Here is a 50,742-nt window from a genome sequence, read left to right as displayed (position 1 = left end):
AGCTATATGCATTAGCAAAAAAGAAACTTTGAAACTTAATCTTAAACGTAGAGATATTTTCTGTCTCCTGAATTTAAACTGGGAGCTGGACCCACAAATCATAAAAGAGACACACTAACTCACACACACCAGAAAGTGCCAAGAGTTGTACAAGGTAATTATATCTGATTTAGTTTTGCGTTTCTTTATAATGCTTTCCTAAATACAAATAAGACACTTTATGAGGGCACCTGAGCCTTGTAGACACAACAAATATTGAACAAACCTCGTTCCTGTTGTTGACAAAACATGAAATATATAGAAAAATATATCTTGATGCATTCTCAATTATCCAGGAAAGTAAATCTCCAAAAGCTGATTCTGTTCATCTGAACGTAGCGTTTTGTGGGAGAAACGTTTCGTCACTCATCCAACTTAAAGTAACCCAACAAAGTAACTTCTTCAGTCTCAGCTGACTGCAGGTTTCCCCAACTTTATAAACAGTAAATTTGCATAATGACTGAAACCAGCCCACCGAGGGAACAATGCGCTGGGAGGAACCACCCGTTGGTAGGCAGCTCTGAACACCACATCCAGAACACCCTGGATTTTGTTGAGAAGGTGAGAGATGTCATTATGGAGGCAGATGAAACCATGGTCTCGTACGACGTTACATCTCTCTTCACTTACATCCCGGTCACGGAAGCATTGGAGGTACTACTTCACATACAAGGGTCAGTTCTACAGGCAGAAACACAGGTGTGCCATGGGCTCCCCAGTTTCACCCATCATTGCTAATTTGTACATGGAAGAAGTGGAAAAGAGGGCTTTGCTATCCTACCCTGGAACACCACCAAGCCATTGGTTCAGATATGTGGATGACACCTGGGTGAAAATCAAATCTCAGGACGTACTACATTTCATGGATCACATTAACTCGGTGGACCGACACATCAAATTCACCAGGGAGGATATGAAAAGGGGCAGGTTAGCCTTCTTAGACTGTGAGATTTCCATTAGTAATGGGGGACATCTAAAAGCTGACGTGTACCGTAAACCTACACATACGGATCAGTATTTAAGGTTTGACTCTCATAATCCACTGGAGTACAAACTGGGTGTCATTAGGACGCTACAACACAGAGCAAACACCATCCCCACAGACACAGCGGCCAGGGAGGCAGAAGAACGGCACATCAAGAAAGCCCTGAGTAAATGTGGTTATCCCAGCTGGACTTCTGTCAAAGCGGGAAAGGCACCTAAAGAAAGCTCCAGCTAATCCAGGAGAGAAGGACAACCGCTGCCCAAGCAAAAACCTGTAGTGATCCCATATGTGTCAAGAGTATCAGAGCAGTTGAGACGCATTTTTTCTAAACACCAGGTCTCTGTGGCTTTTAAAGCCCAAAACACGCTGCGCCAAAAATTGGTCCACCCCAAGGATCGGGTCCCCCGACACAAACAGAGTAACATAGTGTACGCTGTTAAGTGCCAGGAGGATTGCCAGGATTTATACATCGGGGAAACCAAACAACCTCTGGCGAAGCGGACGGCACAACACAGAAGAGCTACCTCGTCTCGCCAGGACTCTGCGGTCTATTTACACCTACAAGCCAGTGGACACTCTTTGAAGGATGAGGATGTGCACATTCTGGACAGAGAGGAACGCTGGTTTGAGCGCGGAGTCAAGGAGGCCATTTACGTGAAAAGGGAAAGACCATCTCTGAATCGAGGAGGGGGCCTAAGGGTACATCTTTCGCCATCTTACAATGTTGTGATAGCAGCCATTCCCCAACTCTCCGTGAATGGTAGTCATGGCCATTGATCAGTGGTCTTTGATCAGTGGGTTTTGGTCAGTGGTTGTTGATCAACGGTCATGAGAATTTGCATAATTATGATTAAGGAACTGACCTCCCAGCCCATTGTTCCTTCAGTGGGCTGGTTTCAGTCATTATGCAAATGTACTGTTTATAAGATTTGGAGAACCCTGCAGTCAGCTGAGACTGAAGAAGTCACTTTGTTGGGTTACTTTAAGTTGGATGAGTGACGAAACGTTTCTCCCACAAAACGCTACGTTCAGATGAACAGAATCAACTTTTGGAGATAGAAAAATATAGTTTTTCATATAAACTTGATTATTGTCTGTAGTAGGGCTGCCACAAACGATTATTTTCATAGTCGACTAGTCATCAATTATTTTTGCGATTAGTCGACTAATCAGATCATGTATCCATTGGACGTAAAACATACGGCTTATTGCACCAGCATTCATCTGCTCTTATATAACTATAATTAGCTTACTGCTTGAAGTGTTTAAAGTATGTGCTAACTAAAAATAAAGACAAGATGATAGATTAGACTTTTAATGAAATTTGAAAATTGTCTCAGTGGTTTAATAAATTAAGTTGTCTGCTCTTTGCTCCCTAAAATTTAACAGGACATTGGAGTAAATTCTCGACCATCTCAAACTTCTGTTTAATCAGTTTTCTGTTTGACGTTTATTCAGATGTGTAAAATCTATAACTTTAATCTCAGCCAAACCGAATTACTCCGGAACAAATAAAACACTGAAAAAAGCCAAACAATAACATTTTTAGGTTATCTAAGTGACTTATATATCATGTTTAACCTGAGTAGCAAAAGACCGCGGGGGTTTGAAAACGATGTGCCGGGTGTTCGCTGTTCTCCACGGATCTAGTGAGCCTTACCCCGGCTAGCTATCAAGCTGGTGGGTAACAGACGTCGCCGAAAACGTCGGTGCACTTTTGCAAATATGTGGTGTCTTGATAAACTGAGCAGATGTTTGAGGTTTAACAGCTACATTCTCTCTGAAAATATGTTAAACGTTTATTTTGTGACCCAGAAACAGTAATAAGAGTAATATTAAAACTAAGTAGCTGCCGCCATTGTTGGAAACTGGAATTGGCTGGGCCGCGCTATGAATCGGGTTTGGCCACAAAGGATACACCCGACCCATCCTTCAAATCTGGGGAAATGAAGAACGCATTGTCGACCGCATTTGGAGGCGTCTTCGAATTTGGACAGCCTTCCTCCCGTCGCTGTAACGTAATCGGCCTTGTTACGAACTTGTATGTCCGTGTGTTTGTTTGTGCAGGTGCTGTGTTTTTGTCTATGTTAATTCAGCTCTGCCAGGGCCCTGTTCCGATTGGTGCATGGACTTACTGCCCCGGCGTGATTGGATCCAGCTGGAGGACCCGCCCAATAAAAGGAGGCTGGAGTGCTACAGCGGGAGAGGTCCTCGCATTTCTCCTCATCACCCAGCAGTAGTCCTGTGGTAGCCGTTGGCTGCAGTATACGTGCGAAAATTGTGGAAGTGGAGTGGGTAGGGGTGAGCTGCCATTTCTTTTGATCACCCGTTTTCTCCTGTTTTGAGTTAGTTAAGGAGGTCAGACTCTGTCTTTATTTTTGACTTTATTTTGGTAAGGTCAGGGGTGCGGGATTTGTGTAGGTTTGTTTTGTTTATTGTTTTGGCCTTGGCTCACCCTGAAGTGTTGACACTCCCGTTTTGGTTCTCTTTATTCACATTGTAAATAAATCACCTCATATCTAACGGATTGTTGCGTGTGACTGCTTGGGTCTTGGGGGGGGGGACGCGAGTGCCTCGCTCATGTTATGGCCTGGCCCTAGACGGGTCGTAACATGAATTGGGGGCTCGTCCTCTGCCTTTTTCTGTGGGTTTTCGCGTGTGTTTGGTCTGTTGGCGGTTTTCTTGGGTGTGGGGGTGGTAGGTGTGTGGAATTATGGAGTTTTCTTTGGATGATTTTGTTACTTCGCCTTCGTGGGATAGAATTGTGAAGTGCAGGAAAGCGGATTTGCTTATCATTGCTAGTTGTTATGACGTTCAAGTGTCCTATGGTGCCCGCAAAGCGGTGGTTAGGGACGCTTTGTGTGCAGAGTTGGTGGAGCGAGGCGTTCTTCCTGCCCCGCAGGCAGCTGTAGAGCAGCCTGATGGCGGGGGTGTGAAGGTGGCTCCGGAGGCTGAGCCGGGGTCGGATGCCAAAGGGCCTGTTAACGTGCTACCAGCCGAGGCGGACTCTGATGCGGCTGAGGCGGGCTCTGACACAGCCGAGGCGGACCCTGATGCTGCTGGGGTGAAGCCTGAAGCAGCTGAGTCTGGTACGGCCGGGGAACCCCTGGCGGGGCGGTCTACGGAAGATCTCCGTTTGACCCTCCGTATTAGGGAGGTGGAAGCCCGTGCTAAAGAGCTTGAGGTACAAGCAATGCACCTCCGTGTCAGAGCTTTGGAGCTGGAGCGAAAGCCCTCCACATCTGCCTCTAGTCATCCTAGTACGTCCACCACTGTCCCAACAAGTTTTGACATCACTAGGCACGTTAAACTGGTTCCCCCGTTTCGTGAGGCCGAAGTGGATTCCTATTTTAACGCTTTTGAGCGTATAGCAGCCGCGTTAAGCTGGCCGAAGGAATTTTGGCCGCTGCTGTTGCAATGCAAATTGGTTGGCAAAGCCCAGGAGGTGTGTACCAGTTTATCAATTGAAGATAGCTTGGATTATGACATCATGAAGAAGACTGTGTTGCAGGCATATGAGCTCGTCCCAGAAGCCTACCGTCAAAGATTTAGGAAGTGTGAAAAAACCGCCAATCAGACATTTGTGGAGTTTGCCCGTGAAAAGAGTCGCTTGTTTGAACGATGGTTGCAGGCCGGTAAAGTAAAGGATCTCGAGGGGCTGAAAGAGCTTCTTTTGTTAGAGGAATTCAAAAAATGTTTGCCGGACCAAGTAGTTATTTATCTGAATGAGCAAAAGGTGCCCTCACTTGCTAAAGCGGCAGTGATGGCTGATGAGTTTACTCTCACCCACAAAACTATATTTTCAGCCGCTGTCTCACAGAATATTAGGGTGGGACAGGAAAGGAAGATAAAGTCACCAAAGATAGGACTGAAAGATAGACAGGAGGATGGTGTTAATCGCGACTGTTTTTATTGTCGCGGACCCGGACATCTAATCGCTGTCTGTCCTGCGCTCCGGAGGAAAGAGCAGCGCAAAGGCTCTAGAAATCCAGCGGGCGTAGGTCTCATCAAAGTTGTCCCTTTGCCTAAATCGCATTCCACTCTCACCCGTGATTTGCACCATGTGGATGCAGAAATAGAGCCACGTTTTAAACCGTTCATCACGAAAGGCTTTGTTTCTGTGACGGGAGAAGAGGGGGACAAAGTGCCTGTTACTATTCTTCGGGACACAGGTGCGCATCAGTCGTTTATGTTGGATAGTGTACTACCATTGTCAGATAAAACTGCTTGTGATTCGGATGTGTTGGTTTGGGGAATTAAGATGAGCGTTCTTCGGGCGCCGTTACACAAAGTCCATTTACATTCGCCCGTGAAAACGGGGCATGTCAAAGTTGCGGTGAGTTCCCAGTTGCCGATTAAAGGGGTTTCGTTTATTTTAGGAAATGACTTGGCTGGTGGGACAGTTTTCCCACCGCCTGAAGTGGTGGAAATGCCTATTTCTTCTGTCACTGAGGTTGCCGCCCCTTTGTTAATTGTGTTTCCTGTTTGTGCAATCACTCGTGCGCAGTCACGCAAATTTGATGACGTTATGGATGTTGCTGACACGTTTATGGCGACGACAGACGAGAGAATATCTCCCAGCCGTGAGAGTGACAGAACAAAAAGCGATGTGATGAAACTGATGCCAGAGCTGGATGAGAAATTGAATAGGGATGCATTGATAACCGCTCAGCAGAATGACTCATCACTGGCTCCCTGTTTTCTATCTGCAGCTAAGAGTGCAGGAAGTGAATCACCCACTTCTTATTTTTTGCGAGATGGAGTTCTTATGAGGAGGTGGTCCTCTGACCGGTGTGGTTTGCCTGGTGCTACGCAGGTGGTGGTGCCGAAACCACATCGAGGGCAGGTGCTTAGCTTAGCGCATGATGCCAGCATGGCTGGACATCTTGGGGTGAACAAAACATATCATCGGGTGTTGCGCAACTTCTTTTGGCCAGGGTTGAAAGCTGATGTGGTGGCATATTGCCGTACCTGTACCACATGTCAGATGGCGGGGAAACCTAACAGACCCATTCCACCTGCTCCGTTACATCCTATTCCAGTAATAGGTGAGCCGTTTGAAAAAGTAATATTGGATTGTGTGGGTCCCCTGCCAAAAACCAAATCCGGACACCAATACATACTTACAATAATGTGTTCAGCAACAAGGTACCCAGAGGCAATTCCACTACGCACGCTGAAAGCAAAACCGGTGCTAAAAGCACTACTTAAATTTTTCTCTACTTTCGGGCTTCCAAAGGTTGTTCAAACAGACCAAGGAACGAATTTCACCTCAAAAATGTTTGCACAGGTTGTGGAGGAGTTGCACATAAAACATGTAAAATCCAGTCCATACCACCCGGAAAGTCAAGGTGCTCTGGAAAGATTCCATCAAACCCTCAAAGCTATGCTGCGCAAGTTCTGCGCGGGGTCGGATAGAGAATGGGATGAGGATCTGCCGTTATTGTTGTTTGCAGTCAGAGAAACCACTCAGGAATCCTTGGGATTCAGTCCGATGGATCTGGTGTTTGGACACGTGGTCCGCGGTCCCCTCCGCCTTCTGAAGGAGAGGTGGTTGTCAGAAACTTCTGAAACTCAGCATAATGTTCTGGATTATGTTAGCGGACTTCGGGAAAAGCTTCACCTTGCATGTCAGTTAGCTCGAGAGAATCTGTCACATACGCAAGCTAAAATGAAAACTCGCTATGATAAAAAAGCTGTTTGCAGAAGTTTTCAGCCGGGAGAGAAAGTGTTGGTGTTGTTGCCTGTGGTAGGGTCCAGCTTATCAGCTCAGTTCGCTGGCCCATATGTGGTGGAACAAAAACTCAGTGACAACAACTATGTGATCCAGACCCCAGACCGCCAGAGAAAGTCTAGGGTTTGTCATAATAATCTGTTAAAATCGTTTCACTCGAGGAGTCCTTCGGGTGCGCCGTCTCCAGTGTGCGCCGCTAGTACTGTTTCTCCCTATGAACCCTCTGATGACGGGCTACTCCAGAAAAGTGAAGCGCTGGGTAGCGGCCGGTTGAAAAATTCGGAGATCTTAAATGATTTAGACACATATTTAGTCCACCTGTCTGAACCCGCTCGAGCTGACATCACTGATCTGATAGAAAACAACTTATCACTTTTTTCTGATCACCCTCGTCAAACTGCGGTCCTGTGCCACGATATTGATGTGGAAGGACATAATCCGATTAAGCAACATGCTTACCGAGTGAACCCAGTGAAAAGGGCGATAATGCAGAAGGAAGTTGACTATCTCTTAGAACACGGTTTAGCCTTTCCGAGCGCCAGCGCATGGAGTTCGCCGTGTGTGCTAGTACCAAAATCCGACAACACTCCTCGGTTTTGTAATGATTACAGGAAAGTTAACGCTGTTACCAAACCTGATTCATTTCCTCTTCCTAGAATGGAGGATTGTATTGATAGAGTGGGATCGGCATCTTTTGTAACCAAACTTGATCTGTTAAAAGGTTACTGGCAAGTACCTTTAACTCCCAGAGCCTCTGAAATATCTGCTTTTGTCACGCCAGATCATTTTCTCCAGTACACGGTTATGCCGTTTGGGTTGCGTAATGCACCCGCTACTTTCCAGCGCCTTATGGCCAAAGTACTGGCGGGCGTGAATAACTGCGATGCCTACTTGGATGATGTCGTCATTTACTCATCCACCTGGTCTGACCACGTACAAACACTCTCCCTCGTTTTCAGCCGTTTTCAGAAAGCCTCGCTTACGCTAAACCTAGCCAAATGTGAATTTGGCAGAGCCACCGTCACATATCTGGGAAAACAGGTGGGTCAGGGACAGATACTGCCGGTGACCGCGAAAATACAGGCGATCGTTGAGTTTCCAGTCCCACAAACGAGAAGGGCGCTGCGCCGATTTCTGGGAATGTGTGGTTATTATAGAGGGTTTTGTAAGAACTTTGCCACTGTCGTCGTTCCTCTCACCGATTTGATCAGTCCGATGAAGCCTTTTGTGTGGACGCCTGTTTGTCAGACTGCTTTCGAGTCTGCGAAAGCATTACTGTGCAGTTCCCCTGTTCTTACGGCCCCGAAGTTTATGTCCCCTTTCAAGCTCGAGGTTGACGCTAGTGCGGTTGGTGCAGGAGCTGTCCTTATGCAGGAGGACCATTGCGGCGTGGATCGCCCAATTTGTTACTTCTCAAAAAAATTCAACAAACATCAGATGAACTACAGTACTATTGAAAAGGAAGCCCTTGCCTTGTTGTTAGCCCTACAGCATTTCGAGGTGTATATCGGATCCAGCTCTATCCCTGTTCAAGTGTTCACTGACCATAACCCATTGGTATTTCTCTCCCAGATGCAAAACTCAAATCAGAGACTTATGCGTTGGTCCCTTCTTTTGCAAGACTTCAACCTGCAGATCAAGCATAAGAAAGGGACGGAAAATGTCATCGCGGACGCCCTGTCGAGAGCAATTTTGTAGTTTAGGAATTAAACAATAGGAGGATTGTTTAATTCTTATGGAAGGGGGTGTTACGAACTTGTATGTCCGTGTGTTTGTTTGTGCAGGTGCTGTGTTTTTGTCTATGTTAATTCAGCTCTGCCAGGGCCCTGTTCCGATTGGTGCATGGACTTACTGCCCCGGCGTGATTGGATCCAGCTGGAGGACCCGCCCAATAAAAGGAGGCTGGAGTGCTACAGCGGGAGAGGTCCTTGCATTTCTCCTCATCACCCAGCAGTAGTCCTGTGGTAGCCGTTGGCTGCAGTATACGTGCGAAAATTGTGGAAGTGGAGTGGGTAGGGGTGAGCTGCCATTTCTTTTGATCACCCGTTTTCTCCTGTTTTGAGTTAGTTAAGGAGGTCAGACTCTGTCTTTATTTTTGACTTTATTTTGGTAAGGTCAGGGGTGCGGGATTTGTGTAGGTTTGTTTTGTTTATTGTTTTGGCCTTGGCTCACCCTGAAGTGTTGACACTCCCGTTTTGGTTCTCTTTATTCACATTGTAAATAAATCACCTCATATCTAACGGATTGGTTTCGTGTGACTGCTTGGGTCTTGGGGGGGAAGCGAGTGCCTCGCTCATGTTATGGCCTGGCCCTAGACGGGTCGTAACAGCCTCGTACACAGCTACGATACCGGAGACTGCTGCTGCTTCTTCTTCTTCTTCAGGGTTTAACTGCAGCTGGCATCCTTGTACATGCAGTGTTGCAATCTTCTGTTTCAGTCTGTTATTACACTGCTGTTTACCTACTGTTTATTCCTGCGTCTTTCGGGATCTTACAAAGCTCTAAATGACGCGTCGACTAGTGGTGCAACCGATCGAAAATCTCTTGGATCGGATCACTGTTTTAAGTCACGGATCGGATCAATTTTCGGATCAGCAAAAAAAGAAAAAAGACAAAAATTGAACATTTACTTATTTAGTTATTTAAGTATTTTTTTGCCTGTTAAAAACATTCAACTCTAGACTCATTCCACGCAATTATTTTTAAAACAATTATGGTACGATATAGGACAGTATAGGGCTTTGTATCTACCACTCAATTCAGTTTTATTTACAAAGCGCATCCCCTTTTACCCTTTTTAATTTTTCATATTTATTTCCTATCTTATTCATAGCCTTTTCCTTTTTTGTTTTCTTTAGGTCACGAGCAGTTGTCCAAGCATTTCACTACATATCGTACTGTGTATGACTGTGTACGTGACAAATAAAATTTGAATTTGATTTGAAATAGTTAAAAGTTGAAATGTGAATAGTTGATTTTTGTATTATATGATTTATTTATTACATTTTATGTGGAGTGAATAAATAAAAGTATATTTACGGTGGCCACTACAGACAAAGCACATACAAACTTCAAATCACGTACAAACCCTGAAGCACGTACAAACTCCAAAACACGCAAAAACTCCAAAACACGTAAAAACACGTACAAACCCCGAAGCACGTACAAACTCCAAAACACGTAAAAACTCAGAAGCACATAAAAACTCAAAACACGTACAAAAAACAACAGAAGTGCTTCAGGATGCTAGGGGCAGTGTTGAACTTTTGTTACCTAGCGGCTACACAAGTCAGCAAGTACCAACGACCGTATTTTGTGTGTGGTAATAACAGGTAAATGAACATTTTTTAAAATCTTTTTTTTTTATTTCACTATATATGAATTCTTGTGTATACATACACAAACAATACACATATGCTTTCATGCTTTCAATTGTGTAATTTAAGTGATCTAGGTAGCTCTCTTTTGTAAGAGTTTGTACATGTTTTGTCTCTAGGGGCCACCGCATATATTTATATATAAACATTTATAAATAAAACCATTTTTTTTACATTAGTAATTCCTTTTGTGCATAATTTTATATTATTGTTAATAACAAATTAATTAAAGCAACAAAACAACCTGAAGAGCCGGTTCGGAGCCGAAAGAGCCGGCTCTTTTTAGTGAGCTGAACCGAAAGAGCCGGTTCTCTAAAAAGAGCCGGAAATCCTATCACTACTGGACACCACCTGCATGAGGTGTTTTAGGCATGTCCTGGAGGTAGGAGGCCCCAGGGCAAACTGAGGGCTCGGTGGAGAGATTACATTTCACAGTTGGCTTGGAAATAATTCAGTTTTCCCCCAGATGAGCTGGAAGAGGTGGCTGGGAAAAGGGAGGTCTAAGTTTCTCTCCTTAGATTGACCAAACCCATGACCTTGAACCTGGATATATAGGACAGGGAGGATAAATAAAAGGATGTTACATTAAACCAGCGGTTCCCAAACCTTTTTTTTTTTTTTTTGCTAGGCCCCTGTTTGTTTTACAAGAAAATCTTCGCAGCCCCCCGGCACAAACACATCCTCAAACCACACACAACCATTTATTGTTTTCAAACTCCACTGCAGTTTCTTTTACACCTCAAACCTTTAGAAAACCAAAAGCAAACAAATAAAACTACAATAAATTACAGGTTGGAACAAAATAAACTAATACCATCTTTATTTTAAGCGTAGTTGTTTCTTTCCCCCTTTGTAAGAATAATTTTTCAAAACATGCCTCTATGTGCAAAGTGGGTTTAAAAACATAAAACGTGATTTGGACAGGGGAAATGGGTTTTGGTTTAGACACAAATACATATTGATTGATTGATTGATTGAATCTTTATTTTGAACATGTTGAAAAAGTATTAAAAAAAAATAGAATTAAAAGAGACAAATGAACAAAGCAAACAAAAGGAAAACGAGCAACCACAACTCCAAATAACGTCCATGTTCAAAAAGGAGCAGGAAGAAGCATAAGCTTATTTAATCCCACCCCTTTTCCACTATCTAGTATCAATAGACTACAGAAATACCTCCTTGTAATTACATTATATGTTATGTGTAATTTTTTTTTATTTTTTAATATATACACATATATGTTTCTATCTATCCATACCTACGTATATACACACATACGCACATATACACATTTTCAATAACCCCATTAACACCTGAAGGATACACAACCTACAATTTTATATATATTTAATATATATATATATATATATATGTATATACACACATACATACACACACATACACATATATATATATACATACATATATATATATATATATATACATATACACATATATATATATACATACATACATACACATACATATACACATACATATATACCCATACCAACAAACCCGTGCATGCGCACACACATGAAAATATTAGACAAGAACACCCTATCAAATCTCTACCTTTTCCCTGTACCCTGTAAAAACCATATCCTTAAACCGCTTTTTAAACTGCGCCATGCTTGGACATTGCTTCATATCTTTACTTAGTCTGTTCCACAGCTTCACTCCACACACAGAGATGCAAAAACTTTTTAATGTTGTACGGATACGAGGATGTTTTAAATTTAATTCCCCCCTCAAATTGTATCCCCGTTCCCTTTTAGAAAACATTTTTAGAATATTGTCAGGAAGCAGGTTATTTATTGCTTTATATATAATTTGTGCTGTGAAAAAATGAACCAGATCTGTGAATTTTAGAATTTTTGATTTTAAGAATAGTGGATTTGTATGATCTCTGTAACCAGTTTTATGGATTATCCTTATGGCCCTTTTTTGTAATATAAAGATTGATGATAGCGAACATTTGTAAGTATTGCCCCAAACCTCTGCACAGTAATTCAAATACGGTGCAATCAGGGAACAATAGAGAATGTGGAGTGATTTGTGGTCCAGAATGTGTTTTACTTTACTCAAGATTGAGACACTTCTTGAAATTTTGTTATGTATATGATTTATATGAGACTTCCAGTTTAATTTATCATCTATAATCACACCAAGAAACTTATGTTCAAGTACTCTTTCAATTTCCACACCATCTACATGAATCTGCACTTGTGCATTTCTAAGGGAATTCCCAAATAAGATAATTTTAGTTTTACTTAGATTTAGCGATAGTTTGTTCCTGTTAAACCATTTTTTAATTTTGCACATTTCTGAAGTAATTGTATCCAGCAGCTCCTTTAGATTCCCCCCAGAACAAAAAATATTTGTGTCATCTGCAAATAATACTAATTTTAATATATCAGATGCCTTACAAATATCATTTATATAAATAATAAAAAATGTGATTTTAAAAAAAAAAAATCTTCTTGGGATCGCACATACTTCTTTTTGTGCCTCTAAAACATCCTTGTTTGTCTTTCCAGAAAAGACATATGATGTCGTAACTGTCGGAGCACCGGCCTCTCACTGTTTCTAAAAATGGCGTTCTGAGGAAGCTCATCCAGAAGTTTGAGGAAGCAAAGAAACAGTAAGTTAAGAGTAAAGTCGGGCGTCACATTAGGGCTGGGCGATATGGCCTAAAATCCATATCGCGGTATAATTTGAAGCACGTGCGGTAACGATATATATCGCGAAATATTCTTTTCTTCTGTATAACATATTTTCCACACTATATGACACACTTAATAAATTTTCTCAAAAATCGAAAGTGTGCCTATGTATGAATTCTGGTTGTGCTTACTGACCTCAAACCGATTTTGGCGTGCAGAAATCTGTTAAAAACTGTTTTAGTACAACTTTGGTAAGCTGCACTGCTTGATGGATTGTCAGAGCATTACGGCTGCCGTAGTGAGGAGCTTCTTAAATGTTGGTTTAGTGTAAGCTCAGCTTTTTAACTAATGTAAGAAGTGTTATAACTGACTCGTTTTTAATACCTAAATCTGGCCTCAGTGCACAAACCTAAATGAATCGGTACATATGAAAGCGCCCAAGTCACGAGCTGAGTTCAAGGACATGGATAAAACAAAAAGGTTCAAATTTGTGCCCAAAAACCCCACAAATCAGTGTCACTGTTTTAAAATCTGCTGCGAGACTGCTCTAAATGTCAGCTTTTTCTTTACGTAAAGACTGGGGTCTGTAACATATCAGCTCGTTTCTTATTTATTAAAGAACATGCCTGACACCAGGCTTTTGAGTCAAACGGCTCCATTAGATCTCTGCAAGTATTTTTAAGTATTTTTAGGTTCTTTCCAGCAGGATTTGTGGCTAGTTCTGGAGCTTGACCCTAAAAGATTTCAGTGTGTCGGTGCTTCTGCTTTCCCTGTTGTCCTTCTCTTCCGTCTTTATTTCTGTTTCTGTCAAATTTAAAAACAACTGCACTCTGAAATACACACTCTTTGCAAGATGTTGTCTAAACTAGTGGTTGGAAGGCATATTTGTGTTTGGTCTCTGATGGTTTATTTACACTTTTTGCAGGCCACGCCCACGGACTACAGCGCCATGATGAGCAACAAAGCCAAGAAGTCTATGGACTTCCTGCTGATGCAGGACACCGCCCCGACGATAGCCACGGACGTGTCACTGCAGTACCGCCTCAACATCGTCTTCTGCCAAACGGTCACCTACACATATTTTAATTATTGTATGTCTGAGCTGATGCGTTTATCCTGGAGTGACTCAGAGTGAAGGAGAAGGCCAAGAAGAAGTGTAAATATCATAGAAGCAAGGAGTTCAGAGCTCTACGACTTAGTGTCTTTATGGTATTTATGTGTGTAATGGAGACCAGGGGTTCCATTACCCTTACTTGTATTTTTATTAATTGACTGACTGATTTGTATTTAAAAACCGTAATGAAGAAAAACACACACTGGTTGATTGTGATTCTTTATTAGGCTTTTTGGGTTGTTATTTAAGTGACTCGTTAAAGGTGAAGAGACAGGGGGACTGGCCATCCTACCTGTGTCAGGAAAAGAACCCGTGTTAGAGCTGTTCACATTTAATCATTTGTCTGTAACCTAAATTAGTTGTATATGTAAAAAGAGAAGTGTTAACAGTACTCACTTTGTAAAGAGTAAAAGCAGCTCAATCACCTGCTTATGAGCTCCTGGAGAAAACCAATGTGCCAGGCTAGGGGAGTGTGTGTTGGAGTGATTTTGTTAAAAGTTGTCATTATTGTGCTTGGACCTTGTCTTGAACTGTATGTTCAGATATTTTCTGTTCCTCCCCCACATGTAGGATGTTGGGGATGTTACTAGCTATAGTTTTCAACTGCAGGCACAATCTATGTAAGATTCTGGTTTCCTTATTTGGTAAGGAGTGTTCACTTCCTGCCCTTTATGGGCTCACCATGTAAATGGTGGACTGTTAAAGAGGTTAAGCCATATACGAGGTTGAGGGGAGATGACCCTTTTATGACTAGAGATGCGGTTAAAACGTTTGTAAGCAGGAAGTCACGTATACAGACACACATACACTCTCTCTCACTCACACACACACACACACACAGTGCCTTAGCTTTTACCACACAACATATGGGGTTTACAATGGGCGGTTGTGTAACTGTTTTCATTCAATAAAAGGCTGGAGTTGGAGTTGTCTGAGTTTGGGTGTAGAGCTTGCAACTCTGAGAATCCGACCAGGCTTCCCCTGCACAAGTAAAAACCAATCGAGCTCTGATTGTCTTACTTTGTTCTGAGTCAGCGAGGGCTGAAACCTAACTGTGTGGTTAAGGTGTTTTAATAGAGACTCTTGGAGAGCTTGCGCAAGACGCCTTAGCGAATCATCTCGATTTTAAACCTCCGTTAACATCTCACCATGGGATCCAGAGCGTCCAGATTACTCAGAGAAGAGGAAATTGAAGAAATTAAGAAGGAAACTGGCTTTTCCCACAGGAAGATCACTCGCCTGTACAGACGTTTCACCAGCCTGGATAAAGGGGAAAACGGCACCCTCAGTCGAGAAGATTTCCAGAGAATCCCCGAGTTGGCCATCAACCCTCTGGGAGATATAATCATCAACGCATTCTTTCCCTTTGAGAGGACCAGGTAAATTTCCGGGGCTTCATGCGGACCCTGGCTCACTTCAGACCAATCGACCAAGACAACGAGAAGAACAAGAACCCCTCAGCTACAGAGCCCCTGAACAGCAGAACAAACAAGCTGCTTTTTGCTTTCCGTCTATATGACCTGGACAGAGATGGCAAGATCTCCCGAGATGAGCTCCTGCAGGTCTTGCGGATGATTGTTGGAGTCAACGTTTCAGATGAAGAACTCGGCAGCATTGCTGATAGGACCATCCAGGAGGCTGACACAAACGGAGATGGCTACATTTCCTTCAATGAGTTTATCATGGTCTTGGAAAAGGCAAATGTAGTTCAGAACCAATAAAACATTTAGAAAAATGTTTAAAGGAAGAGGTCGATAAACATAAGCCAGGCAAGACAAAAACAAAACTCATGACTGAGTACATGAACTTTTTTCAGCCATGGAAACAGGAAGAACAAAGGCGTGCTGAAAATAGAAAGCAGAAACAGTCTAGACAGCAACTCACATCTCAGGCCAGTAATAAACCACCAGTTCCACAGGTGGCCTGTTCACAACCACCACCATATCAGCCAGAACCCTCAGCCTCAGAGGCACCCACAACCACAAAAAAACCCCCAACGAATCCGTTCCTACCACCACAAGGCCCATACGCCTCAGCCAGACACCAATTGAATTAAATGTCTCGCGACGTCCCCACACACAAAGAGCAAGAAGAAATAGGGACAGATCCTTACAACAGGGACATGGGAGGAGTTCCAGACCCACCTGGCCCTTATGGCCTGTTCCCCCTCATAGAAAAAAACCTTTCCGCCGAGTGGAAGGATTTAGGCACGATTCTCAGCAGGGTACAAAATGACCATTAAGAGAAAACTGAAGATACCCATGAAGGTTGGCTCCAAAGCCGTAGAACAGGGTGTATGAGGTACACACTCGGGTGGACCCTCATCACGACCCCAAGCACACATTTAGACATGCCTACAGCACACTACTGTCTCACAGAAGATAGTTACTGACAAAATATGGTAAATACGTCCTGACCAGACATATCCAGCCTACCAAAAACTTTGTGGTCAACAGGCCCGACCGACGTGGGCCTAATAAAAAATGCTGATGCAATTAAAGTTAAAACCATCTCAAACCACAGGCCAATGAAACCTCAATACCCACTGTCTGCTGAAGCAAAAGCTGGAATCCGTCCAGTAATAGCAGACATGGAAAAAGCGGGAATCTTGATAAAGACAAAAACAACCTCGTGTTCTTCTCTCAACAGGTGATCCAGGAGATTTTTATTTTTTTTCTCCCCCCCTTTCTCACTGTCCCTCTCCCCTTCTGTTTTTCCTTTCCTTCCTCTTTCTTTCTCCCTTTCCTATCCCTCACTCATGTCTGTCCCGTCTGTAACATCTGAAAATAAAATATAATAAATAATAAAAACAAAGATCGACCAAATGGACCAATACGGCAATGCCACGATGATCCATTTGGCAAAGTAAATCCATTGGGTATCCTTGTTGGTCTTGAAGGATTTAAAAAAAACAACAACAGCAATAGAATAATATTAAACACAAAGTGGACCCGTCATCCTTCATTAAATAGGTTCTTTTAGATGTTAAGGAGGAATTGACTTAACCAGGCTGGCGGAGAATGAAGACAACCGGACACCTGCTGCAGATGGGGAATCAGTGAACTTTTATTGAGACAGAGACAACCTCTCAACACAGCTCACATCAGGAGATTCCTAATATTTGCTGTGAGGATGGGTATATATTCTCTAAAACTTACAGGAGGGGGTTGTGAGGAAAGTGCTGCATTAGCAGAAAAACAACTCCATAAAAGGAAAGCGGCCTTGGGTGTTCTAGTCTCTTCGCTTGCAGATATCTTTCACCTGCAGGGTGAGGCGATCGCTTCTTATCGCTCTCAAGGCCAAAGTCGTGAGCACATTTTTATTACACAGTTGCACAGTAACTTTAAAGCTGAACAATATTTAAAGCTGAATAATGTTTGATCAGATTATATTTTCTTCAAATCCCCCTTTTGACCCATCTTAAATGGGTCAACACACAAAAATAAGTAACATTCAAAGGAACACAGAGACGTGTCGAAGCCTGGCTCGAAAAACTCCTCGGGTCTTATCATTTGTCTTTATCTGTCATTGCAGATGAGGAGAAAAGAGTCCAGGCACCACCCTGCCCAGGGGTCGGCTGCAAGCAGTCTCGGTTCCCGACGAAAGCAGTAACAGCTGTCCTGCACACACGGATACAACGAGTTAGTGCAACCAGGGTAGTGACACAAAATTAACAGTTCCTGTAACCCAGCAACCAAAAAACATAAGTAATGATAAAAATGTGGAGAGTACAGAGTATACTATAATAATGAGAGATATAAACGTGAAAATGTGAAAGAATAAATCAACCGTAAAATAAACTCATAACGGTAACTGCTACGGACATTCAAAAGTGAATATGGTAAAACGTGAGGAAGGGGTGTGGAATAAAACAATTCATATCCAGTGGTGGGAGTACACATTCGCTCAGGCTTAAGTCCGGAGACCCTGAGAACATCGCTTAACCCTCACAACCCGACCAGACACAGTTCAACCAGATATATCCTTCAAGAGGAAGTGGGTGAGGGAAACAATTAATAACAAGCATAATACAAAACACCACAGAGAAACAACCATTCTAGAAGCATTTAAACAAGAGAAAGACGATAATGTTCGTCACCCTCACGATCAGAGTTTTCATCATCCGTTGGCGAGGAGGTGGGAAGTTGACTAGCCAATAAAGGCATCTGCCGGGCGAGATCCTTATCCTCAGGAGTGAGAGCTGTAACAATCAGTCTCTGGAAGAGGGATCGAATGCATGGAATACAACAGCAACCGCAGGTGACTAGGATAGCAACAAAAACTGAGATGGAAACTAGGATGGAAGCTACAAGGGCCTTATATTTGCCAAACATGTTAAGCCAAGAGTCCCACATGGCAGTATCAACGCCCGAGTGTTCCTTCATTTTAACAGTAAGAGCTGTGAGACCAGTAATAGCTTTAGTGAGGGAACCATCAGGAGCTGTGTTATTGGGGATATAGGTACAGCACTCCTGACCAAAAAGGCTGCAGACTCCGCCTTTTTCTGCGAGGAGAAAATCCGTTGCGACCCTGTTTTGGAAAGCCATTAGGGAAGTGGCAGATAACTGTGCATGCACAGCTTCAAAACCATCTCGAGTGTAATTAGCCAACAGTTGCACATTAAAGTGAATGTAGTTAATTCTGTCTACATTCGCATTTATTTCAACCATCCAAAGTATCGAGGCCCATCCTGCTTTAACCTGGTCTCGCAGTTTATATTCATCGGGGACCCCACGGGGTATACCTACAGCATCAATATAGGTTGGATTATGAGCTGAACCTGGGATTAGAGAACGTTTAGAGCGGCGTTCAGAGGAGGATGGGTGGCCAACTTCGTGTACTTTTATAGAGAGATCTACTGGAGTGACTAAAACAGGTAAAATAAGAGTTATGAGAGCGCAAAGACCTGACGCATCCCGAGGGAAACCATCATATAACTTGTTATTGCCACACCACCACCACAAATCAGCCCTAGCCGTAGGTCGGAAGTTTGGTTTCATAACCGTCATCTCAGTGCACCAAGAAGAGTTCAAGCTACCTAGTTTTACTGCATTGCCAGTCAGGTTAATACAAGTGAAATTGTTCACAGCTACATCTGAAGAAAAGAAAGGTGGTTTATTAGAGACCGAGCGTTGAGTTTTAGGAAAGTGGTTTTCCAGATATGAGCAATGACCTCGTTTTGTATTGTTCATAAGGTGCAGGAGGCATGCACTATTGACGGGCGCCGGTACAACTCTTAAAGTGGGGCGTGCTCCCATACATACTATGCAGTCGGAAGCCGTCTTGTCAGCAGCTTGTTCAGCTAGTAGTAACCAGTTGTTTGTTGCTCCAGAAATACCGGTTAGGATTTGGAAGAGGTCATCTTTAGACATTTTATTTGTGTCTACAATGCGTATTCGGCCGTTTCTCCCCCCGTTTGTATATGTCACCGGAGGGCCATTAAAGGTGGGGTTATCATCTTTAACTACAGAGCTTGGAGCTGCACCAACGCTAGGGCATATTTCCATTTGCCAATACAGGGCGGTGCGATCAGTCCAAGGGGCAAGTATAAATTGTTGACAGGAGGTCAAGGCCAGATCCTTTAGGGTAAAAATTAAGCCTGAAAGATCCGGTTTTTTTGCTATTCTGAGCATATTTTGGTTTCTCCAGTGCAAAGCCTGACCCCTAGAGTGCTTGGACCAATCGAGGTCCGTTTCTGACACTAAACTGGACCACTTCCACTGATGCCAACCTCCCAGGGTTATATACCACACTGAGGAGGAGAGATGTACTGCAAGGTTAAAGAGATCCCCCCCTTGGTCTTTGGTGACGGGAGTGACTGGGAAGCTAGCGAAATCTATTTCGACTACCCAACTTTTATTGTTGGGGACACAGAGAGTAATCATTCTAGTCGTACTTGGGGTGCAGGAGGTAACCGTGTGTCGTTTCTTTCTAAATGGATCGGGCGTGGGCAGAACTCGAGAGGAAGTGGTGGGCAAGATCCTAGGGGCTACATTTGTCAGATTGGGACTGTCAGAAGGGGGCGAAGCTTTTGAACTTGAAGGTGTCAGAAGTGTCGGGGGCCCTTCACAGATCAGGATTATGCCAATGGGAATGAGACCCAGGGCCAGGAAGCAAACAAAGACGCAACATCTTTGCCTGCCTGTCATTTCAGGGGGAAAGGGCCAAGACATGTTTACTTAGCTTGGATGTCGTCTAATAGAGGATGATGGGGCACAGAAAGGTGGTCCAGTTCCCCCCACCTCGCCAAGGGCGTGTTCTAGGAGTTAAAGAGCAACAAAAAGTATCAGTGACACAACTTTAAATGAGCTTTCAGCGGTTAAAACTATTGCAATGTAAAATGTAAATCTTAAAAACTCAAGCCAATATAAAAGCAAAGTCATAAAAGATGTTAAAAATAAAAAAATGTGTAGTTCAGTATGAAGAACACCCCCTTTTGTAACCAGCCGGCTTGTAGGTTGAGCTTTGGCTCCCTCAAGTGGTTGGTGATGCTGTTGCAGCTCCTTCTGACAGGTCCTTCTGCACCTCTCTCAAGGTTCTTCCTGGTTCGGTGGCAGCAGCGCACTGTGTGTAATGAAACCAGGTGTCACCTTTCCCTTCGAGCCTGACAGCGTGGGAGGTCCGCTCTGTTATGCGGTAAGGGCCTGTCCAGCGAGGCTCAGCCCACTTTCTCTTTGTGACTTTCAGGAGGACGTAGTCCATTCCAGGTGTAGCCGCCTCTTTCAGCTCTTGCTGGTTTCTTTCAGCGACCTGTGAGGAATACTGGGCAACAAAACTGCGGAGCATGTTATAATATGTCCTCGGATCGAGGTCTGAATCAGCTTTATCCGACATTAACAGGCGAGAGGAGGGGCCAGGAAAAGGCCTGCCATGCTCCAACTCAAATGGAGTGTAACCAGAGGTTTGATTTACTGAGCATCTTATGGACATTAATGCAAGAGGCAATGCCTTAACCCAATCTAATTTGGTCTGTGCACAGATTTTAGCCAATTTAGTTTTTAGAGTTTGATTCATCCTTTCCACTTTCCCCTGGGACTGGGGGTGGTAAACTGAGCCAAACTTATGTTTCAAACCTAATGCGGCTTCAACCCTCTGCAGATCGTGGTTCCTGAAATGTGAACCATTGTCCGACCTTATGACCTCGGGAAACCCATGCTGTGGTATATAATGATTAATCAGACACTTCACCACAGTTCTACTGTTTTCACTTGCTGTCGGCCAGGCTTCTGGCCAACCTGAAAATGCATCCACAGCCACCAGCAGGTACCTGTAACCACCCACTCTGTCCACCATGTCTGTGTAATCAATGATTATTTCTTTCCCTGGGCAAAGTGGGATGGGGAAGTACCCTGCTATTGGCTTGAAGGCGGGCTTGATTCCAAATTGGTTGCACTCCTTACAGGTTTTAACCATGTATTTTGTCATGTCTTTTAGATAAGGGTGCCACCAGACGGCTAAGTTCCTCATCATTTGTGCAGGTCCCACATGCCCCACTCCATGTGCCTCTTCCATTGCTGTCTGTCTGACCCCTGGCGGTAGAATGGGCCTTCCATCTGGGCTACGCCAGACATCTGTGTTTGTGGCCCCTCTTGTTACCCATAATGATTTTTCCTGGGGGCTGGCTTTGTCCTGTAACTCTCTGATTGTGGCTAGGCCTAGTTGTATGGGTGGTCTTTCTGGAGGGGGTGTGGCTTCTGGGTCCATTACCATAATCAGGGAGGGTAAGTAACCAGCTGTCTGCTTAGCTACTAAGTCGGCCTGTTTGTTACCTAATGCCACTAAATCCAATCCGGCACTGTGTCCTTTGCATTTTACCACTGCCACCTTAACAGGTAACAACAGTGCTTCCGCTAATTCCCTCATTTCCATCTCATGTTTAATAGGCTTTCCGCTGGCTGTCAAAAAACCAGCTCTTAGCCACTGCTTGAGCTCCACATGCACTGCTCCCACAGCATAAGCTGAATCACTGTATATATTCACTTTCTGTCCCTTTCCCATCCTTAAGGCTTCAATCACCGCTCTCAGTTCAGCTCTCTGTGCAGACTGTTGTCCTGTCAACTGCTCTGCTTTCACTGTTCTCCATCTCATGTCTGTCTGTTCCACTATTGCCCATGCAGCCTTCAACATTCCACTTTCAGTTCTGAAACAACATCCATCTGTGAACCAATCTTTTTCTGCATCCATTAGAGGTTCTGCCTGCAAATCTGGCCTGATTTTCTCCTGTACCTGCACAACCTCTTCACACATATGTGGTTCTCCTGATCCCATGTGATCAGCCATGTTTATGCCTTCATGTGAGTAGGTGATGTGTGGTGCTTCCAAAATGGTACTGAGGCGTCTCTGCCTGAGTGAAGTGAGTGTGAAGGCCTGTGAGGAGACGTAGGCCACCACACTGTGTGATGTCAAAATTTTTAGTGGGTGGTTCATCACTATGTGTGCTGTTTTCTGAATGATTTTTGCAAGTCCAGAAACGTGTTGTGTGCACGGTGGGTGGCGTTTTTCAGTGTTGTCAAGCATTACGCTTACATATGTCAACACTTTTCTCTCTCCCCCTTTTTTCTGGAACAGGATACCATTGATATGGGTTCCAGTTCCAGAAACATCAAGATGAAAAGGCAAAGCATAATCTGGCACAGCAAGGTCAGAGGCGACAGAAAGCTGTTGTTTTAACTTTATAAACGCCTGTTCTGTTTCTGTAGTCCATGAGAGGGGAGCAGAGAGGTTTCTCATGCCTTGTTCATTTACCAAAGCGCGCAAAGGGGAAGTAAGGCCAACATAGTCTGGGACATAGGTCCTGCTGTAACCAGTCAGGCCCAAAAATGACAACATGTCTTTTACAGTTAGAGGTTTTGGATGGTGCAAAATGGAGTTCCTGTGTTCTGGGGACAAGGAAATACCGGACTGTGAGACCATGCGGCCTAGAAAAGAAACCTGTTTTCTTGCAATCTGTAGTTTGGTTTTGCTCACTTTAAAACCTGTGTTGGCCAGGTGTTGAAGTACCACTCTGGTGGCCTCCAAACAGATGTCAGCCGTGGGGGCAGACAGCAAAAGGTCATCCACATATTGTATTAACATACAGTCAGATGGTAGTGGGCTGGTTTGTAAAAGTTCTTTCAAACACTGATTAAACAGTCCTGGGGAGAGGGCAAATCCCTGTGGTAAGCGAGTGTAACGCCATTGTCGGCCTCTAAATGTAAATGAGAAAATGTCACGCAGTGACTCACGAAGTGGGAGGCAGAAAAAGGCATTAGCCAAGTCAATGCAGGTGAACCAGGCATGAGATGGTGGGAGGTTGGACAAGGCAACATAAGGATTAGGCACAGGCAAAGTAGGAGTGCCAAGTAAGGCATTAATCCTTCTCAAATCATGTGCCATTCTGAACTTCCCCGTGCCTTTTTTCTCAACGGGTAGGATGGGCGTGTTCCACTTAGAGCAGGAGGGCTCCAAGACACCGGCAGTGACCAAACCAGAAATTGTTTCTGCAATCCCAGCCTCAGCCTCCGGTCTGTGTGGGTACTGAGGCTGCCACAAAGGGGTAGCAGATGACAGTTGAAAAGAGACTGGCTCCACATCAACTAAACCTACATCTGTGGGTCCAAGGGACCACAAACAATCTGGAAGAGAGTCGAGTAAAGGCGCAGCATCACAGTGGTCTGTGTGTTCTCTTCCATGTGACCCGCTGACCACTCCATGTTGCAGTGTTGAGGAATTAAAGCAATCATTTAAAATTTGGTATGTCTTGGTAGATGGAGAAAACAAAACCTGTGGGAGTTTTGTAGGTGTCCAGTCAGTGGCCGCAAGGGAACGTTTAACCATTCCACCCAGCTCCTTAGCCTGGTGTCCAGGATGTAAGGCCAGTGACACATGGGGAGCTGCCTCATCAGACATCATGTACCACTGTAATTGATCTGTTGTAAGAGTAACCGCTGCTGCCACTCCCTCCGGTGCCGCAAAAATGCACGACATGTTTAAAGACCAAGCCCGCCCCTCACACTGCTCTTGGAACATGTGCTGGTACCAGGTGGTGTCATGCCTGTCATAAAACAGTGTAACATGAGGTGGGTCAGGGGGAGGGACATAAGGATGTAGGAGTGAGAGCCACGGCCGCCATTGCTGAAAAGCAGTACAAACTCCTGGTTCAGCAGGTGTTTCAACTTCCAATAATGCCCAGTAGATGTCAGCAGAGTCCGCCAAACAGGAGGAGGGTTGCAGCAGAAACTGACCACCTCCCTCTGGCCCATCAGAACAGGGAAGCACAACCCCAGTAGGGAGAGTCACAGTTAGGCCTTGTGAAGAGCAGAGTATTGTGGCTCCTAATTTAATCAACAAGTCTCTTCCCAGTAAATTCACAGGCGCCTGTTTTGAACAAACATAGCTGTGTAACAAAGTCTGATCTCCAACCGTTGTGGGGAGGGGCACGGTGTAAGGCAGAGTTTTAGGTTCCCCAGATATGCCCACCACTGTAATCACTGTGTCAGTAAGTCTTTCACGAGCAACATCCTTAATGGTGGAGTACGTAGCTCCAGTGTCCACTAAAAAGCTGCTTCTTCTTCTATCTACAGTTATGGACAGCATAGGGTCCGCCGTTGTCCCTTCACCGTCCTGGGCAGTCTGTGGGGTGTCCTATAGCTGGGGACCACCCTCGTAGTACTCCCACCCCATCACAGGCATCTGTGGGGCCGGGGGCACTTCAACTAAAGCACCACGAGGTCCACCTCTGTGGCCAGGATGCTGATAGGGCCCACCACGGGCTCCCCTGCCTCTTCCAGCAGCCGGGTTCAAAGGGCACGCTTTAGCCCAGTGTCCAGGTTGTCCACACCGGAAACAAACATACATCTGGCCTCCCCTACCACCTCCCATCTGACCCCTTCCCCTGAAACCACCTCTGTTTCCTCCAAATGGGGAACCTCTCTGCCCATAAGGGGCCGGGGAGTGATAAGCACCATACTGGGGGGGCTGTGGATCAGTTGGCCATGGGTTCGGATACAAATCAGGGGCAACTGGACCAGGAGGGGGAGCCGCAGCGGCCACAAGCTGCTTTTTAGGCTTGTCACCTTTTCCACCCAGGTCGTTTTTAGCTTTCTGCAGCTGAACCTTCAACAGTTGCAACTGTAAATCTTCGACGCTCTCCGCTTTATCATCAGACTTAATCTGCACTTTGTTAAGATTAAAAATCAAATGTTTCTTCCAGATTGCAAAGTCACAGTCCTGCAAATCAGGATTATCCTCCATTTTCTGGCTTACTGACTCCGGAATGCCCCTCAGCACCGCCCTTCTAAACCACATGCTCTGTGAACAAGTCCTACTGGGGTGATGACCTGTATGGTTCACCCAGTCTTCAACAGCCTGATTTAGATAATGGGTGGGATTTTGCTTTCCCTCCCATTTAAATTTCTGTAAGGTGCCTTGATTTTTGGGTGGGAATTGTTTGCGCAGGGCCGGTCCAATAAACCTCAAGGCCTGCATTAGTGGCACCTCGTTCTCATGCGTGGTAGTACCCGCATTTTGTTCCAGGTCCGCTGCCTGAGATCGGGATGTGCACCTAGTTATAATAGCTCTAAAATCTCCCAGTGCAAGGTCCTGTCCAGCTGTGTATTTATCCAAACCAGCCAACCAGGCATTCCCTCCCTCCATTATGTCAGGGAGTTTGTCCACTAGGGCCTGGACATCTCCGAATGAATAAGGTTGATATACTGGTCTACGTTGCGCTTTAGTCTGGACCAGGGGAAACATGCCTGGAGGCTGAGGCACAGGGCCCTTAGATCTAGTCTGATATCTTAAACTGGGAGGGGTAGAGGGGGGTGTATTGTTAAGGTCACTGAGTTCATCATCAGTATCCTCAGTTTTTCCCCCGCCTGGTGGGGTAGCAGTGTCAGCAAAAACGTGGGCTAAACTCATCTGTGTTTCCGGATCCTGACGGCCCACCAAAGACATGGTAACTGTGACATTTGGTGAAGTGCCAGGCTCAGTTTTTGCAGTAGCGGTCAGATCTCCTTTAACAGCGACAGGAGTGCTGGCAAAGGGGTTGGACCGGGAAAGAGGGGCTGACGCAACACGATTATTCACCTGGACCACTGACCTATGTTCATTTAAGCAGCTGCGTAATGCTGCTTCTAGATCAGTTAATTGTTGTTCAGTGGGTTCCTGTCTGTTCATTCGAACCGCAAATGGTGCGCTCGCAAATGGGTCAGTTAGGCCCTCAGATCCGGTTCCAAAACAATGGGACATGGAAGAGGGGGCTCTACTACTAGCTGAGGGTGTCGCCGACAGAGAGGAGCTTCCTGGGCAAAAATGCTTGGTATCTATGGGAGTTGGAGCTACGGGCGGTTCTTCTCCAATAGTCATTATTCCACCAGAGATATTAAGTACCGGATATATGCCTGCTGAGGGAGGAGTTGAGGCAGAATAGGGAGGTGGCTGAGACCTATTTTTCTTCATGTGTGGTTTTGCAGTTTCCCATAAACACACCCAGTGATTAAATTTAGCTTTGCGGCCTGCGTGCTTATCTGCTTCCTTTCTGTGTCTCACCCCGCTCATCACACCTGCACCTGCTGCTGCTGAGTTGGCTTCTTCCTCTTTCTCTTTTGCCTGCATAGCCTTATTCTGCCAGATTATTCCCCAGTTACCACTACTCCCCTCGTCCTTTCCCTTTTCTTTCATTAACCTTTCAGCTGTTTTCCTCAATGACTCTTTCTGCTTTTTTGCTTCTTTGGGCTGGTGTGTGGAGTTGATGACTGTCTCAACACATGTTAATTGTTCTCCCAATGTGCTAAGAATAACACCGGGACCCCAACCATCATCATTAGTTTCTCGATCTAATTCTCCATCCATTTTACTGTCAATGGAGGAGTGTTCTTTTATTGATTTTAAAGGAGAATTTGGGCCAGCTGGGTTTCTGCCTCTGTTAGGCACTAACAGCTGGGGCGCTGCTTTAAAGGTGAGTCAGCACTGAAATATCCCTTCAGGTGTTACCAAGCTTCTACCAAACCGGAGTCTGGCGGGTAACCTTGCCTAGAGCTTCCTGATAGGGGTGCTAGTTGGTTGTCACCTTGTTCACACGTCTCATTCACACTTCATACATTACCTGCAGTCACTCATTACCCTCCTTATGTATGTAATAAATGTGTAAAAAAAAAAAAATTCTATGTGTGGTGTATTATTTTAACCAAAAGAGGAACCTAGTTCCTTTAATTGTGTAATCTGTGAACAACGGAGAACCAAACTGTCCTGCCCAGTGTTCCACAGCAAGCATTCAGCGTGTATTTATGTGTGTCCAATATCAAACAGAACATCAAAACATTTAAAACACTAAAATCATCGGGGTTTTAAGAAGAGATCCGTTTTCTCCTATTGATCAAAGGGACCCCTCCTTTGGACTCCAACCAGTACTTCTCCTTTTTAAGTTTTAGAGGATCTTTTCTAATAAAGTCCTCTGGGCCTTCCTAACCCTTCTGTAGTTTAGAGAATATTACTAAAAAATATTCTCAAGGCCTTTAACCTTTTAATTTGTTTAGAAAGGCGTTACTAATAAACCCTTTCAAGGTCCCAGACCTGCACTGAGGTATTTATCCGACACCGGAGAGCAACCCGTCGGCTGTAACCGTGGTCAGACCTCAGTTCACTCTTATCTTTATTCACTTATTCACTTATTTCTTATTCACTTATCTCTTATTCACTTGTCTGATTCTCAACAAGCCTTAAGTAAGCCAGACAATTTTGGTTATGAATTACTAGGAGTTTGGACACTAAGTATTTTTATAATGTTCAATATAGCAGAAATAAAAGGTCTGCTTACCTTGTTTTTGTGTGCACACAGCTTTTGTCCAAACTCCGTTCACTCAGACCACGGCTGATGTCCTCCCATCCGTTCCAGTTGCCCTGGAGCGGATCCTGTTCCGTGACGCCAATTGAAGGATTTAAAAAAAACAACAACAGCAATAGAATAATATTAAACACAAAGTGGACCCGTCATCCTTCATTAAATAGGTTCTTTTAGATGTTAAGGAGGAATTGACTTAACCAGGCTGGCGGAGAATGAAGACAACCGGACACCTGCTGCAGATGGGGAATCAGTGAACTTTTATTGAGACAGAGACAACCTCTCAACACAGCTCACATCAGGAGATTCCTAATATTTGCTGTGAGGATGGGTATATATTCTCTAAAACTTACAGGAGGGGGTTGTGAGGAAAGTGCTGCATTAGCAGAAAAACAACTCCATAAAAGGAAAGCGGCCTTGGGTGTTCTAGTCTCTTCGCTTGCAGATATCTTTCACCTGCAGGGTGAGGCGATCGCTTCTTATCGCTCTCAAGGCCAAAGTCGTGAGCACATTTTTATTACACAGTTGCACAGTAACTTTAAAGCTGAACAATATTTAAAGCTGAATAATGTTTGATCAGATTATATTTTCTTCAGTCTTCAGACAACAATTCTGATGGCTAAAGAACCAAATGGGACAGGCAGAAAAAAAAAAGGAAAAGGTGGATGTGGAACAGATGATGAGCATCTGGTTCCTGCACTAAAGTTTCATTATTGTTATCATTTTTTTTTTTGTAATTCTATTTAGAGTAGCGCTTGAACATGTCAGTTGATTTCAAGACACAATCTCATCCGGCTGCTCAACGAGCTGCTGTGGCCCACACTATGGGTTCAGTCCTTCAGGCCAAGCATTGGGTGGATACTAGAGGTGGGAATCACCATATATCCCACGATACGATATTATCACGATACTTAACGCACGATACGATATTATTGCAAAATTTAAAAATATTTTGCGATATTCAGATTCTGTACATGAAGGTAAACGTTATTAATATTCATTTTATCTAATATCAAAGTCTCACACTCAGTCTTTCTCTCATTTCAGTTTTATTGTTGACATACTGAACGGTTTGTATTACAGTCTAGTCCAACTTAACTGAATGCAACCATCTGGTACAATTATAGCTATTCTGAACTATGCAATATGAAAACTATGCAGCCCCTTCAGCAACTGAAGAATTTGAAAGTAAATTAAAACAAAATATAATTTTACATTAAATAAAAAAGTTTTAAACTTAATTAAAATAAAACATGTCTTAAATTAAAATAAGTAAACTGTCATGTTTATTGCTGCCAAAAAACAAGTTAAACACATTTGGACAGTGTCAGGATTCTTGCTCAGAAAAAGGATCAACATGCTCTGAAGTCAGAGTTCCAGTCCACAAAACTTTTTTTGTAACAAAATATCGATTTCTGCTGTCCCTGTATCGATACATTATTAGCAAACAAAATATCACGATACTACACAGTATCGATTTTTTCCCCCACCCCTAGTGGATACCATACTAAATCTTGAGTTTCGGCCTTTGCACTGCTCTGTAAACAAAGGGAAACGTTAAAAAAAAAAAAAAAGTTCAGCTTTAGACCACCAGAGTGGTTACATTTTCTAAACTCCTTTGACAAGCTTTCAAATCCCTGTTTGAGGGTAAAAGCTTGGTTTTACAGTTAAGGTTACAAAACCGGTTCAGGTCAGGGAGAAGGTGAAAGTTTATCAGATATTTTGTGATGGTTAAACTTAAGTCTTAGGAATGCACCGATGTCAATGAGTGGCCTCACAAAGACAGCCAAGGCTTTCCTCCCCACATCTGTCGAGATAGGATAAGAATGTATGCTTTAACTGAAAACTTGAGGTGACAAATCTTACAGATGTGGAGGTTTATTTTTTGCATACCCTGGTTTACTCCTGCAAACCTTGTTTAAACATTTACATAAAATGTTTTATGATTTTTTTGGTTTACATTATAGTTACGCAGAAAATTATAAAGAAAATTAAAGAGCATAATATTTGACAGAAATTGTGGAGACACCGTACAGAAAACGTGTTTCCTCACCCTGCTCACGCCGTTTGATCTGCTGGATTTGGTCCACAGTGCTCTTGAGGATGTGGCACTTTTCGGGCTTAACGCTGAGACTGGCAATGTCGCCCATGTTGGATGACAACAGCTCCGCCAGCTCCTCGATGTAGCGGCACTCCAGCTCCCGTCTCCGCTTCTCCGCACTGCAGAAACAGACCCGACAAAGACTCAAAGCGAAGTTCACATTAAAACAGCTGTTTTTAAATCAGTACTACTTTTCTGGGTGATTTTTCAGTACTTATCTGATTTTAAAAACATCAGAAAACTGATTCTCTAGCACTAATGAAACTATATTTGTTTTGATTTTGACATTTTTAACCATGAAAGCCGTGACATTTACTTTAAAGTGAGAAAGAAAAGCAGCAAAACCTGTGTTAGGGAAAATGTTCTAAAACACTTCTTCAGTAAAGACTCAGAGAAGAGAAACACACAGAGTTCTTGCTAGCAAGGGCAGCTCCCTACTGAGAGACTCGCACTAAGAAACTGCCCCGGTCTTTATTTATACTTCAGTGTGTGTGTGTGTGTGTGTGTGTGTGTGTGCGTGTGTCCTGCTGATCAAAGGGTCATAAAAGCACAAAAGGTACATCCTTGGTCAGGAAAGGGTAGTCTCCCCCTCACCCTAAATAACATGGTGAGGAAGTCCAGCAGTTCATCTATATGTAAAGAAGCACTTAAACTAAAACAGACATAGCTACGTTAATCCTGCCATAAAACAATAAAACAAGGTACGACCTCTCCCATGCTCCCAGGATGTGGGGGTGCATTCCTGGGGTGCACGCCAAGCCTGCAGCCTGCTAGAGATCACACACAATTGATTATATGCCTCTAAGTATACATGGTTGAATATTTCCTAATACAAATAACTACATGCAGTATTCTACCATATGCAAACTTATATCACTAAAAGATTATACTGACTACTAAATACAATTTTCCATTGACAACCTGACATGTTAAAAATTAATCAATTCACTGTTTCTGCTTGGCAAAAGTTACATTTAAATTACATTGTACTTGAAGTACATTGTCCTAAACTAATCAATATGGCCAAGTATATAAGGAAAACTTTAGAACACTTTAGTAATAAGGCATTACTATATCACCATGTTTAGTAATGTAATCAATAAGGATGAACTTTGTGTCAGCCATAGTATTACTAGCCTAACTTTCTGTTGATGTCAGTGGTCAACATTTACCTCGTTGTGAATATAAAAGTTTAAAGATGTCATGAAGAGCTTTAAAAAACTTTAAGAAGATGTGATTATTATTGTTGTTGTTATTATTATTATTATTATTATCATTATCATCTCTTTTTAAAATGCAGACTTTTTAAATGTGTACATGGCAGCAAAAAGTATTGGCATTTTTTTTTTAAAGATTATGACAAGAGAAGAAAAAAAATCAATTACTGATGGATTAATGGATACTGTCATGAGATTTTTAACATATATAAGTTTATTTACTACTGTTTACTATAAGCTCATATTGATGTGTTCATATATTTCACAAATATGCTGTGCTTTTTCACTTTTGTGCACACTGACATTTTAACTCTGTAAATAAAGAGCTATCGCCTGCACTCGGTGTGAGTGTCTCCTGAGAGCCGCTCACCCGTGCACGTTGCTATTTTAACAGAACTTGTCTGAGTGTCATTATTTCACCTGAATAATGTCTTGTTAATAAATAAAGTTAACCACGGACAGATACATATGAGAACACACTAGGGCTGCCACGATTAGTCGACTAGTCACGATTACGTCGACTATTAAAATCGTCGACGACTAATTTAATAGTCGACCCGTCGTTTGAAGCTTTGTAAGATCCCAAAAGACGCAGGAATGAGTAGTAGGATTTAAGAGTGTAATAACGGACTGAAACAGAAGATGGCAGCACTGCATGTACAAGGATGCCAGCTGCCCTTAAACCCCGAAGAAGAAGAAGCTGTGTCCCAGAATTCATAGCGCAGCCCTGCTCAGTTTCCAACAATGGCGGCAGCTAGTTAGTTTTAATATTACTCTTATTATTCTTTCTGGGTCACAAAATAAATGTTTAACATATTTTCAGGCGAGAATGTAGCTGTGTAAGCCTCAAATATCTGCTCAGTTTATCAAGACACCACATATTTTCAAAAGCGCGCCAACGTTTTCGGAGACATCTGTTACCCACTAGCTCGATAGCTAGCCGGGGGCAAGGTCACTAGAGCCGTGAGAACAGCAGACTCCCGGCAAATCGTTTACAAACCCACCGCCGTCTTTCGCTACTCAGGTTAAACATGATATATAAGTCACTTAGATAACTGAAAAATGTTATTGTTTGGCTTTTTTTTTAGTATTTTATTTGTTCCTGAGTAAATCGGTTTGGCTGAGATTAAAGGTATAGTTTTTACACAGCTGAATAAACGTCAAGCAGACAGCTGATTATCAGAAGTGTGAGATGCTCGAGAATTTACTCCGGTGTCCTGTTATATTTTAGATAGCAAGGAGTTTATTAAACTTCACCGAAACAATCTGCAGATTTCATTAAAATTTAATAAACTGTCATCTTGTCTTTTTAGTTAGCACCTTAAACACTTAAAGCTGTAAGCTAATGATAGTTATATAAGAGCAGATGCTGCTGGTGCAATAAGCTGTACGTTTTATGCCCAATGGATTTGATTAGTCGACTAATCGCAAAAATAATCGGTGACTAGTCGACTATCAAAATAATCGTTTGTGGCAGCCCTATGTTGCAGCTTTAAGGCAGGGATGACTCCTGGAGTTGCTTTCTCACTGCATATGCTTTATTTCACAATCAGATCATAACAAAAACATACAGCAGCTCCTCTCCAACTCCTAGCCCTTTGCTGCGGTGGAAAAAGAACGACTCCAATCCCCTTCAGGGAACATACGTACAAAAGAGTTTTCCTGACACACCAATGGGGCGTTCAATGCCATCTTGTAAATATGAGTACTCTGGCAGAATAACAGTTCAAATGAAAAATACACCAGAACAAACAAGCAAACAAAAAAGAAGTGTGGGGTACCTTTGAACCAATGAACAAAGTATAACAATTTATACTTTTTAACATAACCCGGCCCCGTCAATATGTGTATCTCTCACACCTAGAACACAGACATTCTTTAAACAAAATCACCCATGATGTACAAGCAATTATCAGCACCCCTCCAGAAGCAGAAGAGAAAACTATAATTGTCCCTGTAGGCTAAATATGCAGTTATTACACAATAATGAGTGACTCGAACCGTTGGTTGTGACTGACAGCAATAGAGACAAAGAAACAAACAGAAAGCTGGTTGGACCCAACACAATGTGCTCAGACACATTACACAGGAGATCCAGCAGAGTAACGTCGATTGCAATGAAAGAGAAACACATGATCTTTAAAGGAGCACAAATTAGACTGTTGGAAGGCTGGTGATATATTTAAAGCACAAATCACATTTTATTGATAGCAGCATTATTGAATAAATAAAGTAGACTAAGTTTTGTTTATTTTTTGTTTGTGATAAAGTTGTATGAAAGAGTTAGGATAGAAAGTGTTACACAAGTTATTTGAATGTTGCTATTTAAACTATTTTGTACATTTTGTAAAGCATCTCGTACCTCTGCTTTATTGCTGTTGATGCCAAAGAAACATACATCAATACATACATCTACATTCAATGCTGGCATTTACAACTTTTAAGGTGATTTTAGACCTTGTGATTATTATATTTTTAATGTTTTTCCTCCCTCAGTTAAAAAAAATGCTGTTGCTATTTAAGCCCTTGTAAATACGACATTTGTGGAGGGGTCTTCGATGACAGTTATGTGAAGATGTTATGGGAAAAGGAGGGAGGGATGTGTATTTCTAGGGAAGAATGGACTCAGATGTGGGAATGGCAATGGAGGAGTACTTCCTCCAAAAGCTGGAGGGAGTTCGGATGGAAAACTCTGATAAGGTTCTTTATCACTCCATGTCAAAAGGCTCACTATGATGGGAATCCTCCCGTGTGCTGGAGAAACTGTGGATACCAAGGAGCCCATCACACCCATATTATGTGGGACTGTCCTGTGCTACGGACTTACTGGAAAGACATTCATGGTATATTACAAGGCATTTTTAACTGTACATTCCCTCAGGATATGAAGACAATTTTTTTTGGCTGTATACCGCAGAACTGGTCCAAAAATGACATATGTCTGTTAAGAGCTTTATTGGTTGCAAGTAAGAAATATATAACAAAGAAATGGTCCTCGCAAGACATACCGACTTTGTCATTATGGTGGGAAATTACGTTAGAGATATATAGGATGGAGGAAGTAACAGCTCATGTTAATGACAGGATGGCCTGGTTCCATCTGTGTTGGGATAAGTGGGTCCAATACGTTAATACCTATAAACCGAATTTTCTCTTTAAAGCTTGAAACCACCAATTTAGTTAATTTGCTTACTCCCGACAGAGCTTTCTCCTTTTATTTTATATACCGTATATATAATTTTTTTTCCTTTTTTTCTCTCTCTTTCTTTCTCACTGTCTTTCTTCCTTCTCGTTTTGTTTCGTTTTTCTCTTGTAAACTGTGTTAATTAATGCCTGTAATCATCTTTGTGAGGTAATATTGTAGAAATAAAGAATATAAAAAAAAAAAAAGTAAATACGACATTTGACATTTTTGTAATTTTCAATTAATGCAGATTAAAATAAAATTAGCTTAAATCGAATCTGAATCATGCTTTCAGCTCTGACCTTTGGTTTCAGTGTTAATATATTTGTAATGCATTTTACCATGGTGTTGCTTTTTTGCAATCAAATTGATTTATTTATACTTTTTAACACTGCTTATTTATAAAAAAAAAAGATTGTTTTTTTTAAAAACAAAACAAAACAAACAAAACAACAGCCAGTTAAATTTAAGTAAATGGTTATAGATTAAACTGTGAAAGTAAATTCATGATCCTCTTTTTTCCTGCATTGGCTTTTTATCCACCTGTGGCATTTTTCTATAATATTGAAATTGGACAAAAATCAAAAGAAAATAAATAAATTAAGATTCTTCTCTTTTAACCTTTTGCGCAGCCTGGTGTTAAAATTTATTCTTGAGTTCCAGTGATTTCATTTCTAACGGACGAGAAACAGCAAGGTATGTGGCAGCAAGAAGAGCGTATATGTGACTGTGCGTATGTGAAACGACAACAGCAAAAGTAGGTCAGTGCATTGGCCAGCCAGAAAACACAGGCGTGGTGACCGAGGGAAGGGTGAGGAGGGGGAGGACGCTGCTGTGTGAAATGAGCGGGTAAGTGGATGAGTGTAGCTGCTGGAGAAATGCTAGCTGGGCTGTTACATCACCTATCGGCCTTATAGATTTACACATACAGTACATGGAGAACTTTCACTCCTACACGCCCCACTTAAACTTATACTGACCTAAAGTCAAATCTATACTTTAAACTTTATCTCAGGTTTCTAATTACTTCTATTTAATTAGGACTTTTTGGTCAAATGTACTTTGTTTGGAGTAGCAAAAATGTTTGGTATATAACTTGGTATCTTGGTATATACATATACAAATATACATGTATATTGTTTTTTACATTTATATCTTTATAGTGATTTGTTTTTCCTTCGGGAGTATATAGACATAAATCACTTTAATATCACTAACAAATAAATAATAATTGTGATAAATAAATTAAAACAACAAAATATTTGGCACAGGGAAGTCAGCACTTGACAGGCTGTCTGTGGGATGTTATTTCACTTTTTGTTGCCGATGTTTAATCACTGACACCGCAATCACACTAGAGACCGGTTGGTGATCCCCTGGCAACCTCCAGTTGTTAGTGACAAATGTGGGTTCCTTAACCACTTGGATGTTACTAGGTGAAACTGGTCACAAACATAGCACTGCACCGAAAACCTTCTTGTGCTCGCTTTGGTTGCTAGCAGATTGCTCCAGTTACTGGAGTTTGGTGGACCACACCAAGTTGTCTCCAATACGAATTTCACTGATTACCACGAATTAGAGATGGACCGATCCGATATTACGCATCGGTCCGACACTGACCTAAATTACTGGATCGGATATCGAAGAGAAATAAAAAATGTAATCAGATCCATTAAATATCACAAAATCATTTAACAAAACTTGCGACATGGCATAACTCAGCTCATAACCTTAGCACGTCGGAGCAGCATGCGTCACGTGATAGAGCGGCTGTGGCGTGCGAGACCTGTCGGTGGTCTGGTTGAGTATTTAGTATTTATTTATTTATTGTCATTGTCAAGAACAATGAAATTGCGTTTGGGGCTTCCATACAACCCAAAAAAAAGAAGAAAATAATAAATACCCCTTAAAACCCAAGTGTACATATTTAACCCAGTGTGACTCCAATGCAATAAGACAATCCTTAGCAATAATGTTCGTAGAAATTCAGACAAAGACCTGAGAAACATGACAAAATACAACAATGCAACCCATTCAATATTATTGTACTGTGAGATATGATATCAGATATGATAGTTATCTATTTAAGAAAGGGGGGGGGGGGGGGGGGGCAGGAGGGGGAAGAGAATAAAGATATGATGCACCAATGCAGACCAGTTCATTGCTATTAAGAAGTTGGATATGGTTATTGTCCGTGAGAGGGGGGCAGAGAGTTCAGGAGCCTCACAGCCTGTGGATACAGGCTGTTGGCCAGTCTGGATGTTCTGGCCTGTATAGACCTGTACCTTCTCCCTGAGGGCAGCAGATGGAAAAGGTGGCGCGCAGGGTGATGTTGGTCCCGCAGGATACTGTGCACCCTCCTCAGACAGCGAGTGGGGAAGATATTACTGATCTCTGGCAGACTTGTTCCAATAATTCTGCCAGCTTCCTTCACCACCCGCTGGAGTGCTTGCTGATCGGCCTTGGTGCAGCTGGGGAACCACACTAGAAATCCATACGTCAGAACGCTGCTGATGGCACAGTTGTAGAAGTTCAACATCAGAGATCTGGGAATGTGTGCGCTCCGCAGTCTCCTCAGGTAGTAGAGGCGCTGTTGGGCCTTCCGTACAACTGAGGTGATATGGTTGCCCCAGGACAGGTCCTCGGTCACAGTTACCCCCAAGAATTTAAAACTGCTCACCCTCTCCACCGCCTCACTGCCAATGAAGAGAGGCAGATGGTTGTTATGGCCCCTCTTCCGGAAATCTACAATGATCTCCTTGGTCTTTTTGGTGTTTAAGACCAAATTATTGTCGTGGCACCATGACTCTAGTTGTTGCACCTCTGTCCTATAGTTTGTCTCATCATTGTTGGATATAAGTCCGAGCACTGTAGTGTCATCTGCAAACTTAACAATGAGATTGGACGCGCAGGAGGAAATACAGTCATGGGTGAAGAGAGTGTATAGCAGAGGGCTCAGAACACACCCCTGAGGGGCACCGGTGTTGACCACAAGGGTGGAAGAGGTGTTCTTACCCACTCTGACACTCTGTCTACGGTTAGTGAGGAAGTCCACAATCCAGTTGCACAGAGAGGAGTTAAGTCCCAGTTGGTGGAGTTTGGGACGTAGTTTGTATGGCCGGATGGTATTAAAAGCCGAGCTGTAGTCTACAAAGAGGAGCCGTGCATAGGTGTTCCTGTGTTCCAAGTGCTTCAGTAATGTGTGCAGCACTGTGGCGATCGCATCCTCGGTTGACCGGTTCTCCCTGTATGCAAACTGGTGCGAGTCCAGGGATGGTGGAAAAGCAGCTCTGATGTGTTTAATGACCAGTCTCTCCAGGCATTTGGCGGGAATGGGGGTGAGTGCCACAGGTCTGAAATCGTTCAGACATGTGACATTTGACTGTTTTGGGATGGGAACGATGGTTGCTGCTTTGAAACAGGATGGTACCAGTGAACAGGACAACGAGGTGTTATATATAGAGGTGAAGACGTCCGCCAGGTCTTTTAGCACCCGGCCCAGCACTCCATCCGGCCCGGCCGCCTTCCTGGTGTTAATGCTCCGGAACACACGCCTCAGCTCATGAGTGCTCAGGACCGGAGCAGGGTCGGTTGAGGGGAGAGGGGACAGGACAGGGTCGGTGTTCTCCCTGTCAAAACGGGCATAAAAGAGATTTAGATCCTCAGCCAGAGTAGAACTGTCGGCTGAGGGTGATGGTGTTCTTCTTTTGTAGTCCATTTGTAGTCCATTACCATTGGAGTTTCTCCAATGGTAATAAAAGTGAATGCGGTAATAATGCAGCTGCCTTTCATGCTTTCTGTTGTAAGATAAAGACTCTACAATAATATTACATCACATTGGTGTTTTGGCCACCACCATGATTATTTTTGGAGCCAAAATTGACCAGATTTAAGAAGAGAGTGAAGTTATCTGCCAACACTAACACACTTCTTTAGCAGCCATAGCCATGAAGAACGTGCACACAGCAGCAGATATCGGCTAGTTGATGCTAAGTAAACGTAACTGAAAGAAAACACTAGAATTTCATTCAACAAATTGAATAAAAGAACTTCTTAGATGTAATTAGTTTAAAATGCTGTAAAAGACACAGCAAGCAAAATCGAGAGGTTCAGATCAGTGATTAAAGTTGGTGTTTCTTCCATGCCTGAAATGTCTGGTAGGAGGCAAACAGCAGGTATCAACTTGTTCCTTTTGAAATGTGGAGGAAAAGCAGCTCCTCACTTTATTTCTAAGAAAGAGGTCTTAGACGCCACCGTTTGGAGGAAGCTCTTTTCCGGTGCTTATATCCCCGGTCTTCTTTCTTATGAGCGTAGATGACATCTAAAAAGTTCACAGAATTTGAACGTACAGCTAACAGAGTTTAATTACAAACAAAAACATTTAAAGCCTGTACTTAGAACTGTTTTGAGTGTTTCTTGAACTCCTCTATGTGGGGATTACTTGATGTGTTTTGTTTACATTAATTCTGCTCCATCAGACTCCTGAGCGTCAGCGTCCAACTCCACCCCGGGATGGAGTGCGGACTCGAGCTGCGAGCCCACGACGCATTGGTGGAGAAAGCCGCTACCTGCTGCCGTCCCGCATCCACCGTGCCTCTGATCCCGGCCTGCCACCAGGTATTACAGCTCCCAGAATGCTTTGGAACAGCAGTTTTTTGTTTTACCTCGAGGGTTTCTCCCAATGTTTCTACCAGTGTATTATCAGCCTGCCTGGCTGTGGTGGGGCGTGGTCTGCGGTGCCGTGCAGGGAGGGCGGACGTACCTGCACGGCATCCTTAATCACGCCCGCCTAGTTAAAAACACGGGGACTCAGGGGTTTGGGTGTGTAGTGGTGAGATGTAAATAAAGATGGCGCTGAATGATACTCCGTGGTCCCGCCGTGCCTTATTCTCGCCACACTGGCCTTAACAGGGGATTTTTAAAGCCTTCTTTAGGCAAAAGGTATCAATAAGTTGAAAGAGGGGTTAAAAAATGAAGCAGATGTTATCATATCATTTCACATGTTCAGCTGGTATGTCCATTAATCAAGTATGTCAAAACTGTTCATTGCCGTATAAAAACAAGTTTAATTAAAGTTGTTTGATGTTCTCCTGCTGATTCTCAGTGAAACACCTTTGCTGTGTTCCAGTCATTGATACACTGCGACTCTTATCCCCACAGAGATGGTCATGCTCCCACCAGCCGCTGCTGTTGACGGGTACAGCCATCCTCCCCCACTGTCCAGGCTGCTGTCCCCGCAGTCTGGGTCAGGACAGGTGCCTCCTGGTCAGGTGTCACACCTGCAGATGTCTCCTCTGCTTCACCCACTGGTGGGACAGCACATCTTGTCTGTCAGACAGTTCAGCAAGGAGCAGGTACGCCGAAGAAGATGAAACACACTCTGGGAATGCTGACAGGTTTGAAACAAGATCTCGGGTCTGAACAAAAGCTTATTTTTGTGTCCTTCGTTTGTTTCAGATCTCACACCTGTTCAATGTTGCTCACACTTTACGTTTGATGGTTCAGAAGGAACGAAGCCTGGAAATACTCAAGGTATCTCCTAAACGTGCCTCATGTTACTGCACTATTCACTAATTTCAGTTATGTGCTGTTACAATGGTGGATGTTCGTATCAAACATGACCAAAGTTATAGAATGATGAGGTACCTTAAAGTAATCCCTCATTCCTCATGCCTTCCTGTTCAGGGTAAAGTAATGGCCTCCATATTCTATGAGGTCAGCACTCGCACCAGCAGTTCCTTCGCAGCGGCCATGCAGCGTTTGGGCGGCTCCGTCGTCCATTCCAGCGAGGCCACTTCCTCCTCGCTGAAGGGAGAATCGCTGGCGGACTCTGTCCAGATCATGAGTGGCTACGCTGACGTCCTCGTGCTGCGTCACCCAACACCTGGAGCTGTAGAGGTGGATTTTAGATGGATACTTTTTTTTATTAAAAGTTTTCTTTACGTAAAAGAAAATAAACACTAATTGGTCATGAAAGTAACTGCAGCAGCACCCTGTTGTGTGTTTTTTGATGCTTGTTTAGTTTGAAGATGAGTTTTTAATATCTTACGCACGTGACTCCTCCTTCTCCTCAGAGCGCGTCCCGTCAGTGCCGTAAGCCGCTGATCAATGCTGGCGACGGTGTCGGGGAGCATCCCACTCAGGCCCTGTTGGACGTCTTCACCATCAGAGAGGAGCTGGGAACGGTCAACGGCATGACGGTGAGCGACATGATTCCTTTTTAATTTAATCTTCAGCCAGAATAAAACTTTACATGAAAACATGTTAAAACTGTGGCGTCTGTCAGATAACGATGGTTGGAGATCTGAAACATGGCCGAACGGTTCATTCCCTCGCCAAACTGCTGACCCAGTACCGCATCACTCTGCGTTACGTGGCTCCCAAAAACCTCCACATGCCAGCAGAGATCGTCAGCTACGTGGCCTCAAAGGGCATCAAACAGGTGAGGACTAAACATGGTTACACAGCAAAGAGGAGTTTTCACAAATATGTACTAAAAACTGCTAATTTTTAAAAAACATGTTTGTTTGCAGGAGGAGTTTGACAGCATCGAGGAGGCTCTGCCTGACACCGACGTCCTCTACATGACGAGGATCCAGAAGGAGAGGTTTGCATCTGAGGAGGAGTACAAAGCCGTAAGTTTCATTTCACCGACTGGTTTTATTTTGTGACACAGATACTTGCATATACTCACAGCACATCTGTAGTTAGGCCTGGTGCTTCCTGCCTCATGCTGGCCCGGTAATCGTTTTTGATATCGTTCAGTTGGTCTCATGGTGACATTTTCCCTAATCCACTATTCTGCACTGCAAACTCCACTGACTCCATCTGGTGAAGCTGGGGTTTGTCTGCATTTGGAGTTCATCTTTAGTGGAAAGCAGCTGATTTGTTCAGTTATTCGTCACAAAGTTCTTTCCAAATGAAATATTTCTAGAGGCAAAACTATTAAATAGAATTGTCTTAAGAAAACAAGAAGATATGCGAGAAAGAAGGCGTTCCCTCACCCCTCTACAGATGTAAGCGTGTGGGGAAATATGGAAGTGGAACCCTTTAGCTAAGCATTCATAGGTGCAGACAGAACCAATCAGCTCAGGTCTCATGTGAATGGATGATCCCGGAGTATTTTTGATCTTTAACTGTGACTCTGTTGTTTCTCTCAGTGTTTTGGTCAGTTCGTCCTCACTCCTCACATCATGACTGGAGCCAAACAGAAGATGGTGGTGATGCACCCGCTGCCCAGAGTCAATGAAATCAGGTGAGACGCGCTCAGTCAAATGTCTGACAACAATATCAGTTCCAGCTGTGTTGTTTAAATGTTGCTTGAGCCCTTAAATGGGCTGCAGAAATGTAACGTTTTGTGTACAATGTCTAATTTCAGTACGATTTCTTTTAACTAACTTAAATTTGAACTGAATTTTATTTTAAACCCACCTTACATTATTTGCTATTGTGTTGATTAAGTGGACTAATGATCTGTTTCTCTTTATTTCTCTCAGTGTGGAGGTGGACACAGACCCGAGGGCGGCATATTTCCGTCAGGCGGAGAATGGCATGTACATCCGAATGGCCCTGCTGGCCACCGTACTGGGCCGATAACTCAGTGTGTGTCACAGGCTGGGTCTCTGACCCAGCGCTCTGAGTTCATTTTGTATTTGTCTCATTTTAGATATGTGATTAGTTTGTGTCATTCCTATTTAGCTTTAGTTAAGGAAAGGCAGTTATTAATTATTGTTTCCTTGGTTTCTATGTTTGAGTTCTTGTATCGTTCATCACGTGTTAGGTCTGTTAAGCTTGTGTTGTCATGTCTAGTTTCAGTGTTTCCTGTTTTATTTTGAAGGAGTCGTGTGTTCTTTGTTCATTGTATTTAGTTTCACTTCCCCCGTCCTGTCATTAGGTTCATGTCAGTCAGCTGTTCCTCCATGTGTTCCCACTTCCCCTAATCACCTCCTGTGTATTTAAGTCCTGTGTTTTCAGTGTGTCATTGTCAGATCGTCTGCTTTGTTTGCAAGCCAAGAAGTTGCGTCAAGTCTCCTCGCGTCAAGTCCATGTTCCTGTTGTAGGTTTTAAGCTAATTTAGCTCACCCAGTTTAGTTTATTGTTAGCCTTGCATTTTGCCTTTTGTTTCCGTCTGCATTTGGGTCCACCCTTCACTCTACACACAATCAGCCCTGCTGATTGTGACAGTGTGCTGCTTCTTTGTCCTACAAACTGTCAGAGAAACAAAAATGTATCTTTTCTGAAATCTATACATTTCTCATTTCCTGCCCCCGAGGGGTGCAAGTAGGTTTAAATACTAGATTTAATACGGAGTTAAAGTTTATAACATGCTGCTGTAACACAGAACTTTTTTTTTCTCCAGTCACACAAATGTTTACTTGTTTTCTTTCCTGCTGTATTTCAAGATTCCTTTATTTTTACATGTCTTAAAACCATTAACATAATTAAAATATAGAACCAGAATCTGTCTTGTTTGAAATGGTTAAGAGATGATCAGTGTTTGTGCATCGATGAGCCAAATCGAGGAGCAAAGGGAAGAAATAGGAAGTGGGTGCTACTATCGATGTCTTTTATTTATTTATTTATATATATATATATATATATATATATATATATATATATATATGTATACATATATATATATATATATATAAAATTTGCAGCTGCTGCATCTGATTAATGATGTTTAAAGGGACCAATGAGGATGTCAAAGAAGATAAATCCTGAATGCATTTTTACGTTTAGACCAATTTACTGGACCAGCTTCATCAGATGTTTGTTTGGGTTGGCACAGTCCTCTGAAAACCAGCAATGGTGGTTTACGCCTTGAGGTTTTTCAAAAGAAAATTTCTAACAAAATACAGAGAAAAAAATATTTTTACTACACCAAACAATCCGATTGATATTTTGTTTTAAAATGAGCAAAAGCAAAACTAAGTGTCTCTAATATATTTCTAGGTTACCGGAAAACCTTCATCATTCCAGCTCTACATGAGTATAATGGTACGATACGGCTTACTGCACATGTTTGTATCATGATTTCAGTCTGTTTCAGAGTCGTGACATCCTTGGTTGTATGAAATGGTTGTTTCCCTTTCTTCAAATGTGTTGCATTAACTGCAAGTGGAAACGCACAAATATCCTCAGAGCACAGTCTTTGATGGTTTTGGGGTAATCTCTGTAACTATCAGTAATTTCTTACACTGTTGACAAACTTTTTTTAAAATCAAAATCCAAACGGATGTTTGTAAAGTGTCGAACGACTTCTGTGTCATGTGGAGAAATAAATAATGAAAAAGGATGTTTCTCTTTGTGGTTGATTTCATTTAATACCCACAAATTATTTCAGAATTTTTAGTAACATAATTTAATGTCTTGTTTGGATCTTGTCGTTGTAGTTACGGATGATTGGTTGTGAGCTCATCCTGACTCAGTACTGGCAAAGGTCATGTCTAAATTGGCCACTTGATTAAGAACAAGTTTCTCACTATGTAAATTATTTTAATACTTCAAAGCTCATTTAACAGCTCAAGGATCCACAAAGGTTTATATCTTCAGTATTGTAGTTAGACTAATGGAAATTGAAAAAAATGGCCATTGGTTTGTCAATGAGTTTTGCAACTAAACTGATTTCGCTTCAGGATGCATCTAAAATGCATTCAGGCTGGCTGTGTGGTGTCGTGGAAAAGTGGTACGTGCAAAAACCTTTTTTTGTCTGTCTTTGAGGGTGGGGGAAGACGCTTAATGTTTTTTGTAAGTATGACTAATGTACACACACACACACACACAAGAACAACAACATAGAAGAAGAAGAGGGGTATAGTTTACTACACGTCATAAAAACACAATCAATTATCTTCCAACTGCATCTTTCTGTTCTGACTTTAGAGTCCTTGTTTGTTTACTGAACCGTACTTTGGAGTCATACTGTTGTGATACTGGGGAGGAAAGGGTAAGGTGTGAGAGACTAAACCCTCACACACAAAACTTCAAAAATCATGTGTCATTGTAGATAAACTGATCTACAATGTGTTAGTAAAGAGTGACTTGCACTGCAAATTTGTTAAACCATTGCTTAACGGGCCATTAAGCAATGGTTTTAACAAATCTCCTTTAACATTCACAGTGACTAAACCAGCTGTCTTACCAGCTGTTATATTCTTTAAACTTAAAATAAACCCCTGAAATTAGAGTTTGGTGTTTTAAGTCACCTATTAAAAAACACGAGTGAACACTTCTTTCTCTCAGCAGCATTACTGAAGTGACATTTTGATGATGCTTCATATCACAGTCTTTATGATGGAAAAAAACATGCAGATGTCTGCACTGCCACTGTCATGAAAATGTCCAGAGCCAGGGTTCAAGCTTCCTCTTCAGTTATCATTGATCATTAATATGGAGGCCATAGAGCGTGCGCAGTGGGGACCGCGTGGCCCGGAAGTGCCGCTTTTTCGGATGAGCGAACGCGCGTGCATCAGTGTGCATGTGTGCGTCCTCGTACGTGCAAAAGGTGCCCTTTCTGGCCATCACTGATGGAGGTGTGGGGGGCATACCTCCCACCCCCAAAGGTGCCCCTTATATTCTTCTATTGTTAAAATATGTTATGAATACATAGAATAAAGACATTTTCCATCACAGTGTTATTGCTCATCAAGTCAAGCTGTTAAACCAAGAGGGTATTTAGAAGTTCTTTGAGAAAATTCTTATACGTATCAGAGCTTTTCTATTGGGATAACAGAGACTTACAGAACGTCAGGTGGTTTTCATGCTAGTTGTAATAGTGAGAAGAGATTAGTAGTATAACTTTGTAATAAAAAATAATATTAATAAACAAATGGCTTACAAATATGAATGTTTATTTATGTGCAGAAATAAAATGGAAAACAGCAGACTTAAAAATTGCTCATATTAAAATGTAACGAAAACAAAATTGAGAACTGAATGTGGAAGGAACTAAACAAAACTTAAAGAAGAAACCCGAATCACAAGATCCAACAAATGATCAGGGAAAGATAAAGGAGGACAGGACTTTATATACATCGAGGACTAGTTGAGGTTTAGGATAAACACAGATGAAGACAATATGGGCAGATTGAGAAATAACAAAATAAAAAGTAGGAGTAATGTGAGACATGAAAGAAAAGTAAACTTCAAAGTAAAACAGGAAATAAAAAACTGAAGCTAAATTAAAGTGAACAGCAAGTGTTAGCAGGGTTTAAATTACATTTAACCTCCACATGTCTTCTGCTGAACTAACCAGGAACAACTTTTTGTTGTTAAGTTGCAAATATGTTAATAATGTACAAATGTTAGCAGAAATGTTTTTGTAAAATATAAATGTATAACTATATCTTTAATATCTATACCAGGCTTATGTGGGTACATTTAGATATTCACACTTCAATCAATCAATCAGAACTTTATTTGTCACATGCAAGTTGCCCTCCAGTGATCACATTCTGGAAACACACTGGTCTGATTTCATAAAGAAAATAAAGTTTCTATTTACATTTATTTATATAGTTTTAATGGAGGATATAAAGACGTGCTTCTGGATTTGAAACCAAATGTTTGTTATAATAATGGTATCTATCTAATAGTTTATGATAATTAGCACGTCGCTATCAATCTGTTGCATGCAAACACAAAATTAGTCTTTAACTTAAATGCGAGTCCTTTTTGTCAACTTGAACTATGTGACTGGGAAACTGAGAGTAGAGTAGAGGCTGCTGGGATCAGCAGTGGCTGCAGCAGAAGAGGAATGAGCCTTCACAGTGCTGTAGGTCACTGCATCACCTTCATCATCACCACGAACCTGGAAAAGTGACATAACACTGTGACCCTGAAGTGGATAAGCGGTTCGATGGAAGTAGTGGAAGGGCGCTTAGAGATCACATGCTTCTGTGTTCAATACATTATTTTTACTTTCAAAGAAATTGTGGATCAAATATGATGGATTCTTTGTTTGCCCATGCTCAGCCTCTCCACCAACGTCTATGAAGTTCTGTTTTGCAGTTAACAAGTCGCCCATCAAATGTTTTGTAGTTACTCACATGATTGCTGCAGGAGGACTCAGTTAACTATGCTCACATCAGCATAAACAATCCATAAAAACTCTGCATGGTGTAATAGCTGATGTATAGCCCTTGACCTTCAGAGAGGGTTGTGCTCTCTGTGAGCTCTCGTTACTGATGTTACTGAGTAAATAAATACATAAATATAAATATAGTAGATAAATAAATAATACACAAAGACAAAACCTTACCTGAACTTTATTCGTGGTCTTGGTGTAGCTGATGGTAGCGTAGGAAACTTCAGGATCTGCCTACACAGTGAAGACGAGAAGATACATGGACAACAATGATGAGATGATTATAATTATTCTACGTAACATTAATCTGTCATCTGTTATTATTGTTATTATTATCATCATTATTATTATTGTTGTAGCTTATAATAGAAGGTGATCACATGTGGGGTATGAAATGCTTTTTGTTTCAGTCCTTGTGACAGTGGAGCTGAATCAGTCTGTTAGAGAAGATGGCCAGATGTGGATGCCCAGATACTTGTACCTCCTCCACCACATCAACATACTGCATATGTTTATTATCTTCAGCTTATCTTTATCAGGGTCACAGAGGAGCTGGAGCCTATCCCAGCTATCAGAGGGCGAGAGGAGGGGTACAACCCAGAGAGGTCGCCAGTCTTTCGCAGGGGAAACAGAGACAGACAGACAATAATATCCTCCCAGGATAAACACTGGTTATGTAGCCATCATCTTCCTTCTGAAGTCATTCACCATCTGTCTGGCCTTCTTCACATCCAGAAGCAGATCATCCCTCCCAGACCACTCCTCAAAATCATTCACTAGTGCTCTGAGCTGTTACAATTAGTAATACTTCAAACCACTGTATAATTGTCAGAGTGTAGGTGTAGGTGAGTTGGGTGGCATATAATCCAGATCCTGAGGTTTACAAAGTGGGCGAGGAAACTCGATAGTTGTTAAGCTCTGATGGTGTTAAATAGGAACTGGACAGGAAGATTTCCATAACATTGGAATCTTGTCCTGCTTCAGATTCATGTTGTAAATGTGACTGAGGATCACAGACAACTGGATAGCACAGGTCCTCAGCGGAATTGCTTTATGTAGTTCAGAAGTCACAGCCAAGCAGTGGGTGTTTCCAACTACACCCGTAGGTCCTCAGTTCCTCCATTTCTGCAGATCTGAAGGCTTACGTCTTTGTATCAAGCAGTTTTTTCAGGTCACACTGATCCAGAGCCCGTTCTTCTGAATGCAGCATACAGTCCTGGTTAGTAAGATCTATTCTGTGATGCTGCCAGTCAAAAGTCCTCTCAGTGTTCACTAAATACACTGCAGTCTGTGAGGCCAGCATACACAGCACAGCGCCATGGTAACAGATATCATCTGCTATGTGTCCCACTTTTCACACATCCTTTATTATTTTATCATCCACTATATGCATAGTATAGTAATACTAGCATCAGAGTCTCACTGTGTGTTTCATGCATTTACATTTAGAGAACACATAAAAGAAGAAGTGGTTGTAGCTCTGCTCTGGGTGTCGTGTGTGATCTCACCGAGTCCTGACTGGTTTGAGGAGCAGACCGAGTCTCTGCTGGGTTTAAACTCAGTCCCTGAAAAACAGACATAATCTGGTTACATCAGGTGGTAAACTGTGTCTGTGAAGGCAGTTTAGTTCTTGTTAACACCCCTCAGAGATGATCGGATTTGTTGTTCATTTAATGTCAGTTGAAGAAACATTTAATTATTTATAATAAAACTCACAGCATCTTCATCCATCTGTGTTTTGTTTCCTGTAAAGACACAAACAGTCAACTCTAACATTCACTTGAAAACTTATAGAAGTTTTATTTGTAAATGTTCTCACCTCTAGTTCTCTTCCATCTGATGAAAAACAAAACAACTATCAAGAGTGAGACGAAGCCCACAGCTGGAATGATGAACCACTGGATCGCTGGCAAAAGGAGAAAAACAAAAAGCCTCTAAAGCATTTTCTAGTTTAAAATATGGAAAATGTGGCTAAAGTGGCTGCTGTGTTTAAAAAGACAGCTGGTATAATGTCAGAGACATTCACTTTATTCACATTATGTGAACCAAAGTCAGTGTATTTGTATCCACAAAAAAAAGAAAATCCCATGAACAGAAAGGTTTGAGTTCAGACCTGTGATTTTACTGACAGCGATTAAATAAATATATCCCCACCCACAGCCATGATATCCAGAAACAGATATTTATGTTTAATATTTATTTTTAATACAAAAGTGAAAACATGTTCAGACCAAAAGTTTCCATCTTATGTTTCCTGTAGGATACATGTCTGACTGTCACTCAGCTAAATGTACATAAATGTAATTAAACATCTGATATAAAAATATAAAGTCCAAAATAGAAACATAAAAAGTAAAATATATGTTACAGTATATTTTTAACTTTTCATTTGCAGTCACATGGTTGAGTTACCATGTTGTGAATCTGCAGATGATTTGTTGTTTGGTGTCGTGTTTTCACTTTCCACAGTTTTTGCTGTTGTATCATCTGAAATTAGAAGTTAAAAAAAGAGAGAAAGTATTTTTCATGTGCAGTAAATCACATTAAAAGGCCACTTTGAACTGAAAAATAAATAAATATTTCTGGTCAACTTTGTTTTAGTAACATCACCTGATTTTAGAAGCGTCTTAATTGTTGTGGTTGTTTCAGTTTTTCTGGCTGGTTTCTTTGTTGTTTTTGTGTCACCTGAATAAATGAAACAACACAACAAAACTTTTCCATGTTTTTCATCTGTTGTAACTTCAAGCTTCAGCTGATTTTAGTCGTATTAAATAGTTGATCATGATCTCACCTGTTTCCTCACCTGAGGTCTGACGGCTGAAGGTAAACAGCTGCACTTCTCCTGTTTCAGTATCAGTCACTTCACACTTCAGTGTTTTATGACGTGATGAGTATAAATAATTATTCTTCAGAACAGACACAGTGGCAGCGCAGTGAGTCTGTGAAGTCACTAATTGTTTGTTCTCTTTGTCCACATCTCGACCTGTAAGCAGCCACTTCACTGTGTGATGACACTGTTCATATGTCAGCACAGAGCAGCTTAACTTCAGCGTATCAGTGTCCTTATGTTCAGTCACTGGTGAACATAATGTAACAATGTGAGACACAAAAACGTGTATTAGGACACTTTAACTGATTATTGTTTAATTATTATAAATATAATTAATGTGTTTTTGTTCCAAGAAGAGTTTGAGCTAAAACTATTTTGATGTAAATACTCACAGGTAATAACAGAGAGACGAGCCAAAGACTGATGAACCTGAGTGTGTTTAGATGGTGTTTCTTTGACTTCGTATTGTTGACAGTAATAAAAACCAACATCCTCGACTGTGAGCTTCTTTATGAGCAGAGAACAGTTCACTGTAACTCTCAGTCTGTCTGATTGAGTTTTGGCTTTTTCACCAATCTGTCCAAGTGTGATCAGCTCTACTGTTGTTGGTTTGTTTCTTGAAACAAAGGTCCACGTAGTCCCATCACAGTTATTCTGCTCATCTATCACATTCAGACAAGGCAGAGTGACGTCATCTCCAACTTTCATAAACATGGAGGCTTCAGTTACAGATACTGTTGAGAAGATTAAAGAGAAATAGGAAAAATAAATTAGAATACAGCAGTTTTACAGTCAGAGTGAAGATCATTTCAGACACAAGTTTATAAACAGAGCACGATCAGCTGTCTTATTTACTGTAAAGGTTATTGACTGTAATGATATTGATAATATTTAGTTTTACTGCTATTAAAATGTTTCCTGTATTCTTACCTGCGATCTGAATCATGAGCATCAGACATGAAAACATTTGAATCCATCTGAATTCATCCATCGTGCTTCTCTGTCTCACTTCTTTCTTGTTCTCGATCTCGACTGTCACACCCTCTGAACTGATGACTCTTTAAGACTGTTTGTACTTCCTGTTATTTGTCAGACGTCACATCCTCACTGCAACTTTAGTAATTATCAGTTCTTTCCCTTTTTTGTTGATGTTCATGTTTCATAGAGAGGTTCATCAGCTATTTACATCTCTGATATTCATGAATGCATTTTTAAAAAAGAAAAACTATTGTAAAGAGAAATGATGAGAAGACTCAGCAGGTGGGCATTGTGTCTATTTGTGACAATGACGTGTTCTACACCATGAAAATAAAAAGATGACTGACGACGATGAAGGTGTGAAGATTGTTAGTAAAGATAAATGTTTCCATCCTTTGTTTTAACAGAGCTTGTTAGAAAACAGACAGCACGTAAGAACAAACAGTCGAAGCATCAAACTCCTACATGCAGGCTGATGTCTAAGAGATGAAGATATCCAACTGCAGCTATAGAAAATACAGCAGATATTTTAGTGGACTGAGACCCTCCTCTTCCTCATTGTTAACATGAAGCAATTTCTTTCTGAGAGCTGAAGAGGAAGTGTTTGTGT

General features: G+C 42.2%; 1 protein-coding gene, 1 long non-coding RNA gene and 1 pseudogene across 2 annotated transcripts; 1 reads left to right on the top strand and 2 right to left on the bottom strand.

Annotated features, from left to right (window-relative positions):
- Positions 1-14,741: 14,741 nt before the first annotated feature.
- Positions 14,742-15,893, top strand: LOC112436032 (calcineurin B homologous protein 1 pseudogene; annotated as a pseudogene).
- A 6,106-nt stretch (positions 15,894-21,999) lies between these two features.
- LOC143412666 (uncharacterized) lies at positions 22,000-28,323 on the bottom strand. The gene is made up of 2 exons (XM_076874107.1): positions 27,936-28,323; positions 22,000-27,805 (listed from the first exon to the last, which is right to left on the bottom strand). The coding sequence occupies exon 2, from the start codon at positions 26,744-26,746 to the stop codon at positions 24,539-24,541; it is 2,208 nt and encodes a 735-aa protein (XP_076730222.1). The 5' UTR covers positions 26,747-27,805; positions 27,936-28,323; the 3' UTR covers positions 22,000-24,538.
- A 20,407-nt stretch (positions 28,324-48,730) lies between these two features.
- LOC143412745 (uncharacterized) lies at positions 48,731-49,280 on the bottom strand. Its single transcript, XR_013093289.1, has 3 exons — positions 49,128-49,280; positions 48,935-49,009; positions 48,731-48,811 (listed from the first exon to the last, which is right to left on the bottom strand). It is a non-coding gene; the product is annotated as an uncharacterized LOC143412745 (long non-coding RNA).
- Positions 49,281-50,742: the final 1,462 nt, after the last annotated feature.

This window comes from Maylandia zebra, linkage group LG15, assembly GCF_041146795.1.
Source record: "Maylandia zebra isolate NMK-2024a linkage group LG15, Mzebra_GT3a, whole genome shotgun sequence".
NCBI lineage: Eukaryota > Metazoa > Chordata > Actinopteri > Cichliformes > Cichlidae > Maylandia > Maylandia zebra.
Note: the sequence above shows the minus strand (reverse complement) of the source record. Positions and strands in the feature narration are given on the sequence as shown.

What these genes read in the sequence shown, in the direction of transcription:
- LOC143412666 (XM_076874107.1), bottom strand. Translation starts at nt 26,746, where the DNA reads ATGGATGGAGAATTAGATCGAGAAACTAATGATGATGGTTGGGGTCCC.